This window comes from Phoenix dactylifera, chromosome 14 (assembly GCF_051530095.1).
Source record: "Phoenix dactylifera cultivar Ajwa chromosome 14, Ajwa_hap1_PhDact_Kaust_v1.1, whole genome shotgun sequence".
In the NCBI taxonomy this organism is placed as follows: Eukaryota; Viridiplantae; Streptophyta; class Magnoliopsida; order Arecales; family Arecaceae; genus Phoenix; species Phoenix dactylifera.
The window spans coordinates 15,519,394-15,580,341 of NC_143203.1; the positions used below are offsets into that span (position 1 = coordinate 15,519,394).

Below are 60,948 nucleotides of genomic sequence, written 5' to 3' on the forward strand. Positions count from 1 at the left end.
GACCTTGGCTCCTTAGCAAGGGCTATGGCGCCATTGTTATCGCAGTAGAGTGTTATGGCATCTGATGTCATCACATCCAGCTCTGCAATGAATTTCTTGAACCAGAAGCCTTCCTTAGCAGCTTCAGAGGCGGCGATGTATTCGGCTTCCATAGTCGAATCAGCAATGATCGGTTATTTAGAACTCTTCCAATTCACCGTACCACCATTGCACAAGAACACGTATCCAGATGTTGACTTCCTGTCATCGACATTAGTCATGAAGTCTGAATCTGTGTACCCTTCTACCTTTAACTCTGATGATCCTCCAAAAACCAAGAATAAATCTTTAGTTCTTCTCAAGTACTTAAAAATATTCTTCACAGCTGTCCAGTGTTCTTCACCTGGATTCGACTGATATCTGCTTGTGACACTCACAGCAAGAGCTATATCAGGTCGTGTACATAGCATGGCATACATGAGGCTTCCTATTGCCGATGCATAAGGAATCTTGCTCATGCGTTGAATCTCCTCAGGTGTGTTGGGGCACATCTTCTTGGAGAGATGAATTCCATGCCTTAGGGGTAAGAGATCCCTCTTGGAGTTTTCCATGCTGAACCTCTTCAGCACCTCCTCTATGTACATTTTCTGTGACAGGCCAAGCATCCTTTTAGATCTATCTCTATAGACCTTTATTCCCAAGATATAGGATGCTTCCCCAAGGTCTTTCATGGAGAATTCTTTTGACAACCAGACCTTGACCGAGGTTAGCATGGGAATATCATTCCCAATCAGGAGAATGTCATCTACGTACAGTACGAGAAAAGCGACAGCACTCCCACTAACCTTTTTATAAACACATGGTTCCTCCTCGTTTTTGATGAAATCAAACGTTTTGATTGTATCATCGAAACGAGTGTTCCAACTCCGAGAGGCTTGCTTTAGTCCATAGATGGACCTTTGCAGCTTGCAGACCTTGTGATCTCTATCACTGGAAGTGAAACCCAAAGGCTGTTCCATATAGATATCTTCATCAAGATATCCATTCAGGAAAGCAGTTTTCACATCCATCTGCCAGATTTCATAATCATGAAATGCTGCAATGGCAAGCAATGTTCGGATGGATTTTAGCATGGCTACAGGTGAAAAGGTCTCCTGATAGTCAATGCCTTCGCGCTGACTATACCCTTTCGCCACAAGCCTTGCCTTATAGGTCTCTACCTCTCCATCCGAACCTATCTTCCTTTTGTAGATCCATTTGCATCCAATAGGTACAATACCTTCTGGTGGATCTACTAAGGTCCAGACTTGGTTGGAATGCATGGAGTCTATCTCTGACTTCATAGGTTCCAGCCATTTCTCGGAATCGATATCAGATATCGCCTCGTTGTAGGTTTTGGGATCCTGTATGTGATCCCTATCTCCCACTAGGAACATTTCCTCAGTATCCTCTTCAAGTATACCTAAGTATCTATCGGGAGGATGGGAGACCCTACTAGATCTACGAGGTGGTCGAGGGACATCGTGTACTGGCTCTGTATGAATGGGTTCTATAGGATCCATGACTCGTTGCTTTTCAGAGACTTTCTCTTCAAGCTCAATTTTCCTCCCACTGCCTCTATCAAGGATAAACTGATTTTCCAAGAAGATGGCATGACGGCTCACAAACACATTGTGATCCTCTGAGACGTAAAAATTGTATCCTAATGACTCTTTAGGATATCCTATAAAACGAGCACTTATGGTCCTAGCCTCTAACTTGTCCGCCTGTAGTCGCTTGGCGTGGGCCGGACATCCCCAAATCTTGAGATGACCCAGACTTGGTTTCTTACCATGCCATATCTCATACGGTGTGGTAGGAACGGATTTAGAGGGAACTCTATTCAATAAATAAATCGCTGTGAGTAAGGCATCTCCCCAAAGGAACATAGGTAAATCAGTGAAGCTCATCATGGACCTGACCATATCCAATAGGGTCCGATTTCTCCTCTCTGACACCCCGTTGAGTTGAGGTGTACCCGGAGGTGTCCATTGTGAGACTATGCCGTTTTCTTTGAGATAGTCCCGGAATTCCCCACTAAGGTATTCTCCTCCCCGATCTGATCGAAGAGCCTTAAGAGGTTTTTCAGTTTGTTTTTCTACTTCATTCTTGAACTCTTTGAACTTTTCAAAGGATTCAGACTTGTGTCTCATAAGATACACATACCCATACCGTGAATAATCATCGGTAAAGGTAATGAAGTAAGAATAACGTCCCCTGGCTAGCACATCGAATGGGCCACATACATCTGTATGTACTAGGGTAAGTATTTCAGTGGTCCTCTCCCCATGTCCTACAAAGGGTAGTCTAGCCATCTTTCCTTGAAGACAGGACTCGCAAACTGGATATGACTCGGAAGTCAATGAGCCTAAGAGCCCATCTTTATCCATTTTGTTCATTCTATCTTCTCCAATATGGCCAAGTCTGAGGTGCCACAAATATCTTTGGTTTATCTCATCTCTGGATCTTTTGGATCCTTTGGCACTCACATCTTGCTCGGTAACATTCACAGATACATCCATATGTAAATGGTAGAGACTGTCAATCATAAAACCACGTGCGACTATTTTATTTCTTAAATAAATAGAACAGCAGTCTTTGTCAAATGTAAAAACATGACCTTCCTGTGCTAGACATGAAACAGAAATCAAATTTCTGCTAGCAACAGGTACATAATAACAGTCTCTAAGTATTAAACTAAATCCAGACGGTAGTCGCAGATGGTAGGTGCCCACAGCCACAGCAGCAACTTTTGCCCCGTTGCCAACCCGAAGGGTTACCGTACCTTCCGCCAGCCTTCTACTTTCCTTTAGACCCTGCATGGTAGTGCACAAATGAGCACTAGAACCAGAATCTATAATCCAACTAGAAGTAGAAGAAACCGTTAGATTAGTTTCAATAATGAGCAAGTCTATACCTTCTGAAGGTGTGTCACCTTTCTTGTTCTTTAGGCTCTCGAGGTATGAAGGACAGTTTCTCTTCCAGTGGCCTTCGACATTGCAGTGGAAACATTTTCCTTTGTCGTTAGCCTTTTTCTTTTGAACTTCCTTCTTTGGCTTCTTGTCTTTCTTCTGCTTCTTTGCAGGCTTCTTTTTCTTCCAAGTAGACTTTCTCTTGGAACCAGAAGTCAACTCAGCAGCGAGGACATTGCCCCTTGAACCTTTCAAGGCTCCCTCAGCAGTTACCAACATGTTGATTAGTTCAGTCTTAGTGCATTCAATCTTATTCATGTGGTAGTTTACTATAAACTGACCAAATGAATCAGGAAGTGACTGTAGGATCAAATCCACTTGCAATTCCTTGTGCATGTCCATACCGAGCTTCTCAAGCTCCTCTAAGTCCTTGATCATGGTCAGACCGTGATCATGGACAGACTGCCCTTCGCGCATCTTCGCTTTGAAAAGCCTCTTGGACACTTCAAAACGAGCTGTGCGACTCTGCTCACCATACAACTCTTGTAGGTGTGCCAGTATGTCCCTAGCAGTCTTTATATTTTCATGCTGGCATTGGAGTTCATTAGACATAGATGCCATCATATAGCATTTTACTCTAATGTCATCGTCCAACCACTTTTTATGCATCTCACGCTGAACATCAGTGGGACGTGCTGGTAATGTGGGGATATCTGAATCGAGTATATAGCCTATCTTCTCACAGTTCAAAACTATTTTGAGATTTCTAAGCCAGTCCTTGTAATTGGTTCCGGTCAGTCGGTTGGTCTCAAGAATACGGGTCAAAGGGTTTGAAGCCGACATTGTATCTGCAGAGAGTAAAGATTCTAGTTAGACTCTTGTACTTGATCCTAATCTGTCCTAAGGTCTTTTTAGAACAAATATGACTCCCACTATTTTCTCGAATTCCTCACACTCCCCTGGTAGGAAAACGGAAATTCCACACGACTAGGGTTTCTAGTGGGTACTGCGGTCCCACCAATTCACATGCCACCTCACCTAACAGTTATTGGTGACACATAGATGGATGAGTGTACAACTCTTGTACAATGCTTCTCAAGCATGTTGCAGTGCAACTTGGTCTCTAAGCCATGAAGACCTCACCTAACAGTTATTGGTCCCATTTCTTAGTTAAGTCAGACCCACCGTATAACCGTAGGAATAAAGTCGTCATTGGGTCCTCACCTAACAGTTATTGGTGCCCAACCCCACCTTTACCCTACAACATCTCATGTCTATAGAGAGGTCCAGCCCCCCAATGCAACTTGACCACTGTATCCAGCCGAGACAAGTCAACATCAGAAAGGCCTTAGCAGCTCTACTACAGTGGAAGACCTATTGACTTAATATTGGTTAATCAGGTCTTAGTGTTTGCAACTTGAGCCTTTCATAAGAGGTAATCGAACAATTGGCCAGGTAAGCAGGTGGGAGGCTCCCCTTACTCAGAGAGTAAGGTCCTAATTAAGTAACCACCTTTCATGCTTTCCTAGACACCAATTAGATCAATTAATCTAATATGACTTGCTCATGTCGGTTCACTCTCGACTTGATTGAGAAGGTTTTAATTTAGGTCTCAATTGGGTTTGCTACATCACATGTAGACCTATCTACCCGACTCTCATTCACATCACATGCAAACGGCGCATTGCAGGCAGTTATAATCGCGGCAATAATTAAAGCTAAACTTTAACTAGGTGATGATCATGGATTCTAATTAGGTCGTATTACAAGCACATGCACATCAATCGATCAAGTGGTCTTCAACTCTTGAATTGGATCCAAGCTTCCTTGATTCGATCCTTGATCAACTCTTGATCCCATCGCCATCAACCACTTAGACCCCTGTTCATCTCATGCATCGTCTTCGACTTGATCGTTGATGTACATCACATCACAGAAATACAACCAGATGTAAAATAAAAATAAAAATAATTTACATCTCCTTTTAGGAGGCACGCAGGCCTCTCAAAACATCAAATAAGATGCATGCAAGCATCTAAAAAATTACATGACATCGCAGATCACATCGCAGGTCATTACATTTGATACCAAAAGGGGTTGAATCCTATGATCATCACCGTATGCTACAATTATAATTTTCAGATCTGAAACTTAACTGATTATATCATGACATAGGTTGCTGATCATGCTAATCATGATTCTAAACTTTGTAATCCCATTAACAATGCAATTAGAATCATCTTTTTATCACATAAAAATCAGCATGTAAAAATTCAGCACCCCTGAAAAAATCTGCATGCAGAATTTTTCAGCATGCATGATCAATCAATTTTCAGATCTAATAAGCCTTTAAATATTTAATTCTTACCTTAATCTACGAAGCCTAGGCTCTGATACCACTGTTGGGAACCCGCCCATGCCGCTGATATTTCAAAAATTTTTCAGATGGCAGCGGAATCGGCATGCACGAGTTCGACGTTCATCTCATGAACGTTGTTTCGAGACCTTTCGTAATTAGGTAAGAATTAAATCCTTTTAAAACTAATAGGAAGATCAAATCTTCACCTTGCGCGGGTAGATGATCACCGCGAATCTGAATTCGTGGTTTTAGGAAGAGGGTTCGCTTGAAGCCGTTCAAACGTCCGGCCTCTACGGGTATCCACACGAAGCAGAGGACCGATCAAAGCTTTCTCGTCTCCCCGGGGTGCTAGCTCCCTTGCAGAGACTTCCTTTGATGGCTGATCTCCTCTCTTTCTTTCAACTCTTGAAAGTGCTTGAGAGGAGGAAGAAGAAGAAGGGACTCAAGGAAGAAGAACACAGCTTCTGCAGCCTTCTTTCTTTTCCCTGCGTTGGAAGAAGGATTGGAGGAAGAGGATGACGCCAACGCTTGGACTTTGCTCTCCCTTTGCTTGCGGCTGAACCAAGAGAGGAGGGGGCTGGTGGCGGCAGCAAGAGGAGGAAGAGAGCTCTTTTTTTTAGGGCGCCGGCCTCATGCCTCCTTATAAAGCCATCTAGGGCTCCTACAATCTAGGAGCCCTAGACATATTGCCTAAGAGGGAAGGGGGGCGCCAGCCCTTCTCTTCATGCCGCACACAAGGAGAGGAGGAGGGGCGTGAACCCTCCTTCTTGTGATGCCCTAATCCTCTTCCAAAGAGGATTGGGTGCCTCTCTTATGGTTTAATCCCAATCCAATTAGGATTAGCCAAATTGGGTTCAATCTATGCTAGTCCTAATCCAATTAGGATTTGAATGAACCATGACTCAATTGAACTCTTCAATCCTAATCCAATTAGGAGTCATGTTGATTCATTAGATTAATAATTAATTTAGACTTAAGGAATCCTAATCTAATTAGGATGTATTTAATTTTAGTCCTAATCTAATTAGGACTCTATTTGAATCCGAAGTCCTAATCCTATTAGGATTTCTAGGAATCCTACTCCAAGTAGGAATCCAATTTTAATTCAAAACTCCTAATCTCATTAGGATTGAGGAATCCTATTCCAAGTAGGAATCCCAGTCCTAATCCAATTAGAACTCTAGGTATCCTACCCGAAGTAGGATTCTTGTTTCAAGTCCAATTAATTAATTCCCTTTGTTCTTCTTCAACTTCTTATCAATCAAATTGATTTCTTGTGATTCCTAATCACGATTTCAACCATCGGATCGGTCAATACTTCTAGTGTGTGTGATCCCATAGGTTCTATTCTGACTGGTAGTGAGATATATTGTGATCTCTATCACTATATCATTGAAAACTCCTTTCAATGGGTTGGAACGATTCCAACTCAACTCATTAGGGTTTATCGATCATCAAGATAATCCCTATGAGTCCCACCATCCACCAGTGACACCTAGCAGCATGTAGTGGCTACCCAGCAGAATGGAATGATGAACCTCTAGGTGCAGTTAGCATGTGATACAGTCCTACTATCGTGGATCCCTACAGGACGGAGGTCATGGACAACTCGTCAAACCCCATCGTCTGTCATATGTCAAGATTTATTCGACTCGAGTTCGATAGTGAAAAACTCTTTCTCCACTGTGCATACTGCCCCGGCCGAGGTCTTACGAACTCAGTCTTATAAATCACATAGGATCTCTCCTTATCTATCAAGGTCGATAGATTCCATATAGGTGCATACCCTTACTCCTACAGTGAACTTACTGCAGCCAATCTACACTGCATGGACCCATATGGCTAGAGACCATGTATGTGTGCAGTCAAACTACAATAACCTCACTGTGAGTAGCCGAAGCGCCGCAGGTCAAAGGACCAGTCACACTACTGCAACATCAAGCAAGTCACTGACGAGTGGATAGACATCCAAGTGACTTCTTGTATTGGTCACGCTCAGTACCCTTGTTCTCTAACAAGCACCTGCACTATCACTTCAGTGTCCCTACACTGTGGACTCAAGTCTCGTCCATCCAGAAGGAGAGTGATCTGTGCACTGATCGGATCGATCACCGTCCTCGTGATGATCCTTTGATCAGGAGCATTTAGAAATTAATCACCAATGATACATGGCTCAAATTCTCAACTCTTGAGAATATGTATCATCATCTTATTAATTTCTTGGACGATTCATAGACACATAAACAATATGAATGAAAAGATGCCTTTTATTTATTCAATAATAAATAGTCAAGTACAAAATTATGTCCCTAGAATCAACAATGTGTCAGCCAAATTGGCTTCTAGGGCATACATCTAACATCACGGCCGTGGATCTCGCTCGACCGCCGCGATTTTCGCGGCGGAGGACCGTTACGATGGGGGCGATAAAACCCCATCTATTCCTTCCCCTAGGGCCACCCCGAGCCTCTCCTCCTCCTCTTTCCTCTTTCCCTCCTCCTCTCCGACCGGTGTGCCTTCCCGACCGAGCGCCGCCCGGATCCCCCTCACGGCCATCCCCTGTTTCGAGATCTCCTTCCTCTTCGGAAAGCACCGCCGCCACCGCCGCTTGACCACCGGATCAAGCACCGGCGACCGAGATCTTCCTCCCACTACCTCTGCCACTGCCGGTAAGCCTCTTTTGGCCCTTTATTTCATAATTTTTCTTCTGTTTGGGCCCTAAACCGAAGTCATCCTTGGACCCTCCCTTCACGGCCGAGCCGCCGCAGCACCCTGCCGCCGGCCACGACCGCCCTACCGACAGCCGCGTCCCCCGCAAGCCGTCGGCCAGGCCACCGTCCGGCCGCCTAGGCCAGCCACCCTACTGCTCTCCTTCCTCCCTCGTTTTCCCATCTCCCCTGTCCATGGGGAGATCGGGAAGGAAGAAGGCCCATTGTGGGCCGTGAGCACTTTGATGGGCCGTTGGGCCCAGTCCACTGCAGGCCCAACTTGGGCTCAGTCCGCTGCAGGCCCAACTTGGGCCCAGTCCGATTGGGCCCAGTTGGGCAGTACCCTTGTGGGCCCAACTTGGGCCCAGTTCAGATCCGAGCCCGGAACCCGAACCCGAACCCGAAATCCGAACCCATTTGGCCAATAAATGAAATTTTGCAGTTAAGCCCTTCGCAGTATATTATTTCACAAAAGAGTCTTCTGTAATTTGTATTTGATCCCTGTAGAAAAGATTTATTATATAATGGTCCCCAACTATATTTGTTTAGTCCCTTTACTCAAGCTTTATTACGGAATGGTGCTATATAATTAAATATTGGTTCCTAAAATGAATGAACCAATTAGAAACCAACCTTGGGGGCCCTATTGGGCCGAGTTTATGCGGGCCCATTGGGCCGTGTCCGATATGGGCCCTATCGGGCCATGCCCATTATGGACCAACTCTGGGCCCTATTGGGCCATATACAATAGTATTATTATTTTTAGTTCTGCTTAGCTCTGAAATTAACAAAAAATTAATTAAATTTAAACAGGTAAATCTGATCTGCCTATCTGAAAGTAGGGATTAAGCGAGAAGAGGTAAGTAACTTAATACTTCAAGTGTAATTTCCAAATTATTTGATAAATAGATTAAATTTTGATGAATGTTTTGTATTCTGTAAAATGGGTCAGACATGTTAAATTTTATTTGAAAATTATGTTGTATGCTCTGAAATCCGTAAACTATGATTGGGAAATTTATGAAATCTGTCTTTATATATATGTATTCTCAGCATGGCTATGATCTGTTCTGTTCTGTTCTGGCCCCGCCAATGGGGATTATACGTTGGACCTATCGACTTGTAATCTGTGAGGAACCGGTTTCGACACCGCGCCACCGGTGATTAGAATAGTGGTTTCTGGACACCGTTTCCACCGGTGACTAACAATAGTAGTTTCTGGCACTCTGTGCAACCCATGCCACTGGATTACGTGGCCGTAGCCTATCATGTTGAGATTCTGGTATCTGAGTTTTTGGAAAAATGATAATAAGTTTTGAAAACAGTAAAACGATGTTATTTATGATTTATTCCAGTCATTATCCTGTGTTTTGATCTGATATGCTCTGACCCCACTTTGGGGTATTTTGTTGCTTACTGGGCTAGTGTAGCTCATAATTTTATTTTCTCTATTTTTCAGATCCAGAAGCTTGATCGCACGGGATTGTTAGATTTTTCGATGATTTTTCAGTTATTGGCATTTCAGTTAGATTAGTTTGGACTTTTGAATTATGTTGGCATATGTTATTTGAATTAGTTTGGACATTTGATTTTCACTTTGGAGTATTTTGAATTATGTTACCAAATGTTATTTTGGAACTCTATAAGACTGCTTTTGACCAACTTAAATAATTATGTCATCTTTAAATATGTGTGATTGCTTTGATATGATCTGCTGCCTTACACGCCTGTGCGGTCCGCCGTGTGGACGTGCAGTGTCTGCCGCGCCTCGGGCTCGGGGCGTGACAGATTTGGTGGTATCAGAGCTTAGGTTTCAGATTCATAGGGATTATGTTTGAAACAGTCATATTTGAGCCTAAGTTTTAAGATCCTTAGGATTCGTTGGAAAGTTGAGAGATGGGATAGTAACTAGACAAAGGGATAATGTTCATTTGTTTTGTTAACTATTTTGTATTATTCTGTTTGGATAAATTTTTAAAATTTATATATTTTCACTGAATTAGAATGCCGCCTCGCCGTGTCCGTAGCTTGAATCAGATGGTTGGGCCCTCTCGGGGAAGAGCCCCCACTAACCAAGCGGGCGAGGCATCACATAACTTAGGGCCCCAGGGTCAATCAACTCCAGAAGCTGCCGCCGGAAATCAAACTCGGATGCTCAAACTGATCGAGGAGGTCGTCGGGTTAGTATGCCAACAGAGGCAACAACCTCAACAACCAATCCAGCAGGATGTTGCTCCTCCTGAGCAAAGAAGAAGTATAGCAGAATTCAAGAGAATGGCACCTTCAGCTTTTAAAGGCACTACTAGTCCTCAAGAGGCCGAAACCTGGATAGATGAAATGGAGAAAGCTTTCAGGGCAATGGAGTGCACCGATGAAGAGAAGGTCAGATTTGCCACCTATATGCTTCAGGACCGAGCTCATCATTGGTGGATGTCTGTGGAGCGCACATTGGCACCCGAGCAGGAGGCACTTACCTGGCAAAGATTCCGCACAGCATTCTACTCCAAGTATTTTCCCTCCAGTCACCTGAGGGAGCTAGAGAGGGAATTTCTCAATCTGAATCAAGCAACTATGACTGTGGATGAGTATGAGGCAGAGTTTGACAGGCTATCTCGGTTTGCTCCCACCCTCGTCATGGATGCAGAGTCCCGGATGAGGAGATTTGAAGAAGGATTGAAGCTTCACTTACGTCGGAGTTTGGCCACAATACACTCGACGAACTATGATGATCTGGTAGACAGGGCTAAGAATCTGAAAATTATCTGGAAAGAAACATATGATGCGAAAGATAGGAAACAAAAGAAGAGAAGCAGAGATTATGATGCTCGCAGTGGACAGAATTCTAGCAAGACTGCAAAATCACATAACCAATCTTGGCAATCAGGGAAGCAAGGATCTTATGGAAAGACTATTCAGCAAGAGAAGCATAAGTGTGATGCATGTGGTGGTATGCATAAGACTGAACACTGTAGACGATTATCTGGTGCTTGTTTCAGATGCGGCCAGCATGGTCATAAGGTAGCTGAGTGTCCTCAACAGGACCTTCGATCAGTTCAGATGTCTCAAACTATAAGAAACCAGCAAGTGCAAGCTTCTCCTGTTCCGGCTCAGTCAGCTCAACCTTCTTCTCCTAAGCAACAGAAAGGGGGGAGACTGCGCACACAGGGTCGTATTTATGCACTAACTCAGCAGGATGCTCAGGCATCCAACACGGTGGTGTTAGGTACATTGCCAGTTGCTTCTGTTTATGCTCATACACTATTTGATTCTGGTGCTACGCATTCCTTTGTGTCATCTAGTGCAAAAACATGACCTGCCTTGTGTGCAATTAGAGTATGATCTGCATGTTAGCACTCCTGCCGGAAGTGGGATGATTGGTAATCAGGTCTACAAGACTTGTCCAATTCAGATAGTAGGTAGAGACTTGCCTGCTGACTTAATAGTTATAAATATGCATGATTTTGACATAATCCTCGGTATGGACTGGTTAGCATCACATTTTGCCACCATTAACTACCATAAAAAACGGGTAAACTTTCGGACCCAGGAGATACTGAATTCAGCTTTATGGGCAGTGGTGCATATACCTCCCCTCGAATTGTCTCAGCTATGCAAATTGAGCGACTACTTAGAAAGGGGAGTTTGGCATATATTGCCACAGTGGTTGACACTAGACTATCAGATCAAAGATTTGAAGATATTCCAGTAGTAAATGAATACCCCGATGTCTTTTCGGAAGACCTCCCTGGCTTGCCACCAGATAGAGAAATTGAATTTGCAATTGATTTGATTCCCAGTACCACACCAATCTCCAAGACCCCCTATAGAATGGCTCCAGCTGAAATGAAAGAATTAAAGGAGCAATTGGAGGATCTTCTTGATAAGGGTTTCATCAGACCTAGTGTCTCTCCTTGGGGAGCTCCAGTCTTATTTGTAAAGAAGAAGGATGGTAGCATAAGATTATGTATTGATTACCGAGAAATAAATAGGGTAACGGTAAAGAATAAGTATCCTCTACCAAGAATAGATGACTTGTTTGATCCGTTAAAGGGTGCTCAGGTATTTTCCAAAATTGATCTTCGTTCTGGGTACCATCAGTTAAAGATAAGAGCTGAAGATGTGCCAAAAACTGCTTTTCGTACTCGGTATGGGCACTATGAATTTTTGATCATGCCTTTTGGACTGACAAATGCCCCTGCAGCTTTTATGGATCTGATGAACAGGGTGTTTAGACCCTTTCTGGACAAATTTGTAGTGGTCTTTATTGATGACATCTTGATCTATTCTGGAAGTCAGGCCGAGCACGAGCAGCATTTGAGGTTAGTACTGGAAACCCTAAGGCAAGAGCAGTTGTATGGTAAGTTAAAGAAAAGTGAATTTTGGCTAGACAGTGTAATGTTCCTAGGGCATGTAATATCTAAAGAGGGTATCTATGTGGATCCAAAGAAGATCGAGGCAGTGGGCAGCTGGAGCAGGCCCAATAGTGTTACTGAGATTCGCAGTTTCTTGGGCCTAGCAGGATATTACAGACGATTTGTTGAGGGTTTTTCCTCTATTGCTGCACCTTTAACTCGACTAACTCGTAAAGAAGTTAAGTTCGAGTGGTCAGATAAATGTGAACAGAGCTTCCAGGAGCTTAAACAACGTTTGGTGTCAGCTCCCATCCTTACCCTTCCTTCTAGTGGTGAAGGTTATACAATCTACAGTGATGCCTCAAAGAAAGGATTGGGTTGTGTGCTGATGCAGAATGATAAGGTGATTGCCTATGCTTCCCGACAATTAAAGTCATATGAGGAGAACTACCCTATTCATGATCTTGAACTTGCTGCTGTTGTGTTTGCATTAAAAATTTGGAGACATTATTTATATGGTGAATCTTGTAAGGTGTACACTGATCACAAAAGTTTGAAATACTTTTTTACCCAGAAAGAACTAAACATGAGACAGAGAAGATGGTTAGAGTTACTGAAGGATTATGATTTGTCTATTCATTACCATCCGGAAAAAGCTAATGTGGTAGCAGATGTACTGAGCAGAAAATCCACTGGTAGTATTGCTGCCTTACTCACCTCTCAGAGGAAAATTTTGGAAGATCTAAGAAGAGCAGAAATCGAGGTATGTTGGCATGATCCTGATGCACTTTTGGCAAACCTACGTGTCCAACCTACCTTGATAGAGAGGATCAGGATTGCTCAAGCAGATGACCCTCAGTTGCAAAAGCTTAGAAGTGATATTGAATCAGGTTCTCAATCAGAATTCAGACTTCATGAGGATGGATCATTGAGATATAGGAACAGAATTTGTATTCCAAATAACTCTGATTTAAAGAATAAAATTATGAGGGAAGCTCATAATACTGGATATACAGTGCATCCTGGGGGTACTAAGATGTATAAGAATTTGAAAGGTACATTTTGGTGGAATAATACGAAGAGAGAAATTGCACAATTTGTGGCTCGGTGTTTGACATGTCAGCAAGTTAAAGCAGAGCATCAAAGATCGGCAGGGTTGTTGCAGCCCTTACCACTTCCTGAATGGAAGTGGGAACACATCACTATGGACTTCGTCTCCGGGTTGCCTCGCACTCCTAAAGGTTATGATGCTATATGGGTGATTGTGGACAGATTGACAATGTCGGCACACTTTTTGGCATTCAAAGTAGGAATGACCTTGGAAAAGTTTGCAGAGCTCTACATTGAACAAATAGTGAGGTTGCATGGAGTACCCATATCCGTTGTTTCCGATAGGGACTCGCGGTTTGTATCTCACTTTTGGGGTAGTTTGCATAAAGCCTTGGGGACCACTCTGAGCTGCAGCACAGCTTTCCACCCTCAGACTGATGGCCAATTAGAAAGAACCATTCAGACCTTGGAAGATATGCTAAGAGCTTGTGTAATGGATATGAAAGGTTCTTGGGACCGTCACTTGCCTTTGGTTGAGTTTGCATATAATAACAGTTACCAGGCAAGTATTCAAATGGCACCTTATGAGGCTCTATATGGAAGAAAGTGTAGATCACCTATTTGTTGGGATGATGTTGGTGAAAGAAAAATTATGGGCCCCGAGATTGTGCAACAAACAGTAGAGAAGATCCAGCTGATCAGGGAACGCCTCCGGATAGCTCAGAGCAGACAGAAAAGTTATGCAGATAATAGAAGAAGGGAATTGGAATTTCAGGTCGGAGATCATGTGTTTCTGAAAGTGTCTCCTACTAAAGGGGTGATGTGATTTGGAATATGCGGAAAACTCAGTCCACGCTCTGTGGGCCCCTTTGAGATTCTGGAAAGAGTAGGAGCTGTGGCATACAAATTGGCACTTCCACCTTCACTGTCTGGAGTTCACAATGTTTTTCATGTTTCCATGCTAAGAAAGTATATTCCAGATATGAGCCATGTGGTAGAAGTGGCTCCCTTGCAGCTTAGAGAAGATTTGACATATCCCGAGCAGCCTGTACGTGTGGTTGATAGAAAAGAGCAAGTGTTGAGGAGGCGCACGATTCTTTATGTTAAGATTCAGTGGAGCAATCACTCAGAACGTGAGGCTACGTGGGAGCTGGAGGACGAGATGAAGAAAAAATATCCGGATCTTTTTGCAAGCTAAGGTATATTAAATTTCGAGGACGAAATTTTTTTTTAGGGGGGGAGAATGTGAGACACGAGGCAGAAGTCGGCAGCCCTCACCGACTTCAGCCCCGATTCAATTAGGGAAGGAGCCAGAACAGAGGATCGCGATGGCGATCCTCTCCGGCTCCTCCGGGGGGGGCAAACGGGGCAAGGGCGCCGCGGGAATCCCGCGACACCCCTTCCAGTCCATCCGCGGCCGATTCACGGCCGTGGATCTCGCTCGACCGCCGCGATTTTCGCGGCGGAGGACTGTTACGATGGGGCGATAAAACCCCATCTATTCCTTCCCCTAGGGCCACCCCGAGCCTCTCCTCCTCCTCTTTCCTCCTTCCCTCCTCCTCTCCGACCGGTGTGCCTTCCCGACCGAGCGCCGCCCGGATCCCCCTCGCGGCCATCCCCTGTTTCGAGATCTCCTTCCTCTTCGGAAAGCACCGCCGCCACCGCCGCTTGACCACCGGATCGAGCACCGGCGACCGAGATCTTCCTCCCACTGCCTCTGCCACTGCCGGTAAGCCTCTTTTGGCCCTTTATTTCATAATTTTTCTTCTGTTTGGGCCCTAAACCGAAGCCATCCTTGGACTCTCCCTTCATGGCCGAGCCGCCGCAGCACCCTGCCGCCGGCCACGACCGCCCTACCGACAGCCGCGTCCCCCGCAAGCCGTCGGCCGGGCCACCGTCCGGCCACCTAGGCCAGCCACCCTGCTGCTCTCCTTCCTCCCTCGTTTTCCCATCTCCCCTGTCCATGGGGAGATCGGGAAGGAAGAAGGCCCATTGTGGGCCGTGAGCACTTTGATGGGCCGTTGGGCCCAGTCCACTGCAGGCCCAACTTGGGCTCAGTCCGCTGCAGGCCCAACTTGGGCCCAGTCCAGTTGGGGCCCAGTTGGGCAGTACCCTTGTGGGCCCAACTTGGGCCCAGTTCAGATCCGAGCCCGGAACCCGAACCCCCATCCCTAGAGGAGCCGTATGAGGCGGAAGCTCCACGTACGAAACCCGAACCCAGGCCAATAAATGAAATTTTGCAGTTAAGCCCTTCGCAGTATATTATTTCACAAAAGAGTCTTCTGTAATTTGTATTTGATCCCTGTAGAAAAGATTTATTATATAATGGTCCCCAACTATATTTGTTTAGTCCCTTTACTCAAGCTTTATTACGAAATGGTACTATATAATTAAATATTGGTTCCTAAAATGAATGAACCAATTAGAAACCAACCTTGGGGGCCCTATTGGGCCGAGTTTATGCGGGCCCATTGGGCCGTGTCCGATATGGGCCCTATCGGGCCATGCCCATTATGGACCAACTCTGGGCCCTATTGGGCCATGTACAATAGTATTATTATTTTTAGTTCTGCTTAGCTCTGAAATTAACAAAAAATTAATTAAATTTAAACTGGTGAATCTGATCTGCCTATCTGAAAGTAGGAATTAAGCGAGAAGAGGTAAGTAACTTAATACTTCGAGTGTAATTTTCAAATTATTTGATAAATAGATTAAATTTTGATGAATGTTTTGTATTCTGTAAAATGGGTCAGGCATGTTAAATTTTATTTGAAAATTATGTTGTATGCTCTGAAATCCGTAAACTATGATTGGGAAATTTATGAAATCTGTCTTTATATATATGTATTCTCAGCATGGCTATGATCTGTTCTGTTCTGTTCTGGCCCCGCCAATGGGGATTATACGTTGGACCTATCGACTTGTAATCTGTGAGGAACTGGTTTCGACACCGCGCCACCGGTGATTAGAATAGTGGTTTCTGGACACCGTTTCCACCGGTGACTAACAATAGTAGTTTCTGGCACTCTGTGCAACCAATGCCACTGGATTACGTGGCCGTAGCCTATCATGTTGAGATTCTGGTATCTGAGTTTTTGGAAAAATGATAATAAGTTTTGAAAACAGTAAAACGATGTTATTTATGATTTATTCCAGTCATTATCCTGTGTTTTGATCTGATATGCTCTGACCCCACTTTGGGGTAATTTGTTGCTTACTGGGCTAGTGTAGCTCATTATTTTATTTTCTCTGTTTTTCAGATCCAGAAGCTTGATCGCACGGGATTGGGGAGTGCGTTAGACTTTCCGATGATTTTTCAGTTATTGGCATTTCAGTTAGATTAGTTTGGACATTTGAATTATGTTGGCATATGTTATTTGAATTAGTTTGGACATTTGATTTTCACTTTGGAGTATTTTGAATTATGTTACTAAATATTATTTTGGAACTCTATAAGACTGCTTTTGACCAACTTAAATAATTATGTCATCTTTAAATATGTGTGATTGCTTTGATATGATCTGCTGCCTTACACGCCTGTGCGGTCCGCCGTGTGGGCGTGCGGCGTCTGCCGCGCCTCGGGCACGGGGCGTGACAAAACCCTCTTGAATGGAGTATAGTCTGAAGACTTTTCTAAACATCATACGGGAATCGAGTTTTATGGAAACATCAAGCTTTATAGGCTTTTTCAGATAAGAAATTTCATTGGATTCAAGGTATCTTGTGCCATGAATTCCATTGTCAAGCTCACTCTCATTGTCTAGGCTTTTGTTTTCACAACTGTCATCCGACACTGGCTCCTTACTCTCAATCCCATCATCTCGATGCATATCCTTTTCTTATTAAGCTTGGAACGTTCAAACCAACTCCTCAACTATTCCTCAACCATATTTTTATCACTATCCTTTGGAATATTCATAATTAAATTTCTTTAGATTGCTAAGGACAACAAAGCTATCAATCTCACTATCCATGCTATGTCATTGCCACTTGCCTCCTCCCCATCACTAGTTCAAATCTTGGATTTGTCATGTTTGTTTGTATTGAAAAATAATTATTTAATATATATTCTATAGATTATATCTGCGGCAAGAGAGTATATCATTTTATATAGCAGATAAAAATCTGCATTTGAATTAAAAGAAGGAAAGCTATCAATAATACGAATATGTTTGGCGTTACAATGTAGAAAAGTTGGCCTATTAGCTCAGCTGGTTAGAGCGTCGTGCTAATAACGCGAAGGTCGCAGGTTCGAGACCTGCATGGGCCAATTTTCTACTTATTTTTATTTTTTCCACTTAATAAAAGGACTTTCCCTTAGCTTGTTTTATTTTTAAAAAAAAAAATTTCCTTAGCTTGTTTTATTATTAATATATTTTATTTTTCCCACTTAATTAAAGAACTTTTCCATAGCTTCTTTTATTATTATTTTTTAACTTTGCTGGATTCCCTGTTTTGTGTTTACTGTTTGCAGACGACACTAATCCTTTTTTTAAATTTTCCACTTAATAAAAGGACTTTTCTTGAGCTTGTTTTACTATTATTTTTTTAACTTTGCATGGATTCTCTGGTTTCGTGTTTACAGTTTGCGGAAGACACTCATCCTTGCTAAAGCTAAAGAGATTATATTTGCAATCTTAAATACATCCTATATTCTTTTGGAATTTTGAATGGATCTATAGGGGTGGCATCTTAATTATTGTATGTCTGTTCTAGTTTATATGGTAGCAAATCTTGGGTCTCATTTCTCTGCTGTTTTAATGGGAAGCTGGTGTCATTTCCTACGACTTATTTGTGCCGTTTTCATTTATCAAATAAATTTCAATCTTTCTCATCTTCTTCATGGGTATACTAATAAATGGACATTTTTTATCTTGTTTCTACTGTTCTTTAACTTTGTTGGACTCTTTTGGTTTATGTTTACAGTTTGCAGAAGACACTGTCATCTCTAGGATTTTGAATGGATCTCTAGGGGTACTGCTCTAGTTTATTTAAGCTATGATCCCAGGCTTGCAAAGCGAGCTTGTACTGCATCAATTTATTCAGTGAAGCGTCCTAGGAGCTAAAGCCCCAAGCTTAATTTAGAAATGAGCACAATTTTTCTTTTAAGTCTGAAACACATATAAAAGTTACCACGTCTTCCAAGCTCTAGTATAATGAGCAAATGCAACGCTCACAAAAAGATGATCTTATAATTTATTACCTCTAAAGTCATTGTATAGTACTTTTTGTTCTACTCAACTGAACAGAGAAAATGAAAGATAACTAGGAAAACAAAGAAGAGGATAAAAAGAAAGGTGTAACAAAGCTGTTTTCTCCTCCTCAACCTTTCCAGAATCCTTTAAATCTGTATTTAGTTTGCCCCGACGATACAGGGCAAGAGAGGGAGCCACAAAATCTAAAATTACTACAAACGACGCGTTTGATTCGTGGAAAGAGGAGAAAGAAAAGTATGGTTAATAAAAAAAAGGGGAATATGTCATGTTTGGTTGGAGTTTTCAGAAATAAGAGAGGGAAAAATAGCTTTCATATGAAAATAAAAATTTCATATTTCATGAAAACAAAAATCCATATGGGACGTGAGAAACCCAATTTTCCGTAGTCCAATTCTCAACTACCAGAAATTGGGATAAATTTGTTTTCCAAAAGTGCCTTTAAACATTTAGATAGAATGAGGTAAGAATTTTTCCTTCATTAAAAGTTTAACGGATATTCTACATAGCATTTTTTTAGAAAAGTAGATGCTCAACCAAATATAAACCACTATACAATATGCCACTTTTTTATGGTTAATCAAACAAGCAAAACACATTTTTCTAGGCATCAGATATTCAGGCATCAACTTTCTAGAAAAATTATTATAGCGAGAAAAAATTCTTTTGGCAAATCAAATGAGTCCAAAGTTGTTGCAGCCAGTTTCTTTTGGATTATGGGACAACCACAAAACCTTAGAGTGGGTAACAAGAATCATCATATACTAAGTGCTGATAATAGAATGAGGCGGTTGATTTCCATGGTTAAAGATGATAACAGCTGAATTTTTAGTAATAGCGAAAAACGATGCCATCAGACAAAGTCCAAGCATGTTCTATAAATCTCAGTGATGTGGCAGCAAATGGATTTTATATGGTTGAAAAAAACAGATGTATCAGTAAGAAGATTGCAATGAAATTGTTTCTTCATATGAATTTGGAAAATGTTGATATGGATCTCATAGTAGAATTATTTTTCAGACTTACCCAAGTGTTACTAAAAGTAACCATAGCGGTAATAAAATAGTGAAATTGAGGATGGTAACAAGGTACAAATTAGAGTTATTGCTAATGCTAAGTTAGATGCTGTATTTTCTACAAAAATGTTATAATTGATGTCTTGCATAGTGGTATGTATGAAATAAGAAAGATATATGTTATTCTGCCGGGTAGTATAGTGTTGATTAGTATGAAGTAAGGCTGCAAATGGGCTGAGTTGACCACGAACTCATCCACTTAGGCTTGATCCGGACCCAATTTAAGGACCGTAAGGCCGGATAGGGTTCCAAATTTGGATCTATTCCACAATTCAGGTCATATCTAGGTTTATTGACTTCTGACTCGACCCGAACTGACCCGATCTGAACTGACCCAATCCGATTGTTATCTGGGTCTAATTTAAATCTTTTGATTTATTACCCAACCCGACCCGACTTGACCTGATTGTTTCTATTTAATGCATTTCCTTGTATTTAGATTTTTGCCGATATGCTATAATATATTTGTGGTGCTCCCCAGATTAGGCTTATGAAGCTAATGTTTTTCCAGCATAGAGAATTTGACCCAACTCGGTCCTAGTTTTCGAGATTGAAGTCCTCAGCGTGCAGTAACTGTATAAATTTGAGAAGCCCGTGGAAGCACTAAGTTTCTCAGTAGTCTGCAACAAATATGATGCCATAATGGCTTTATGGATCAGTATACTATCTTAGCAAACTATTGAAGAGAATGATGCATTTGGTGATGCTGTGGGACTAATCTATAAACTGGTTTATTTCATCTTAAGGGATTTGTCATTAGATGAATTTATTGCTTTCATGATCTCATAGGGTGGTAGGCTTATTTAATCATTTCCAAACAAAAGTGATGATGCTACTATGCCTCTTTACTTTATGGTTCTCTACCAAGGTTCGCTGTACCGGTCGGTACCGAGCGTACCGTACCCGTACCGATGGGTACCGGTATCGGTACACCAATGTCGGTACGGTCGGTACCGAACGTACGGTACCGTACCGACACTCGGTACGCCTATACTAGTGCGGCACCGGTACGGGGTTCGGTACCGGTACGGCGAACCTTGTTCTCTACTGATAACCTTCTTCTGCATGGAGATGGATTTGGAAGCCATTGTTACTCGATAGTAGAAAATATGCTGTAGTCACCATAAGCAATTTAAAATTGGTACATAGGTATTCTGTAAAATCTAGTAGTAGCAATTTGGAAATTTGTTTCTTAACACTTAAATTAACTCGCTTGGCCATATGGTCCTCACACGTAGGTGCAGCTCCAAAGAAAACTAATTCCCCATTTTTCCACTTAGGATGACCTAAATTCCAGTTCAGGCGGATAGATCTAAACTCGATCTGGACCTAAATTTTTCAGATTAAGACCGGACCATGTATAAACCCAACCTGAATAACCCATTGGATCAAATAATTTAGCCATAAATCCAACTCGATCAGATCTTCTATTGAGTTGAATCTAGAACTAACATTAAAACCTGAACAAGAAACCGAATCGGATCGAAATCACTCATGCCCTGTAAAGTTGACAAATTATCATAGGCAACCCCGGACCTTTTCCTCTCATAGCCATGCTTTATGCATGCCCACCCACAAACTTAGTAGGTCCAATGTGCAAACATTGGCTCATCCTTGTCATCCAGCCAAATCAAGTTGGGTGGGCCAGGGGATATTAGGGATCAATAGGTGTCATCATGACGGGGGTTACAACAGCCTAATGAGCTATAGGTAACTCACGCTTGAATTGATTTTACAACTGTACAAGAGCCCAGTCTTGAAACTAAAGCTTGCAACATTTCAGCAAATATAGATGGCATTGCAAGATATGTCCTCTTATAACAATTTTTTCACCATCATAAATAGACCACATTTATTGCACCCTCGAGCACTTGATGTCTATTTGGCTATTGTTTTCATTGTGATTTCAACTCCGCTACTCTCTGCTCTGTACTCTTGAGGGCTTCTCCATATATGCTTATTAACTGAAAGAAAACAGAATTAAGAGCATTAGCACTCACAAACTACTAGGTGAATGGGAAAGAAAAGGGACTGTAACCTTCAGCTCCATTAGTAAAAATAATAGCCTGAGTTATAGCCAATGGCCTAATATTGCTACAATTCGGGAGCAAGTCCCAACTCGAAAAACCTATAATTATGTATTTAAGCAAAACTCATCTACTGATTATATTGTGACAGAAGCCCAGTAGAAAATCTAGGATATAAGACTCCTGAAGAACTGGTGAATAACAACTGAAGATTAAAACTCATGCAGTGCCAAGGAGAAGTATGGTAAATGATATACATCAGGAGCTAATAAAGGCAGCATCATCTTACTTCATCAACTTCGCTTGGGGAGATTATAAAGGGTGGCGACATCATTATATTATCCCCAGCAACTCGGACCAGCATTCCGCGCTTCTCACACTCCGATCCAAATATTGCACCTACCCCTGAAATAGTCATGGGATGCCATTATGAGTTACAGTCACGCATGTATGCTAGAAGTTCTCTGTATCTAAATGGATGTCACCATCAGAGCTACTGAAAGCTGTATAATTATATTTCACTCATCTACTGCAGTGAGAATGGTATAATCAGGAAGCACAAAAATGGAAACTTACCCCACCCAGGAGGGAATAGAGCGTCAGGAGACTTGTCGGTAAACTCAGTTCCAAGTATCAACCCAGTTCCACGTATCTGCATGTAAATGGCTGGTTCTCGTCAGATATGTACATAATGTTGTCTATACGCAAGAAGAATAGGTTACAAGACAATGTGAGATTAATGCACTAAGAATACCTCGCCAATGATGGGACTTTCTGAGAAGCTTTTAATGCCCTCCTGAAACCTCGGAGATATAGCCTGGACCTGCTCCACAATATTTCTCTCCCTGGTAACCGTTATTTAACATGGTCAGGATTTTGAAATCTTAAAAGATGCTCAGCGTGAAATAATCATGTGTACTTGCCCTTCTTGAAGCACAAAACTATTATGTTACTATTTATAGTTTAAAATGAGGAATCTGTGTAGAGTAATGATATTTACTTGTAAATCTTAATTGCTTCCAATGCAACAGCACAAGACACAGGATGTCCAGAATATGTAAATCCATGAGCAAATGACCCTGAAAGATAGGAAGTTTAAAGTGGTGATAATTTGTACACATCCTTCAAAGAGAGAGAAATAAAAGTCTCTAATGACAGAATAGTGTAAGCTTACCAAGTTTGTTGCTTTGAGAATGTATAACTTCTGAAATTTCTGGGCTAACAAGAATCGCACCAATGGGCATGTATGCCGATGACAGGGCCTAGAAAATCAGTAAATATGAAATCATTATCTATGTTGAATATGTTAAAAGACAATGCTTAAACAACTCACCTTTGCCATGGAGACAAGATCAGGCTGAATATTGTATTTGTCACATCCAAACATTGTCCCTAACCTTCCAAAGGCAGTGATGACCTAAAAACATGGAAAAAGTAGTACCTTAAACCAAGCAAGAAGCTAAAATAATATATTTTCTTTTCTTTTTCTTGGTAAACATGAAAACATTTTGTGTATTAGTACCTCATCTGCGATGAAGAGAATATCATATTTTTTTACAACAGCTTGAATCTGCAGAAAAAAATAGAACAATGAAATGACCAAAGCCAAATAATGGAAGTCCAAATACTGCATTGATACATGGCTTTCAAATAAACAAGTGAAAAACTACAAATAGAAGATTAGAACAGTCAAAGAAGAACTTGCCAGATTTTTTTAGTTGTATCACCAAGTGAATTAGGCAGCAAAATCACAAATTACAGTGGATCTTTCGATGACAAATAAGGGGAAAAAATCAAAATTAATGTATAATTAGCAGAGAAGTCCATACATGCTTGCAACCTGAGTGTGGTCTATTTGTCTAGAAAGTATTTGATAATCCTGGTCAGCATTAAAATACTTTACACTTTCAGAGTTGTGCAGTATAAAATTAGCCTCACTTGATCACAAAAATAGAATTTTCCCACGTTTATGAAACATTTTACCTTCTGAAAGGATAGAAAATATCTTCAGACAATAGATAACGTACTATCATTCAAAACGCAGACACGATGGGTAATTGTAGACCTGTGCAAACTAGGCTCGGCCCAACCCGGCGTTTGCTGGACTCGGGCTGGGGTTTTTGCCCTCTAGGGTTGGCCCGAGCCTCAATTTTTCAGGGACAAAATTCCAGCTGGGCTCGGGCTTGGTGTGTTACAACCCAGCCTAGCCCGGCCAAGCAGAAATTGTATACATATATACATATATGCACGCATGCATGCATAATACATATATACATACATGTATACATACATACATACATATATAATTAGTCATTTTTTTGAATTATATCATTTATCTTATATTATATATTATATATCATATATATTATATATTATATTCTTATATTTTTATTTTAAAATTTCAAAAAAAAAAACATAAAGGGTTGGGTTGGGCTGGATGGGCTGTTGAGGCCGCACGGTCTAGTCGACTTAGGCCCGCTTGACCTGACTTGTTTGGGTCGGGCAGGTCGAGCCCAGGCTTGCAAAAACTGTGTCGGGCTAAGCTTGTGCCTAGCAAAATTCTGTTGATATGGGACCCAAGACCGAACATGACCCAGGCCGACATATGCTCAAGTCTAGATATGTGCAGAAAATGTCTGACATTAATGTCAGAAATTGGTGATGCAAGAATTACTATAGTGAATATGAATGTTGAATCTACAGAGTAAAAACAAAATTGAGCCAAAAGAGAGCATGTGGATTCTTATCTTGATGGGCACACACAGACACGAACTTGCCTAACTCGGTGGCCAAAATGCATCTTGATCGCAATCTCATCCTATCTATTTGGAGAAAAAAAAACAGGGAGATATGTGGCATGATGCATGATACTGGAATTTTCTGCAATCACCACCTGGAAGTGAAACTAAAAGAGAAATTGGTGAAGCAATAAGAAGGCATGAGTTCAGTAATTACATATAGTATATTAGAGTTGTATGACATGAACATTGGGCTATCAGGAGGATGTGGTTGCAATGACCCGGGTGTGGTAGAGATAAGAATGCTAGTAAGTAATCACAGCAAAATTAGGAAAGGAAAAGTAATAAAGAGGATTTATTATAGAATATTTAAGTGTTCCAATGATAGAGGATAAAGTGGTGGGAAACCATTAAGATGCTTTACTGCAACAAGACCATTGACATGAAATGTGTCTGAAAGGATCTGAATTAGAAGGAGAAGACCTAAAAACAAAATAGATAGATGACCCACTATGAAACAAATTGTCAGAAAACAGATGACTTCCAAGTATTCTCATCACGTATGAGAAGTGTCATTATGATGCTTCAATCAAGCATTGAGTTTTTATGATTTGGTTGACAATAGATGCATGTTTCACATTAAGCACTTGAGTTGAAAAATGTAAGGAAGAAAAGAAGGGTGAACATATCAATGTATTTATATAACCAACCCATTGCATGTGATTGTTACATGTAAGAGTCAGCATTTTGTGGTGTCTGTAACTCATTTGCCAAATTTGGTGGTAACATTTTGCGGACGCCCAGCATCTTAAATATGAAAGCTAAAGCAACAAAAAAAATAAAAAAAATCATTTCCTTGTGACTCAGAATGTCCAGATATGTGCAAGCATCATTCATATGTCAAAGTAGCCTCTGTATCAGAGTATAGCACCATGATATTGTTAGTGACTGTTTGAGTTTTTTTTTCCCCCCGACTCTGTTGGAAAACACCCACTCTAGCTTCTATCTTTCCTGTAAATGCATCAGTAGATATAAGAAAACCATAGTATACGGAGGAGTAGTTAGATGAAATGAAATAGCTTATATAGATTAAATTTTCAATCCGCACAACTAATGAATGATATAGATTTGAATGGGGGCACTTAAATGAAAAATAATGATGTTTTATAGGACAGTGACCATGATAGCAGAATGTTTTGTATGATGTAAGTAGTGTTTGTTTGATCTTAGCCAAATTATGGTGTTTAGAAGACTCTTGAGAGTAACTCTCTAATTTTAAATCATCAGGAAGCTTAAGAAGGTTGCTCACGGCTAATCTTAGGCCAACTATGGGGGTTATGAGACTTCTAGCGGTAACTCTATCACATCCACAAAGTGGAAATAGTGAACCATCCACAAAGTGGAAATAGTGAACCATCCACAAAGTGAAACACAAATATATGAAATTCATTCATCAAGGCAGATGTCCCATTTCTGTTTTCAAAGGATTCACAAGCTAATAACTCGCTATAAAACCCCTCACAATATTTTTAGGTTGCAAAGAAACAATATATTGTGCAAGAAATTTTCTAGAAAAGCATTAAGTATAAACAAATAGAAATCTAACTTTAATAGGGGCCTATATTATGAAGGTTTGATGGTTTTAAATTATTATGATTAATTTATTATGTTGGTAGCAAGGAATGTGGAATCCCAAACTACCTGGTTTGGGCCATACTGAACCGTGTTGGTGGCGGATTGGCACGGTTCCGACATTCAAAATGAGAAATTAGCGAAGGAGGGGGAGAGAGAGAAGGAAAGAGAGAAAAAGAGAGAGAGAGGGGGGGGGGATGGGGAGAGAGCGAGAGGGAGGAAGAGAGATGGAGGCTATCGAAGGGCCACGGAGCGCTGGGGAGTGTCATGAAGGAGCAGAAGGGGGATTCTGCTCTCCGGACCCCTGTTTTGTTCGAAACAAGGATTCGTCGGGGCCCTTTTTTTATTTTGCATATTTTAAGTGAAGTTGGTAACCCTTTTTAAGTTGCAAAAAAACGATATATTGTGTAAGAGATTTTTTAGAAGAGCATTAAGTATAAACAAATAGGAATCCAACTTTAACAAGGACCTATATTATGAAGGTTTGGTGGTTTTAAATCATTATGATTAATTTATAATGTTGGTAGCAAGGAACGCAACACCATCCCGAACTTTTAAATTCTGGGCATACCGAACCATCTCGGTGATGGACCGAGGCAGTTCTGGCATTCAAAATGAGAAACTGGCGAAGAAGGAGGAGAGGGACAAGGAAAGAGAGAAAAAGAGAGATGGGCAGGGAGGGAGTGAGTGAGAGGGAGGAAGAGAGATGGAGGCAACTAGAGGGCTTTGGAGCACTGGGGAGTGGCATGGAGGGTAGAGGGAGGGGGGTTTCCGTCCTCCGAACCCCTGTTTTGTTCAAAACAGAGGCCCGTCATGGTCGCTTTTTAATTTTGCATATTTTAAGTCAAGTCGATAAGAGAGTTGCCAACTTCAGTTAAAATATGCAAAATAAAAAAGGGCTCCGACAGACCTGTGTTTCAAATGAAATATGAACTTTCATTTGATTTCTTTTATATGGAAATTACCATCTCATATAACTCATTCAGGTATTGTTCCAGCCTTGCTAAGCTAATTCAAAACACATGCTCTTTTTCACAAAATAATGAACTATCAGTGTAGTGAAGCCAATAGAGAGTATGATGCATTAGACTCTTCTGCCTCTTTTTTTGTTAAAAGAAAAATGAATCTTATTTCTATTTTTGTTTCAAAATTTAGTAAACAAGGCTTCTTTATTTTTTATACTCCAATAATCCAATGTCTAACAAAAAAGGCTTACAAAGACTAAGGGAATGTGATTCTTCTGTGGTAAAAATATTGAAAACCTCAAGAATTTTTTTCCTCAACAACCATAACCACAATCTCAAATCAAATGGTACTTTGATCGAGAAAGTGAGGTGTCACTGAATCATGTAAGCTTTAAAAGCTCCATTAGAAAGCCACAACCTCCTCTGTGTGGAGAATTCGATGAAACTAAATTCGATAGCTAGCCTCAAGAAAACATGAAAGCTTGAGAACATGATAGTGACATAAGAAACCATCCTGAGCATACTATGCTTGCCTTTTATAGCTGACATTCATGTGTACACTGCAATAGTTATGTTAAAGACAGACAAGCAAATGGTATCTTTAAAATGACATAGGCAGTTGGGAGCAGTCAATTAGGTAAGAATAAAATATTGGGTAGCAATTAGTTGCATGTTTATAAGATGCTGATGAATTCTCTTACCAGATTTCGCAGACCATAAAATCATGTTTACATTAAAATACATCATTTTAAGTAGCCCATTTATACACTCAAGTATTTCTCCAACATTATTCTTTCACTCAGTCTCAGTAAATAAAGGAAAAGGTAATGTTTCTACAATTATGATGAACTTTCTACTATCATAATTTAGAGAAACAAAATATATCTGAGATCAATATCATGTACTAAGTGAAGTTCTAGTAATACTTTACCACATAATTCTTGAAGAAGACTTGAGTTTTTCTATATTAATTGCATAAAAAAAATAATTCAACGATGTAAAAAGTTAGAAATTAAGAAGGTACAGAACTATTGCATTTTCATTATCCCACCCAAACTTGAAGCTCATATACTCAAATATTCATACAATAATATTCTTTAACTTAACCTTAGCTTGTCAATAAACAAAATAAAATAGAAGTTGCCGACAATTGTGTAAAGTGAGGGTAGAAAGTAAAGACTTCAGATTCCTACCTTGTCAAAATAGGTCTTTGGAGGAGGGATAACACCTCCAGCACCCATAACAGGTTCAGCAATAAATGCGGCAATCTGAAATCCATACCAAATCAAATACTAATTACCCTCTACTTGTACTAACGAATCCACAATAAAGTGAGAAAAGAGAAGCATTTACTGTATCAGGTCCTTCTTTAAGAATAAGATTCTCCAAGTTATTAGCCAGTCTGGTCGAGAATTCTTCCTCGGTCTCACCTGGTATTCCAGCACAATTAATCATCAGAATATTAAAAGTTAACCAACCTTAAAAAATTAATTAAATGAGTACCAGGAAGATGGAAGCGCCAGTAATGAGGACAATCTGTGTGCCGTACAAATGGTGCTGGTAGATCAAACTTTTGGTGCAGAGCTGGAAGACTGTCGGTGCAGCAAATTGTTAATGAAATAGATGATTTAATTGGAGAAAGAAAAGCCAATGGAGATAAACAAAAGGAAACTGAATCAGAAACAAGCCATTGCACACTATAATTATACATTTTTGATTGTGACAAACCATAAAATCAAGACAACTTGTTTTTTGTAAGCATAAATGCACTTCATAATCTAACTTAAAAGAAAATAAACTTTTCCTACTTACCCAGAAAGACTAGCTGCTATTAGTGTTGATCCATGATATCTGCCAAAAAATGCAAATGTTGCAAAAGATTATTTGCAAAAGATTCGACTAATATATGCAATAAAAGAGCATTGCATTCTAACACCTTGGTGTTAGTTTATGAAGATATCCCATTAAATACCAAATAAATGATGTGAGTAATTAAATTGATGACATACGATTTTGCTCGCGCTATGAATTTCTTCTTATTTGGCCTTCCTAATGCATTGTTATAATACCACACAAGCTTCACCTGATAGAAAGTAACTCCCAGTTAAAGAATTAAAAAAAAAATACAATGTTTAATAAAATTAATCTTCATTTAGCAATAATTTTTAGGTAGTCTAGATAAAGATTAGTTACATTAGAAATGTAAAACTACCAAAGAGGATGGAAAACCAACTTTTCATGTGTGCAGAAACATAACTATTAATGGACCACATTAGAAGGTAAAGGCTTACATTTGAAAAAAAGAAAGAAAAAAACAAAATGGAATGACATAATTTTGGAGAAATTTTACTATGAAAACGAAAGTTCTTTCGGTCCTAAACTCAGTGTCAGTGGCAAACATCCATTGCAAAAAAGTGACCAATCTAATAATGAAGGTTTTAATATACTTATTTATTTTCTACCTGATTACATTCTGAAAAACTTACTTCAACCAGTCCATGTACCTTTCATCACACTGTCCTCTCAGTAAGACTACTAATTACCATTTTATTAACTTATTTCTAGTAAAGGCTCTCATGTTTTCCAGACAATCTATTCATCATAATTTCAAAGAACCGTTCAATTTTTTGCCTTCATTTTCTGACCAAAAATCTCATCTGTATAACCTCATATTTATGGCTAGTTCATCCACTATCCCTATTTTCTAACCAAGAATTCTTGGTCGACCTATCCAAACTAAATTTATTTAAAAAAATTACAGTTTGTGAAAAGAACTCATTCATGTGTTTGATTGTGGCAATAGATGATGGAACACATTAATGGCCCAAACCTACTCCTCTGGATATTACATCTATTAAGCAGTGCAACTGAGAAAAAATCCATGAAAACCACCAGGTTTTAACTTTAATGTTTTGGGCTGCCAAAACTTTAAAAGCTTTGAGAACGGTCAAAGTCACCATTTGAAGAAGTTTTGCTGCAGGTTCTTGACGCTGTGAATGCTAAGATTCCTTTGGAACGCTGAAAATTTATTTCTCTTGGTCCTCCAAAGCATTGTTAACACAAGCAAATGCATCTCATGTCTAAGATTCAAAACTATGATAATCATAAAATCAAGAATATTTAAACAAAATAAGTGGCTTTATAGATGGCTTGTCACCATTCTGTCATCAAGCAGGGAGTCTGATTTCAATCAGATTCTTTCCTTTTAATTTGTACATCAGAGCAAAGTTATTAAACATTCAAGGCACAAAAGAGGCACCAAGGTTTCTTGTAGCCTAGGTGCAAGGCTCAAAGCTAGATATGCACCTTACCAAAGTAGAAATAAACTGCTGACAATGACAGTTCATCTTCAGCTTGATCTGAGCATTCTAAGACACAATAACTATCCCAAGTATCAAATTGTGACATCCATCAAAACCTTAATAACAGTTCCATATTAGATTAAACAATAAAGTTTCATATTGTGATATACTTTAATCGTTGAAAAAAATTGTAATACAAGAAAGCCTATTTTACTATCTTTGCTATTTTAATATGTCCAGCATCACTATCCATCTGGTTGCAGAAACAACAAGATTTAGACAATTGCCAAAGCATCATGAAAACTATATTGCTTCATAGCCCCACAAGCCATCCTTATCATAACTAGGTGTACATCCACTGCAAGATCTATAACTAAGAATATAATCTGATAGAGTACGGAAAATTTTAGCATGATTGGGCTAGTTGACATCAGCATAAACAACCGAAGAGTCTTGATAAAGCATGCCAAAGCAACAAATCACAATGAGAGCAAGAAACAGGTGTAAAATAAAGATGACAATGAGAATATCCAGGTTTGTCAAGACAGCATCAAGTCTGCAGAAACAAATAAAATATTAGTCACTAAAAAAAAATCATGCACCATGTCAATATTTATTCCCTGCCCATCACCACGATATATGTGGAAACAAGCGTTTAAAATTTTAAATGTTCTCCAGTATTACATTTGAGTGGTGGCCTCTCCAATTCCCACACTCCTTGTGTACTACCATAACTACTCAATCTTCACCACTAAAACTAAAGATGCAGAAACTAGCTCTTAACTACAATGAAAAACAAAAAGGTATCTGGATTGCTTCTGGCATATCTGCAGACAGCCAAATTTGTTCTCTTACCATGAAGTAGGGAGTCTGACAGCATCCAAGTAAACTAAAATATTAAATATTAGGGAGAAAACGTCATAAGGAATCCTTGGTGATTTTCACTAGCTATACAAGGAAAACCAACAGACCTGGGAATCATTAGCTTCTGAACCACTGTTGGTGAAGAAGACCTTTCCCATTTTCCTTGCTGTGAAAGTCTCAAGAAGTTCCTTTGCAAGATCCTGCAAGAACAGTAGTAACAATTTTCATGGATAAACATTAAAGAGTACCTTCAGAAGACTAATCAATGATCCAATATGAAGAAAATAAAACAGCAGCTAATGCATAAATGATACTTAGAATTAATTGGAACCAACAACGATAAGATGATTCTAGGAGAGTAGGATGAAGCCCTCATATAATTAAAACAGAAATCAATTCATAGTTGAGACAAATTCAAGTCATAGAGGTGCAGCATTTGTGGTTCAATTTTTTAGTTGCAAGTTATTGTTAATAATGCAAAGTGGTGTATAATAGAATTGAATTATACAAATACTATGGTAGCATCAAATTATTTTTGAACAAATGAAAGAAGTTAGAAGTATATAAGAAGTTGTACGCACCAATGAAGGCTTTGTGGTACGATTCCAAAAGGAATGATAAAATGGCAGTTTTTTTAATTGTGCAGTTGCAGCTTCAACAAGTCGAGGCTCACTTCCACCTGAAAGATATTGAAATGGCAAGTTCATGAAAGAATAAATTAAATTCAATTAATAGTCTAGTGGTAGTGGTGCATAGATTGATGTGTAGAAAAGATTGCAGTTCTCAAAACTTTTACTTCCAAATAACAGTCTCAGAAAAGCTTTACCCAGTTTGAGGCTTAATACCAGCAAGAATCATAACTTCATTAAATAGAAAAGAAAATATTTTCTCCTATATACCAAGAATATGAAATTTACATCAGACTATTGATTAAGTGTTGGCAGTTAAGTATTGCAATATCTGAACAGAGATTAAGATTTTGCCATACCAGACGTACCATACCGTACCAGTACATTGTACCATACCATACTAGCACTCGGTATGCTAAGCTGTACCATACCGAACCGCATACTGAAACTCTAATAGAATAATACTAGTATAGGGTCCGATACTGAGACGGCGAACCTTGGATTACTAATCTTCTATTTCACAAGAAAAAAAATGGACAAATGAGACCTATATGTCACAATAGACCATCCAAGTTTAGAGACCATTCAAATGACACCAAATCTACCATGATGAAAAATGAAGATAGGATGTTAGACACAAAAAACCTAACTATAAAGAATGAAACTCAAGACTTCAACTATTATATTTCAATTGTTAACTGGTTAGAGCTTTAGTTAGCACTCCTCTCTGAGAACAACTTAGATTCCCATCAACATGCATATATAATATTATGTGTCAGTAACGCAGTGCAGATATGCCAGAATGCATGTCATATCCTGAGCATTCTCTTGCACACACCACCCAAGCCAAACCTAGAACCTTTGGTTGCTAAGAAGAGGGGAGTGACCACTAGGGCAAAACCCAATTGGCTAAAAAACTAATCATTTAGATATACAAATTGACCAACATATTTATTCAAATAAGATCGCCGTATGGAAACTTGTAAGCAACTAATAATTCAACCAAGAATTTACATTATGGAAAATCATCAGGTGCTTAGTCAAAATATTAGCTCTTCTACCTGAAAACTAGCTATAAGCAATTTAAAACTTTCAGATACTTCACTCACTGCAAGTCCATGCAGAATTGGCATCCATGACAAACAGGGAAACTATATGTTGCTTGTGTGCGTTCTCTAGTCCTTCCCTTCCCATTCAACCGTACGATTCTCTGTCCTAAATTTTCATGCTTGTTTGACTAGTAATCAATAAACACCAAATTTTACTATGACATAATGACAGTGATCCTTGCGCATTATGATCCACTATTCAGAGGTCTTGCTAACATCATCATTTCCAATATTTCCTAAACAATTTGCACCAAGAGCCAGCTTGACAGCAATAATCATACTGGCCATCATTTGACACAATGCTGGATAGAAGATTCAGAAGAAGGGAGACATAAGTTGAAGTTTCCATGGATAAGAAGAACAGAAGTCCAGAACCTTTTCTTAAAATGATGCATAGTGGCTTTTGGCAGATAATACTAACTTTCTTCAAATGCCTATTTGTGAAGACCTTTTCAAACTAAATGTTGCCACACTTATTTGTTAAGATGACAATAAGGCAATATAAAGATTAGTAAAGGGTGTTTATATCAATACTACGTACCATGTATATCAGTGACAACAAGTACTGGTGCTTAGAAGAAAGTAATCCTGAAAATGACGTTTAATAATTAGCAGATTTTGGGTACCTAAAGCTGTGCACCATAATCCAGCAAGGGTATCAAGATATTTCTTCCCATTGTTGTCATAAACATAAGAACCCTGCAGCATTTACCAACAGCTTTCAGTTAAATGTAAAATGACATTTTTCACCAATGTAATATTAGAAGCAATGTTGTTTCTAAAACCACTTCGACATTGTATTACACCAAATAATTGCAAATAGTTCCATGACTTGTTATTTTTTCATCTTTCCTGGCTTGAACTTTTAGAGCTACGATTTTGTAAACCTGAAGTTAAATTGTTGGGACAAGTATTGATGGTTAATGTCATAATCTATGTTATCCACATCTTTTAGAAGCTTGCAAGGTAAGTATGATTATCAGTGAAAACCAAAACAAAAAGACCAACATAACTCTCTGAGGTAATTACCTCTGATTTCTCAATGACTAGGGGGTGCAAGTCAGTGCTTTGCCATCCAGCAGTAAATGGTGCTAACATATCATGCCCCTTAAATCTGACAAATTCAAAATATGACACCAGAAAACACATTTAGTAGATGCACAACATGCATGTCTTGTTCACAAATGTGGGAAGTTGAATACAAGTAACTAAAAAAAAGAGGCCACAAGGCATGAAACGGTGATAGCATATTCAACGCTAAAACTAGAAATTAGTTTATTTAATCGATCATAACATTGATACCCTTTTTCATCTGTTGGATCAGTCAGAAGAGATGCCTGTGAACACATCAGCCTTGCAAATGAAGCAATGTATGGAGGTCCATGACTCTGAAACCTTTCAGCAGTTGCAACATGCCTAATGAGCATGCCAACCTATGAAGGATAAAACAGGGTATTAATATGACAAGGTAAGCAAATGACATGAAAAAAAAAAGTAGCAAGAAGAAATCATACAGGCATCTGGAAAAACTCATCAAGATCAGATCTAGAACTAGTTACAACAAGGCAACTTTATCAAACGGTCATCAGAAGCATCAGTATATGGTTCATATAAGAAAGAGTTACATGACCTCGAAACACAAATCCATTGACAACTACTAATGATGACTAAAATCTAAAAAAAGGATGCCAACCAAAAAGATGAACACCCAAATCACGTATAGCAACAAGTGCTATATGATTAAGTATGTAGTTGCGTGTACAAATTAAATGCATTGGGCATTACTCATATATAACGGATTTTAAAAAGTCAGAATAAAAAAGGAATTATGATATATACATCAGTCACCAATTCACATAAACAAGAATTTAAAATTGTTTAAACTAGAATGTGTGGCCAAAAGCATCAATAATTAACTCACATAAACAACAACAATACAAGTTCGATATAATTGCTATTGAAATTGAGTCTAAACTTGTTCAAAAAAAAAACTCAGAACAAAAAAAATCAAAAAATAAAAAAATCTGCAGTGAAAGCATCTAGACCCGTTCACAAAAAAAAAAAAAAGCTTTACATACAGAACACGAAGTGTTCATGAGAATAGTTTAACACCCATTTAAAACCACTCATCTAGATCAGACCCAAAATAAGAACCAATTAGAAAAACCCAAAAGCAGTGGAAAAAAGAATCAGAGGAATTCCATGGAATCACTTTTGTTGAGAACCATTCCAAACGGCTAATCATCCAGCCAGTTGGAACCACTCATCGAGATTGCACGCATTCATTTACAAAAAAAAAAAAAAAACTTTTTTTTGAGAAGCACACCAAATCAAAACTACGACTTTCATCCAGGAACCACATCCATCCAATCCATAAAGCAAGAATGACACAATTATCGGCCAAATCAAATAAAAAATTCACCACAAATACAGCTTGTTGATCGGGAAAAAGATCACAAAGCAAGCGAGTAAGCGACTTGAATACCTTGGAGGAGGCCTTGGATCGAAGGAGACTACTGGCTATCATCTCTGCCGAGCCTCGGAGTCCTCCAAAGATCTCTCTATCTCAGTCAGAGAGATCAAGAGGGCGAAGAAGTGGAAGTGGAAGAGAAGAAGAGAAAGAAACGGAGAGACAAATGGGGAGTAGAAGAGACAGATGCAGACGTTAGAACTCCTCTGCCATGTATGTAGAATGAGACGAGAAGTTGTCAGGATAAATCCTAAAACTGTTCTGGTTTCTATCTTCGGGATGGGGCCCACCAACCTCCCCACGGGCCCGGTTTTATTGGAAAGAGGCAAATACGGAGGAAAAAAAACAAGAAAAGCCAACGTCATGAATCTTTGAGTGGAGAAATTATTTGAGGATGATTTCATCTTGGAACCACTGTAGATTTGATCCATAAAATAATTCCTCCTTTAAATGAGTTGTAGTCAACTCCCAAAATATGACTGTGAGATCAAATACAATTTGTGCTGCACTTCTCATGCAGATCAAAAACAAGTTGGACTTTTCATGTTGCAATTTGATATTGTAGTCCAAAAAGAAAAATCTCATCTGATTTTATTTCACAACAAAAGGGGTCCTCGTGTTATATTGATAAATTAGTTCCTAATAAAGCACTTATTGGTAACTGCCGTGAGACTTTATTTTTTTTAATATTTTCAAGTTAGATCTTGTATATATATATATCTTTCATTGTAGATAGAAATATAGAAATGTAAAGGTTTTAAGCATACGGACAATCTAGCTAGCTTGCTTCGCTCAAACTAAGCTAAAGCTCTTCTGGTTATATTCCTCTATTTGGAGAAAGTGCTAGATTCAAATTTAATAAGGAATATTTTTCTATTTTATTTAGTTATTGAGAAAGTGAAAGGAAATAAACTATGGTAGGCAATAATCTTTTTTCCATTATTTGGAAGTAAAAAGTAAGAAGAGAACAAAAAAATATAATGGAGAAATAATTTTCTTTAACAAATACATAAATTTTCTTCCATCTCCTAGCTACTTTCTTAAAATTTTTTTCTTTGAACCAAACATAAGAAAATTTTTTAATTTTTCTTTTTTTTAATGTGCTGATTTATTTTTCTTCTTTTAAATTTTTTGACTCGGGCGTTCCCCTAATCATTTATTAAAATTATTGTTGGTACCCCAACCATTAAAAAAATATATATAATAAACTGACATTCAATCTATCTAATGCCCTAATAACTCCTTCTTAGAGATCTCTATGAGTGTTTTTATTTTTTTCAATTTTATTATTCACTTGAGTTTGCACTTTCAATCTATCTAATGCCCCGAGGAATTACTCAATTTAAGTATATATTTTTTTTGTGTGTGTTGCCACCAAAATCCGATCTAATAATTTGGAGACGTGAATGATGCTGATTAATCTGATGTAGTAGAAGATAAAGAACTAATTTGTACATTAAAAGAAGGGTACAAGAGATCACTGATGCTGATCAACATGGGGAACCTTTGATGCAAATTAGATCCAGAAATAAGAAAAATAAAAAAAGATAAAGAATAAGAGAGAGTAAAAAGGTTGTGTCTTATTTTTATATTTGGAGTTTTTTTTTTACCGAGGTTGGACTCTTCGAAGTTCTAAATCAAAAAAAATATATATTTTTTAATTTTTTATCTGAATCCAATGAATCTCGTTAAAATAAATTTTCTACTATATTATGTTATATATATATATATATATATATATATATATATATATAGAAAAGATCTAGAGGATCGGATTTTTTGTTTTTTTTTTGGGTACAAAGCGGATCGGACTAGAACTTGACTCAAATAACAGGGAATCTCATCCAAATGGGGGATTTTGTTTTTCCTGTTTTTTCCCAGGCAACATGACACTAAAACAGAAGAAAAATGAAAAAAAAACAAAACCTAATAGCTTGTCATCTCTCTGGACAAGTGGACATGATAGATTGGACCGTAGTGCACTTATGTTCACTGAATGGTGACCAGATACCTATTATTAATGAAATCCACGTCAGATGCCCGTGGATCCCAATCCAGATATCCAGCTGGGCCCAACTAAACGGGCCCACATGATTACTTTTGTATCCAATACTTAAGAGGATGTTAATTTCTTATGGCCTTATCTCTATCTCTATTAAAACATTCATAATTGTTAAATATATAGTGGGGTAAAATGGTGAAGTTTTTGTCTGTTATTACATCTTTCTTTTTATATGATGGAAACACTTGGGATTTCCCCTCCACCGCAAGATTCTGACACCAATTTTTGATTTCTTATTTTTTTAAAAAAAATCGAAGCGAGTCTTGATGGTGTGTGAATATTTCTCAAATTTCCAATGCATCCAGTTTTGTCCTGCCAATAGCTTAAAATCGCATTGCACAAACATAATGCTAGTAATTATATCTATAAGTGGAGTTCATCTGGGCCGGACTTCGGGCTTAAGCTCTATTTGGATTCCGAGTAGAGTTTATATAAAATTTAATATTTTTTGAGCTCAAACTCGGCTCAGCTTTACCTATAAGCCAATAAATCCAAAAAAAAAAAAAAACTAGTTTGCCATTAAGTCGGATGACATATCCGGACGTCACAATGAAGCTAGTCCATCGAACTTACCTACCACTACGGGCTCATTGGATAATCAGAAAGAGGAGAGAGAAATATATGATCAATAAAAAAAAATATTTTATATTTCGTTGAATTTTTTTTAAAAAAATAAAAAATAGCTTTTTATAGAAAAAAGATTTTTATAAAGCTTAAACCAAATTGTAAAAGGTTAAAACTAATCAATAGGGGCATATTCCCAACTTAATCTTCAAAGCATACGATTTAAGCGAAAGAGAGTTAGATCTATGTACACATGAAAATCAAAATTCTAACTAGACTTATCACCCTAAACTTGCATCCATGAAAATGGGTACAAACACAGTCGAGAAATTTATATCTGAAACCCAAAGGTGAAAAGATTCAAATTTAAAATCTAAGATTGTATGCGCTTGATTAAGCATGGGTTAGACCTAAAAGAGGGTCAAATCCCAAGATTGGCCAAATCCAATTGGGGTCCCAAAAAGATCAATGAAATTTTAAGTAAACCTCGATTAGATCAAATCAAGTCCAGTCCATATTAAATTTGGATCATTTAAAGTATCAAATCGTAGTCTGCTAAATTTATACTTTGAAACTAAGATATGGTTGGTTACTGGTCCCGCGGCCCCAATTAGTAACTCTTTTTTTGATGCATCTATAGTTAGTCCTCTGACTCTAGTTGAATCAATTTCATGCTAGGGTTAGTCCTTTGGCATTTGATAAGATCCAAACTAGAGTTAGACATTTATACTTAATAAAAATTAGAGTTAGTCCTCTAACCCTCCTTAAGTTATTCCTTTGACTCTGGTTAAGCCATGTAACATTTAGTGACTTATGAAATTCATATTTATATTTAATTATGTTCATCTTCTTTCAGCACTTGTGAATAAGGTCTTATAGTCAGAGGTGCTCCGATATTTGAAGGTAATTAATGGTGTATTCTTGGGTTCATCAGAAGCTATCGAACAAGATATCCTCTCCTGTTGGGTGAATTTGATAGGGTCATAATGAAATATCTCATTTGTGTATCCTATGTCTCTCCAAAATAGCACTCCTCTCAAGGAGCAAATCTCATAGTAATCAGCTATCTTATTTTGAAGAAAGAGTTTGATAGGAACAATCCAGGCAATCAATATTTGTTTCTATAGCAAGTCTTCAAAAATTGCTAACAAGATTATAAGAAGTGTTGTCAGAAATAAAGAGAAATGTCATCTGAGCAGGTCATGTTAGGATAAGCTTGTAGCTTTCCCTAGTCCAATTTTAGGGCTATTATTGGGTGAAATTTGGTGACTAACTGGGTGGAAGAATAGATAGAAATAATTGTTATTTGTGTCTAAAGCAAGAGACTTATCAGTTATCATGGTGCAAGAGGGGCAAGTATAGAATTATTAGATAATGAGTGGCTTTGTTCAGTAAGGATTTATAGTAGCATTAGGGAACCTCCATAGCTTATTAAGGAGAACAGGAAAAGTAGAAAATAAAAAAATAGTATTTATTAGAAAAATTTTAGGAAAATAAGCATTTTATAAAATTTTAGAAAATACGTTATAGAGTGTAGGTGCTTGCACTATATTCAGACCAATTGTAATCTAAAGACCGACATAGCAAGAGAGGTGCAGACCGAAATACCAAGAGTGCAGGCCAAATGATTATAGTACAGAGTTAAGAGGAGTAAGGGTTATCAGCCTATGACGAGGTTCTACAAGAGCAAAATCTAAAGAGGGTAGTTACACCACTTTTCACTATTCATAATATGAGAGAAGTGGGATAGTTATACCTATCTTCTTATTGCACATGATGTGAGAGGAGGGGTAGCACTAGTTATCATATACAATAGTAATAGGCTATTTAGCAAATAATAGCAAGGATAAGTGTCTAAAAGGAGTTATAGTATCTATCTTACCCCGTTATGAGGAGCCACTTATAAATATCAGAAATGTTGAGAAAGAAACTCTTGGATACATCAATAATCCAATTTATCTTTAATTTCTTTTACTTTATCTTGCTCTTAGATTATCAACAGGATTCTACTTTAGAAGTAGCAGCAACAACAGATTTCTTCAGCTATAACTCTGGCTACACCCTATCCGACCTATCCATCTTCTTTCACAATAAGTGGTGTCGCGGTAACAAAAATTCTTGAAGGCTAGACCCATGCTACTCTCATTTTCTTCCCGTGATTAATCTATTTCTGGCTAATCAAATGCTGGTGGCACACTCGTGCATCTACCTAGCATAGCCATTGGGCTCGTTTATTTTTTGCTTGTTAGCAAGCTTTTCTGGCACACTCCTCTCTCTATAGACAATCGAAGTGAGAGTTAACGTATATGGGTGGTGGGCAAAAGAGCTCCTAGCCACTTAATTAAAGGACAAAGTTATTCCTTAAAATTGTTGGGAAATGTTCACAATTTGGGATGTTGATTAATATTTTAATTTGTTCAACTAGATAGATAGATGCATTTACTTGGGTGAGTTAATTTTTCCAAAGGCACTGGGGTATTTCTTTCAATAGTTTCATCCACATATTTAATAATAATATTTTATCTGAAAATAAATTATATTTTCATCATCCACATGATATTCCCATAAGAAAATTATGTCAGTCTCGTTAAATGCACAATAATTTCAAAAGTACTTGTCCCGGGCCTTGTCATGCTTAACTATTGTAATAGGTCGTATCTTTGCCTCATTCATTTTATATTCATTTTATAGCCTTATGTTTTTCCTCTTTTTTTTTTTTGTGGCTGGGGGGGTGGCCTTGTTTTCTAATAGTCATAATATCATTGTCTCCCCAATCAAACACAAAAGCCCAAGAGAGTTAAGGAGAAGAGAAAAACAAAAGCATACAATGAGTGCCCACGAATAGATACCAAGCACAAGTTCTTGAACTTTATACTTTAGATAAGGGATGGTTAGAATCCTAGCGTATTGGCCAATAGAGAGATTTGGAAATTTGTAATCTAGCTCACTCCTTTGTTGGGGCCATGCCTACCCAAAAAGCAGCAAAGAAGCGAGCATTGTGAAAACTACCGCAAAGCAGATGATTTCTTCTCCCAAAAGACTCATGCATTATGTTCTTGCTAAATAGCCAAAGCCATTGCAGCCAACCCTGTCTTGAAAGCATGCTTGAAGGAGATGGTAACTGGCACTAATTTTTGAGCAAAAGCCTCCATGGTTGGCTCTCATAAGCAATCGGATTTTATGCATGTATGCTTTCCAATTTCTGGATTTTTGGAATGATTAGTAACAAAAATATCTTGATCTCGGAATTAATTCTCCTTTTCAAATTTAACTAAACTTAAAGAAAGACAAAACATATGTTCAAAGAATGATAGGATGAGTCTTTTAAATAAGTGAAACACATGTAATACATTTGTAAACAATATCGTAATTGCGATTACACACATGGAAGCAAAGATAATTAATGTGTATCGATGACACATGTTATTCAAAAGTTCCAAGAAGTAGTATCTCCTTGTTGATTATTTCGAATGAAGGCAAAATGATAGCTAGAATGACATTTCAATTTGATGTAAGATAGGCTTCACATGGTCATCTCCTCATTACATATGCCCATCTTTCGGCACAAGTCAGAGGGCTTCGTCTTCTCAAGTTTAGATAGAACTCGAGGGGCATATTTATAAACTGTTTCCTTGCACTGCAAACAAATTAATAAGATTTTCATAATAATATTACTCAATATGTTATGCTATTCTAAATAATTTGCAGAAGATCTAATCTTCAGTTAATAAATTATTTGGTGTCTAGAGAGAGCTTGCACTTACTAATTGCTCATTTTCCTCTACTTCTTCACAATACTCGATAAGAACCTCCTCCATCCTCGTCTGAAAAATAATTTTCTAGATAAGATGAAACAAGAAGAATAATTGGAATAATACAAATATATATCTGATCAGCCAACTTATGAGTTACCCTTGCTTTAGGCTGTTTTAACTTTGTCATTAGCTCCTTGACAAACCTACGGCATGCAACACATCCTTTCTCTTCAAGCATCTAATAACAAATAAAAAGGCAAGTATAGTGAGCATCAAATAAAATGTGATTCTATTGTATTTGCTCCTTTCTAGATATATAGTATATGAGTAATTTATAAACATTCTAACATTTTTACCCAACAATTATTTTTACAAAAATACATTTGCAAACTAGATATATCAATGCAAGAAGTATAATAGAGAACATAATGAAAAAAAGGTACATCTTACAATGTATAATAAGAGAATCTTATTAATCTATTCTATTCGGATTTATTTTGTGTAGATATAGTTGTGACTTTATATACATATGATCCACCCTGACACTTTATCAGTATATCGGTTTAGGCATGTTGGTATTTAAGGTAATCGAAAGTCATACCACCCATGTTCTTTATATATACTTCTTTAGAAAAGATTAAAGTGAGAAGGCAGATTCTTCACAATGTCAAATTAAGAGTTTTAATTAGAAGATATTAGTAAAACTTGGTATTAACTATCACACAAAATATAGCAATCGAGTTTGCATCATGCATTTAACAAAAAATAAAATAGAAATATAAAAATTAAAATAAAAGCAAATTTAAAATAAAAAATAAAACTATTTAAGCCAAAAGATTATATTAAATTAATTTTTACGAGAGTGATTTAAAAGAAACTATGACCTATGGTAATGGAAAATTCTAAACTAATTAACCTAACAGTTAAAAATTTAATATCTTAAATGTTAAATGATCTTTCATATTTTAATTGATTTCTGGTAAGATAAATGAATGGATCAAGTGATCGATAAATAAAAGAAACATAGAGGTAATATGCTATCCTAGAAATTAAACTGGACATTTATTTGTAGTAGTTGGATTTCCAACATTGTAAAAATTTAATTGGAGAGAGACTGGTAATTTTGGAAAAAAGAAAAATTCTAATGGCATTTTGAGGACAAAAGTTGATACAGAATCTTTCAGAGAAAACTTAAAATTTTCAATTCTCCTTAATTTTTTAATATAATATAGATTTAGATGCATATCAACATTATACTTTTTATACAAATAATAAAACATTACATTATCTATATACAGAACTGAACAAAATTTTGATATTATTGATTGTAAAGTTTGTAAGCCCATAAATGAGTATTTATTTTTTTATATAGTAGGTAGATAAGAAATGAAAATTTTATTTTAATATTTTATTTGATTTAACTTTTCACTTATTTCAGTCTTTTCATAAGTCACCCATTAACTATTAACAATTTCTTTGTATTGTACCAAAAAAAAACAATATTCTTTGCAACTAAGGTATAAAAAGTAGCTTACCTAAATTAAGACAAAGGCAATATATATCTTTAAAATAGCAATGGTGGACACAAGACAACCTACTAGTTGAACTCAACAACCCCCCCCCCCGGTTCTAATATTCATTTACCTCTTCTAATTTAAGCATACTCTCACAACCTTCTATGTGAAAGCATAAACATAATGTTCTTTTGTCAAATTAATTTTCCCTAGCTAATAGAAAAAGCATAAAATTATGTTCATGACATCAAACATCATGGATAAAATTGCCCAATGAACTTGTCTAAGTTGGTTGGCACTCCTCTCCGTAATTATTGTGTCAGGAAGCTAGAGATCTCAAGTTTGACACCCCCCCCCCTCCGGGTCTAATATTCATTTACCTCTTCTAATTTAAGCATACTCTCACAACCTTCTATGTGAAAGCATAAACATAATGTTCTTTTGTCAAATTAATTTTCCCTAGCTAATAGAAAAAGCATAAAATTATGTTCATGACATCAAACATCATGGATAAAATTGCCCAATGAACTTGTCTAAGTTGGTTGGCACTCCTCTCCGTAATTATTGTGTCAGGAAGCTAGAGATCTCAAGTTTGACTTGAGATGGTGGCACTCACACCATTATTCTTAAAAAAAATAAAAGAAAAGCCAGGAATGAGATTTTTAGCAACAAGAAAACTTAAGATCATATAATAATGCATGATGGGTTATGTAGAAATTTGGCTTTTTAATTTAAATTTTACCTTCATAAGGATCTTTTCCTCCGTAAAAATATCAATTCCAATTAGAGACCTGTCTTCGTCGATGCACAACTCTGAGTTGTTGCAGTGGCTTTCTTCATGGAATGGTCCTTGGAACATCAAATTAGTTTGATGAAGAAAAGTCCTTGATGTCTCTAGACACTTCAAAGATACAAGCATAAAGGTTTATAGAATAAGAAACCACATTGGAAAGGTCCTTGCAAGCATATCAAGCATATGAGCAGGCTGTTGTACCTTAGCTTCTAAATCATCAGGCAGAATGTGACATACTTCACTTGAAAGTATGCCAATTTCTTCAAACAATTTCATGGTGCTTGAGATTTTCGCAGCTTTTCCTAAAGTTTCTAAGCATGATACACAATTAACAGTGTTAGCCATCATCATCAGCCAACAGTGCATTCACATATATAAGCAGTGTAGCATTGTGACTTGTCAAGACAAAAGATTAGCATTCATAGATGATTATGTAATTTTCTTCCAACAAAAATTGATGGGAAGTATTATTGTTCATTTTATGCTAATGTGCTCTTCAAAGATATTGTACTTAGAAATCCTCAATATCAAATTAACTAGGGTTAATTAGGTTTCCACTAAAGATTTTGGTAAGTTACTTTGCTTTAGAATGCAGGAAGTACTAGATTGTATAGCTACACAATTCACATTCGTTTGTCAGAGTTTGAACCGAGACTCCTGGATATAAGGTGACATGGGGAAGAGAACTAGATTTAACCTTACTCACCTTCATTCACTGTCATGGACTCAACCTTATGCCTTGCATCGACATCTGTCAATGAAATGAATAGGATCATAAAGCACCATGTCATTCTTGTATCCATCCTTGCCTGCCAGGAAATAGTAGACCATAATAAATTTACATACTTCACATTCAATTCTCAAATTTAAATTTACATACTTCTCATGCCTAATCTCAAATTTCACAAGTTCGTCTTTGTGTTTAATCCTGAGCTAACTGTGATGATGATGACAAAGCCTGATCGCAATTATTTGAGATCGGCTTAAATACTGAATTTTACCATTTTTAGGACTTGTTGGCATCTAAATTTTTAGATCCTGAGCACTTTTTTCATTGTATATTTATTTCAACTAATTGTTTGATGACTTCAAATTATTGAAATCGAACAAGATCAAACCATGCATCAGAGGTTGTGACTTTTAGATCTGGTTTTGCGCCGGATCTTAAAAAAGATCAATCATGTTGCAACCTTGTTAAAACATCCAAGACAACACCAGCACTCAAATATTTTATGAAGAAGATTTTCATGAACTAAGGACAAATTATGCTGCTTTCAAGGCTTGACTCTTGACAGATAACAAAGAAAAACTAAACTTACCATGATGATGACCTCTTTTGAAGTCTCACAGTGAAGCACTTGGTTGGGAAAAGAGCTCCAAAATGTTTTCTCCCTAGAGAAAGCCTCAATATCACAACCCTTATCCATTAAACAAAATTCATATTTCATAGACCATGAAAAAAAAAATATTTTAGACTTAATTTTTCCTACACATCAAAAGTAAAAAAACCAGAAAGAGAAGGAATAAAGCTTCAAATCAAACTTCACCATGGAAATGGAACCAAGAAATAATCTTCAGCAGTAAACTACATAACAAAGAACTAATAATACCATATTTATCATACCAAAGCTCTAAGTTATGACTGTGGAGAAGGAACAGACTGAATTCTAATGATATGGAAAGAATGTGTTAGGGAAAGCTAGCTATTAATAGACACAATCCACATCGTGATTCCCGTCTCAATTATGTTTCTGTTTCTCTTACTCTGACCTCATTCTTTTCATGTGAAGAGTTTCCAAGGATGCAGATATTCAATTATTTCATTCAGGAGATGGCTAATGTACAGGGTTGAGCTTAGTTTCGACCCGGACCGCACCCGTTTAAACCTGACAGTAACATAACTGGACCCGGTTCATAATCCGGGTTTTGCATGGGTCCGCACCAGGTTTAATATTCAACAGTGCAATCTATTCTAACTGCAATTTAGATTTAGTTCGAGCAAAGCCCAAATTTGGAAATTGCATGGATTCATTTGATCTAAAAATCTAGATCTCGGTAACTGTGGATTGGCTAGATCCAATAATTTTGAATAAACAATCATGTGGGTTTCACACAAATTAAAGCTAGACATGTATATATGCCAAATTAATCCAGCTTTATTAGTACTAGCAAAGTGTGATAGAAATAATGCCTTCTTTTCAGCTTGGGAGCTCACATGGTTCAATCTTCCTTCGAAAGGGTACATGTACTGCCCATACCAACTCTACAGAGCATGTACATGGGGTAGATCTAGATGCAATCCATTTCAAAACAGGCTTTTTTTCACTCTACTTAGATCGATCTATCTTAATGATATAAAATTAGTAGAATATGGTACATGCAATACATTTGTCGGTTCATGGGAAAGAGGTATAAGGGGCTGTGATCTCCTATTGGAGCAAATACACACTTCCAGTTTAACAGGTGTATTTCTATTTCTTTTCTTTAAGGAAAAGGGATGTTTAGATATATTTATAATCATGTATCATATCAAAAATATATTAATGAACATGTAGAACTGTGGTCAATCATATTGCTATGGTCAATGCTTGCGGAAGTTGAAAAAGAAACATACTAAGGAATAGCTGATGCAATTTACTCTTTTTCATCATCATGATATAGAACTTTCAAGCTTAATTGATGTCATTTTAGCCAAATATTTTATTTTTCTTGTGGTGGAAATGTTAGTGAAATAGCTAATGATATATCAACTGCCCTTTGAATTTGTCCCATATTTGAATTCATCAAGCATTTTCCTATCTCTACTAAAACCTCCAGAGCATATGTAAATCTTGATTTTTTAATGAAAACACGAAGTTATAGTTTTGTTCCAACATTAACCTGTGTACATCAAAAACCAGTTTATATGCTTTCTAAGGAGACACTTGGAAAGCAACTCGCAAGAAGCTAAAAGATTTATGAAAAAAAAAATCATATTGCTTGCCATGACCTTGTCCATTTACAAAGGCCTTTATGATTGTACAAGTTGATAGACATAGAAAAATAATTTGAAGCATCTTTTTACGATGCTTGCACTGCCAACCTTTCAAAGGCTTGATGTTATATATACTGAAAATAATTGTACCTCTCACTATGTATCATTTAGAGGGTAAGTTTTGGCGCAACAGTAGCTCCATTTTAATGTGGTAAAGTAGCTCCATTTTAATGTGGGTATCATAAGTTTGAAATATGGAAACAGTCGTTCTGTTCGTGAGGTTAAGATTGCGTACATTCGACCCTTTGCAAACTTTGAAGTAGCAGGAGCCACTGGGATGCCCTTTTTTTTTTTTTTCAAAAAAATGTATCATTCAGCAAGCACATTTGAGAGCCTCAGTGGAGGCAAGCAGATGCACTAGAAGCAGCACCATATTATCCACCTAGTTCTTACTACATGACGTTTGAGAACTTCAATTTGAGCAAGAAATGAATAGGATGGATGTGAGACTTTTCAACCCCGCCAGAACTGCACCTCTGGCATCTTTCTTACACTACTACATTTAGAGAACCTCATTCTTCCATCATATAAATTGAAAGAGAGAGAGAGAGAGAGAGAGAATTTAAAATGATGAGTAATTTGAGCATTGAAATTACTAGAAAGAGCAGAAAGTGCAAATTGCATATAGAAGTTAGAAGACACTTGAAAACAAGATAAAAGACAGGCTAAGAACACCTATTTTCTGAATCAAAGATCACCAAAATTTGTGAGTTCTCAAGATTTTCAAAGATATAAATACAGTACATCCACACATAGAAAAATGCTGTGTAACGTAAAATATTCATGCATGTACCACCTCGAACAGAAGCTAAATAGACGGATGCTGAACTAACAATATATCATTACAAGACTGAAGAATATTTCCAAGATGCTACCAACAGGGTCAACATCTGTCCTCAATATAACTACTGAAAGATTGCAAATTAACATCAAATGACAATATTTTAGGAAACATACATAAAATGTTTTATTTTATACATAGATGGATATAAAATTCTGTGAACAGCATTTTCAGGTATTAGGTTTCGGAGCACTGGGGTTGAGATGTTTTGTCTAGTAAAAAGCATAATTTTGAGGCCTTTGTCATATCGTAATGGTGGATCTTGGCCTACTCTACCATGGCGGATATCCTTTGTTTCATAGTAGTATTTTCTTCTACTTTTTATCTTCTCCAAACATGCTATGCTAACTGCTCTCATGCTTGATATTCAGTTGACATTATATTGCATCAAAATGGGCAGGACTGAAATGACCTGAAAGGCTGTTGCAGTTGCTGAGAAGAGGCTCTTTGATGACAATGGCCAGAATTTTTCTATGAATACGTGAACTGGAAGGATTATCAGGAAGCAAGCAAGGCTTCATCAGACATGGACACCCTCTGGATACCATCCTGATATGCGAGGAAGAGCTTGAGCTTCTTGAGGGCTCTGCCTGCAGTCTAAACAAGTCCCTGTATAACCATGCCAGAGGCCTCTAGATCCTTTGTTTTTCTGATGTATTTACACTGTATAGAGAAGAAAAAATAAGCACAAAGTGATCAATTTGTATTCAAAAAATGGAACTCATTGTAATATAGGCGAAAGCACAGACTTATTTGTCCATCTTGATCCCACAGTACTTGCTCATCATTTGGTTCATCTAGCATTGTTGGAGATCAATAGTCATGGCTGGAGGGTACCTGGTATTTGATATTTGAGAGGATGGGACTATAGGGTTCAAAATCTACAACAGGAAAATTGTGTACATTTCCACAACAGTTACTGATTCATGCCCCATGTAATTTATTGTATTGGATTACAGTTCTGTATGAAAATAGACATATATTGGCTGTTGTTTTTAAACTTCAAGTCAGTAGTGTGCACGAGCTGTGTGACAAATGTAGTTCTTGAAGCATTCATTTTTCCAGTGGGAGTTGCTTCATAATTACTTACATAAAATACATAATGTAAATTAGTTGGTAGCTAATAAGGATGGAAAATTAAATTTGTATCTTTATGCAAAACTTGCAATCAGCCTTGTAGCTCCTCATGATGTGTTGAGCTGAGCATGGTAGTACTTAGTTGATTTCTTCATCAGCCGTATGGTTCTATGTAATTCTAACATAGATTGCAAACTTTTTATGGATTTTTCTCTTTCAAAACAAGTAACTAATTGTCACGCCCCGAACCCAGCACCCGGGTCCGGTACGCGACCGGCCGCATGAGCCCTAGAGCAGTGCCCTAAAGATCATGCAAGGCCTATGATTAACAAAAATTCCAATAAATCCACAACTAATTTAATAATTCAAATAGACAAATCCAACATGTCCAAATAAACAAATTGGTTCAATTACAAAGTCTTCAAATGTTCATCGACATCAAAGAAGGATAAACAAACTAACTAACTAATAACTCTGGTACTCGCACTCTGCGCCCATCCCATCCAAATCTATGCATCCTGCAACTCTGGTAAAGAAAAAGAAGAAGAGAGGGGTGAGCTTTACAGCCCTGTAAGAATCCCTACACATCCATACCAACACAATAATAATATGAATTTGAAAGCCACGATAAATCGATGCACATTTCATGAAATCATAAACTGACTATCAAAAGGCTCAAATAATCAATATAAGTATGCACGTCAAATATCAATGAAAGTCCAACCACGCAAGAATGATATAGCATACGACAGCTCATTAATCTTCATTAATATTTTCAAAGCTTTTTCTTTCCATTCTATATTAACTTGATCCGGATCAATTATCTTTCCGACTTTGGGCCAAATCCCGGTCACGTTTCCAGCCCGTGACAGGGCAAACCAATAGTGTCACACTTAGAGCCTGTGACGGGCAAACCAACATTGTCACACTTAGAGCCTGTGACGGGCAAACCAACATTGTCACACTTAGAGCCTGTGACGGGCAACCAATAGTGTCACACTTAGAGCCTGTGACGGGCAAACCAACATTGTCACACTTAGAGCCTGTGACGGGCAAACCAATAGTGTCACACTTAGAGCCTGTGACGGGCAAACTCATAATAACGAGACGGCCCAAAGTCAATGTTCATTTAATCAATTTCACATCCACACATCAGTCCCTTTTATTTACTTTATTTCCGGCCTAGACTAACCATGATCACGTTTCCGGCCCGTGACAGGGCAATCACTATAACATGGTTAGTCAATACCACCACATCCATAAATTCAATTATGCAGGTATAAGTTATACACATACAAGCATCCATCACACTACCAACCACAAGCCAACACGATCAAAATATAATTAAATATAAAACTATTTTGCTTTGTCTGGATCATAGCATATCAAACATATATAGTGCAAAAATATGTATATCATGTAGGATTGGCGTACAAGGATTCTTACCGAAATTGTAGACTGACTCAAACACGGTCCGAATCACAACCTACGCGCTGGGGTGCTGAGTCCCCTGATCGAAACCTCCTGGCTCCGCCGACTCTTCCTCTACAACATCAATTACAAATCACAAACTAAATCATTTAATATTTAAATATTCTAAACCATAATTCATATCTACTATGAGGTCCATCACCAGGTCCCCAAACATCTCAATCCCTCCAAATCTAGGGCAGTCGGGGTGGCCCGACTCCCACCCTTGTACCACCGGCCTATGTCGTCGCCGGCCGTGGCCGCTGCCACGCCGGCGATGATGGCCGGTCCCGATGAAGAAACCAAAAGAAAGGGATGATCCCTCTCTTTTCATGGTTGGGAATACATCTCCCTTCCTCAAATCTTTTTGATTCAAGGGCAACAATGGCCACCTGCCCAACCCTCAGCCACCACTGGTCGGACCGTCGCCGGCCGCTACTGTTACTGTCACCGGCGATGGTGGCCGACCAAGAGAGGAAGAGAAGAAAAGTTCTTCTCCTTCTTCTTCTTCTTCCCCCAAAACCGACACTGTCCCCTCCCCCTTCCTCCATTTCTTCCACGGAAAGGCCACCGTGATGGTGGCTCGGCTTCCCCCCCCCACCCGACGGCAGCCACGGTGGCCCACGCCGCCGCCGCCGTCGTCACCGGTGGCCAACCGACGGGGGAAAGAGGAGGAGAGGACGGGATCACGAGGAAGGCCTCGGATCCGCCATCTCCCATCTCCAACCAAAGCCCTAGAGCCCTACTCCAAATCTCCCATATCCCGACCACCCCACCGTCATGGACCTCGGCCAATCCCGGCGACCGGCGGCCGGCGGCAAGATCCGAAAAGAGAAGCCGAAACAGGGTACCCCTGTTTCGGATCCTTCTCCGACGATCTCACCGGCCAAATCCCCATCAACACCGCCCGAAAAGCTAGCAAATGAAACGCAAGGGAAGGATTCACGCTTACCTCGGTCCGATGGGGGTGCTCCGGCGGCCTTTCCGGCGATAAAATCGGAGAGGAAGACCTTCGGATCCCCAAGCTTCTTCGCCCGATTTGTGAGGAGTCTTCACGAAGGGAAGAGGTCGCTTTGCGGCCGGCCGGATCTCCTCTCCGGTGCTTGTCTCCTCCGGCGATCGACCTCACGCCGGACGCCGCCGCCTCCCCCCCTTTTTTTTTTTGGTTTCTTCTCCCACGATCGTGCCCTAGGCACGATCGTATATGGTGGATGGGCCCGGTCTTTTCGGGCCGGCCCGTCCACCCCTCTCTCTCTCTTTTTTTTTTTTTTTTTTTTAGGGGTATTACATACTCTCCCCCTTAAAAAAATTTCGTCCTCGAAATTAACTTACTTGAAGCCTCAAATTTTTAAAAAAATTGCATCCATTATATCATCCCTGAGATTTCAAATAGTCTCCCTCTCGGAGTACCTACCCATAAGGTTTTGACATACAAAAATTACATCATCTCAAAACTTGATCCTTTCTATTTACCACACATAGTAAGTTCTTTTGATCTCCTTCAAAAGAATTCTAAACTCCCAACCTTGGATTAAAATGCCATAATTATATCCCAAAGAAATTAATTTCTCTTAATTCTACCCAGAGATCATAATTGGCTTGATAGAAATAGGAAAAATCTTTAGTATCAAATGCTCTTAATATTCTATAATCATTTTTCTTTTCTTAACTTTGCCTGTGATTGAATGATCAACCTTTATCCTAGAATTCCAGGCCCAAGCTTAATCACAGAGCTATCAATCCGTTAACGCTAAATTTGAGATGCCCCAAAATTCTTCTTAGAATTATCAAAAATAGGAGAGCCCACAACTACTTCCAGTAGGCAAAGAATCAACGACATTCCCCTCTACTAGAAAACTAACTCAAGTCTTCCATAATAATACCTTTCAGATCAAGGTATTATTATTAAATATTTTTCTTTTTCTAATCGATTTCAAAATAACTCAAACCACTACACTTCCGCTGCGCACTCTGATCTAACTCATCAAATTCTCTAAAGTCACAAAATGATTTCTGTCCAAAGTATCACTTTGCATCGAGACTAAGAAAATCCAAATTTTAAATTTTCAAGTAGAACTAGAGCAAAACATCTAGATCTTTTTGTTCTCGATTTATATAGAGTATACTTACCATAACTAACCCCCAATCCTTTAGTCAAGTTTAAGGTCACTACGTGATCTCCACAACCTTTTTAGAATCCAAAAATATCTAGGTTTAATTTAAAGGGGTAATTCTTGTATTCCCTTAGCAATTTAATCAGAAAATCTACATTGATTTTCCTTCCAACAGAATTTACTTCAAATTCAATGGGTTAGAACTGTTGAGCCAATATCACTATGAGTAGGAATTAACACTATCAACCTCCAAATTCTTTTTCACCAAAATTCTTAATGTCTATGATCAATGCTACACATAATAACTCACATAAGCATCTCAAAATCGAAATTTCTACTCAATTTTGTATTTTACAATGACAAAGATTTCAAGTTAACACACCCAATAATCTCCAACAATTATAAGAAAAATTCAGTAGCCCAATCCAAATATGAGAATTCAAATAATTAGAATTCCTCCATCAATATGCATACTCTATGGCCTCAAAATAATCAAATACATCAATAGGAAATAGACCTATTTGCAATATCCAACATGCCAATATCAGATATAATCCACATGCATTTTCAACTTCGAAGAACGTTCCTTTCAATATTATGAAATCTTTTTAGCTCACTCCAATACTATGGAAGATCTACGTACAAATCTCACTCTAATAATTAGTAGCAAAATCAAAAGTATAATCATATCAAAACCCATATCAAGTTTGAATTTTCAGGTCATTTAAATAATATCTAAACATCGTATAACCGATATGCCATTGTTAACCTTCCTACACTTATCTTAGGTCTAACCTCTCTTATCATGATCACAGACAATTTATACTTTCCTTCTACACTCATCGAAAACCAAATCCGATGTATACATTTTATCACAATTCCCAGTGATCTTACACCTTAAGCACTGAATTTAATTGTCATATCCCAAGTGATCATAACCTGAAGCTATGATATATTTCTGTCACGATCCCTAGTGATCTTAAACATATACTCAGATTCCAATTTGTCACAAGTCCCAATGATCTTAAACCTCAAACTCTAATGCCACTAAGGCCACAGTCCCTAGTGGTCTTAAACCTTAGATTATAATATCATTCTTGTTACAATCTCAAGTGATTATAAACCAAATCTCTGATAGTTTTTCTATCATAATTCTCCACTGATACTCACCTGAACATAAACCCTAGGATACCTTAACCTTAAGCTCTGATACCACTCTGTCACGCCCCGAACCCAGCACCCGGGTCCGGTACGCGACCGGCCGCATGAGCCCTAGAGCAGTGCCCTAAAGATCATGCAAGGCCTATGATTAACAAAAATTTCAATAAATCCACAACTAATTTAATAATTCAAATAGACAAATCCAACATGTCCAAATAAACAAATTGGTTCAATTACAAAGTCTTCAAATGTTCATCGACATCAAAGAAGGATAAACAAACTAACTAACTAATAACTCTGGTACTCGCACTCTGCGCCCATCCCATCCAAATCTATGCATCCTGCAACTCTGGTAAAGAAAAAGAAGAAGAGGGGGGTGAGCTTTACAGCCCTGTAAGAATCCCTACACATCCATACCAACACAATAATAATATGAATTTGAAAGCCACGATAAATCGATGCACATTTCATGAAATCATAAACCGACTATCAAAAGGCTCAAATAATCAATATAAGTATGCACGTCAAATATCAATGAAAGTCCAACCACGCAAGAATGATATAGCATACGACAGCTCATTAATCTTCATTAATATTTTCAAAGCTTTTTCTTTCCATTCTATATTAACTTGATCCGGATCAATTATCTTTCCGACTTTGGGCCAAATCCCGGTCACGTTTCCAGCCCGTGACAGGGCAAACCAATAGTGTCACACTTAGAGCCTGTGACGGGCAAACCAACATTGTCACACTTAGAGCCTGTGACGGGCAAACCAACATTGTCACACTTAGAGCCTGTGACGGGCAACCAATAGTGTCACACTTAGAGCCTGTGACGGGCAAACCAACATTGTCACACTTAGAGCCTGTGACGGGCAAACCAATAGTGTCACACTTAGAGCCTGTGACGGGCAAACTCATAATAACGAGACGGCCCAAAGTCAATGTTCATTTAATCAATTTCACATCCACACATCAATCCCTTTTATTTACTTTATTTCCGGCCTAGACTAACCATGATCACGTTTCCGGCCCGTGACAGGGCAATCACTATAACATGGTTAGTCCATACCACCACATCCATAAATTCAATTATGCAGGTATAAGTTATACACATACAAGCATCCATCACACTACCAACCACAAGCCAACACGATCAAAATATAATTAAATATAAAACTATTTTGCTTTGTCTGGATCATAGCATATCAAACATATATAGTGCAAAAATATGTATATCATGTAGGATTGGCGTACAAGGATTCTTACCGAAATTGTAGACTGACTCAAACACGGTCCGAATCACAACCTACGCGCTGGGGTGCTGAGTCCCCTGATCGAAACCTCCTGGCTCCGCCGACTCTTCCTCTACAACATCAATTACAAATCACAAACTAAATCATTTAATATTTAAATATTCTAAACCATAATTCATATCTACTATGAGGTCCATCACCAGGTCCCCAAACATCTCAATCCCTCCAAATCTAGGGCAGTCGGGGTGGCCCGACTCCCACCCTTGTACCACCGGCCTATGTCGTCGCCGGCCGTGGCCGCTGCCACGCCGGCGATGATGGCCGGTCCCGATGAAGAAACCAAAAGAAAGGGATGATCCCTCTCTTTTCATGGTTGGGAATACATCTCCCTTCCTCAAATCTTTTTGATTCAAGGGCAACAATCGCCACCTGCCCAACCCTCAGCCACCACTGGTCGGACCGTCGCCGGCCGCTACTGTTACTGTCACCGGCGATGGTGGCCGACCAAGAGAGGAAGAGAAGAAAAGTTCTTCTCCTTCTTCTTCTTCTTCCCCCAAAACCGACACTGTCCCCTCCCCCTTCCTCCATTTCTTCCACGGAAAGGCCACCGTGATGGTGGCTCGGCTTCCCCCCCCACCCGACGGCAGCCACGGTGGCCCACGCCGCCGCCGCCGTCGTCACCGGTGGCCAACCGACGGGGGAAAGAGGAGGAGAGGACGGGATCACGAGGAAGGCCTCGGATCCGCCATCTCCCATCTCCAACCAAAGCCCTAGAGCCCTACTCCAAATCTCCCATATCCCGACCACCCCACCGTCATGGACCTCGGCCAATCCCGGCGACCGGCGGCCGGCGGCAAGATCCGAAAAGAGAAGCCGAAACAGGGTACCCCTGTTTCGGATCCTTCTCCGACGATCTCACCGGCCAAATCCCCATCAACACCGCCCGAAAAGCTAGCAAATGAAACGCAAGGGAAGGATTCACGCTTACCTCGGTCCGATGGGGGTGCTCCGGCGGCCTTTCCGGCGACAAAATCGGAGAGGAAGACCTTCGGATCCCCAAGCTTCTTCGCCCGATTTGTGAGGAGTCTTCACGAAGGGAAGAGGTCGCTTTGCAGCCGGCCGGATCTCCTCTCCGGTGCTTGTCTCCTCCGGCGATCGACCTCACGCCGGACGCCGCCGCCTCCCCCCCTTTTTTTTTTTTGGTTTCTTCTCCCACGATCGTGCCCTAGGCACGATCGTATATGGTGGATGGGCCCGGTCTTTTCGGGCCGGCCCGTCCACCCCTCTCTCTCTCTCTCTCTTTTTTTTTTTTTTTTTAGGGGTATTACACTAATGCAATTGAAAATAATTGAAACATGCTCAATGGCCTAGAGCTTTAGGTCACTATATGAAATTAAAATTGCATTTTCAAACAAATATTCAATTATTATCTTTCATGATCATAATGCTTCTTAAAGGGAGATGCATTCGAGTGGAATGCGTCGGCATATATTTTTATTATAGTCATAATGTATGGTAGTAGTAAAAATATACAAAATGTATTGATTTTAGATAATGCCATATTCTGGATGGGATTGTAGAAATCTAACTGTCCATTTCCTCTTGTGCAAACCACTGTTGGCCTCTGAGAAAAAGAGTTATCATCTGGGCTCAGTTATAAATCACCAGTCTCAACTACATTACATAACCTAATGTAGGGTCACAAATACCTGCATAAAGTTGTAATCTTTCATGCATTCTGCACAACTAGAACAAACAAAAGACAATGACACAAGAATATTAGAGATGGAATGCTCTTACTTGATTGTGCTGCAGCATTGCTGAAGGTCAGATTCCTTTGCTCATCTTGATCAAATGCTTTCTTATTATATTTTGTTGAGCTAACATTGACAGCAGACTGTTTGTGGGTGGATGCACCTTGCATTTAGCATTAAGAGGATAGAGCTATTGACATTGACAACATGTGGGTGGATGGAATGGTGTTTATCATCAAGTGGACGAAGAGGTCAAATGTTCAATAGAAAGAAACTTATGTTTTGACAGTAATTACTAATTCAAGCTGCTGATAAAAGTAGTACAAGAGTACAATTTCATATGACTGATGATGCAAATAAATTATTGGTCGTTTGAAAGTTTGCTTTAGCGACATAAATGAGCTGTTTGAAGCTATGTAGATCAATGAAGCTAATTGCCTATAAATAGGCTACACTCTGAAAGTTTGTAGATCGATCTTTGAATCAGCACATGCGAGCCAATTGGCATTGCCTATAAATAGGCTGCACTCTAAAGAAATCAAGAATGGAGATTAGGCTGACCCATAGATCAATAGATGTTTACCACCTGTTCCTGTATTGGACTAGCCAACCGTTCTTTATATTATATTCAAATTACGTATGGTTTGCCTTTGGCTTTTCAATTTTGTCACCAAAAACTAAATACATAGGTAATACATTTCCAAATCCTCCCATTCCAATGAAAATTAAAAAGGTAATCCCACAAACAGATCCTCATTCCGATGAAAATTTAAAAGGTATTCCCACAAACACATATTAAAGTATTCTTGAAATGTTGTCAACCAAAGGACATGGGTAATAGCGATTTAATATCATTGCTTGAAGATTTCTTTTTTCTTTTTTTGAGATGTTCGCTTCAAGATTTCCATTCATAAGAAATGTGTTTTGGCATCATGCAAGTTTTTCTTCACAAAAAACTTGCAATATGATCTGAATTTTATTTAACAATGGGAACACCACTAATTAAAATTATGAATCAAATACCTGAAATTTCTCCCATATACAGAAGTGTGCATGTAATAACCTGGATTTTTTTTGGGCTCATGGGTTGGTCTGAAGTGGCCAGGCCTAGATCGATAACGCCCAACCTTGTTCCGTGGGCTCGAGGGCCGGCCCGGAGTGGCCAGGCATAGCCCGACCCATGACCAGCTCAGCTATGGGCTTGTGGACCGGATCAAATAGGCCAGGCCCAAGGCCCCTGTGCATTGTGGCACGATGTAGACAGAGAAGAAGACTCTGATGGGAATCTTCTTCCTCCCCCAATCCTAGAGGAGTCCGAGACTTCTCGAGAGCAATCCGAGTTCGACTCGAACTCTAGGATCTCAACTATTTAATTTTTCTCCTTAGATTTACTTCAACGAAATTGCCAAAGATCGCCACTGATTCCAAACCCTCTTTTCGGGCTTTCTTCCTCAATTCGTTGCCAGAAAGGATTGCCGGAGTGCCTCGCCAGACCGAGGTAAGGCTCCTTCTTCTCCTTCTCTTTCTTCTCTATTGTTTACGGCCTCGTTCGCCATGAATGGAGCCATCGAATCGTCGAAAATTTGTTGAAACAAAGGTGCCCTATTTCAGCCTTCATCTTCCTTATTTCTCCATTGTCGGCAACTGATTTGGCCGAGGTTGTGGCCGCCATCGAGTGGGGGCGGGCCACCATAACCGCCACCCACCTTGGACCTATGAGGGAGAAGGGAGAAGGAGACAACCGATCGTAAAGAGAGGAGAGAGAGAGAGCTTCTCTCTCTTCTTCCCTCTTCTCTCATTCTCTCTCCTCTCTCTATTTTCTCTCCCTAGTTTTTCTTTCTTTCTTCTCTCTTTTTTTCTCTCTCTTAAAGTCCCTCTCTCTAGTTTACCCCGCTAGATGGTAACAGGGTCTCAGGGGGACCTGATGGTAACCTCTGGTGGATGCTGGTAGGTGGTCTAGGTTACTAGTCCACTATTTAACTTTCTTTTAATAATCGAGTTTGACTCTGTAGAGGGAGAGTCATATATGCATAAAGGTTCCAATTGGGATAATCTGCACCCTAGCTCGTAGACTATGAAGTGGGTTTGTGATCATTATTTTTAGTCAGTATTTAGTATAGGTAAGAATCCCTATACTCGGTTACTATATTTTTAGTCAGTATTTATTGGTTTGTACTATTAGATTTGCATCGTAAAATTTACATCGATAAATTTGGTTTGACAAAGTGTCTAGTTCAACACCTTCTTACCTAGACGGTTGTTCCCCTACAAGACTAGGTTTAATTATAAGAGTGACCACAACAACCACGATCAATGGTATGAAATTACGGGAGAGACAATAGTTATTTTTACATTGTCTGCCCAGAACCCCCTTAGGGCCGCCTAATGTCGACTCGGAAGAAAGATTGATGAAGAGAGAAAAAAAGAGAAGATTTTCTCTTCTCAAAGAAAGGAAGGGAGAGACTCTTGGGCCGGCCACCCTTGACGACAGCAGCTCTGGCCCTAGGCACGCAAACATGACCATGTCCGACAATGGTGGCTAGCTCGGCACCATCCCACAGCTATTGTGGTCGGCTAGATGGGAGGAAAAAGAAAGAGAAAAAAAATAGGAGAGAGGGATTCAGAATGGGGAACAACTTTGTTCAACGAATTCGGCGACCGGCCGACTTGACTGAGGCCATTGATGGTGGCTTTGTAACTAGGAGAAGGCCATGGAGAGGAAGGGAGATTGATTACACAACAAAATTGACGGTGCCTCACCATACTCGCCCTGTACACATCTCGAGATAAGATATGTTGGACAGAGTTAGATAGGATGGGTTGGACAGATCAAGTCGGATAAAAGTACATAAATTATTATTTTTTTGCATACAAATCAAACAAATAAAAAAATAAAAGTAAACCTTGTTCGCATAATATTAAATAAAATAAGTCTAAAGCATAAAACATAACAAACCAAATTTTTAATATTAATAGAAATACAATAAACAAAAATATTATTTTTAGAAACTCAAAAATCAATAAAAGGATAAATTAAAGTGGCTCAGATTTGTAGGAATTGAAGCAACACTCCATAATCATATTAACAAGTTCCATGGAAACTGAAGCAAAAATATGTGATCGTAATCTAGAAAGTATAACAAATTAAAACAAAAAATAGAGCATGAAATTAATATTGAGTTGGTGGATAGGGAGTGGTAGATTAGCTAGCATCTGATTGGCTTAGTTGTGGCACTACATCTAGAATTTGGTTGAAAAAAGAGGGGATGATCGGACGATGGGAGGCATAGGACAAGCAAGTGGAGCGACTAGGCAAAGGGTGGGAAGCAGATTGGTGGAGTTATATACATTCGAGACTGGTTTTACCATTATCCGTACTTGTTTTGGATCCATTTTTGCTTTCTCCAGTGTTGACCCCCTAATGGATTTTGATGAATACAAAACACTAGAGTATAATTGCATTTATCTTAATAATTTATTTGAAAATTTCAGGTGATTAATTAACAATATTGTTAAGAAATGTCTATGCAAGTTTCCATAATTTTTAAGGATTTATTGAAGAATTTTTGAGTTGAAGAAAATAGATCAGGGACAGCCGAGACGTTTCTGGGTTGTCTCAGAGACGTCTCTGGCACAAACAGGAAGAACTGGCACGTCTGGAGATGTCCCCGGCACCTGGCGAGGCGTCTCGCAGGGTCGGAGTCGACTCTCTCAGAGGCGGAGTCGACTCTCTCAGAGGCGGCAGAAAGGCCGATTTCAAGGGATGCGTGCGAGTCGTCTCCACAGGACGCGAAGTCGTCCCCGCAAGTAAAAAGCAGACTTCTGGAGTCGTCCCCGAGGTAGCAGAGTCGACTCTCTCAGGGTATTCCAGAGGATGTCTTTTTCGATGATAAAACAGCGGAGACGTCCCCTGAAAAAGCGGAGTCGACTCTCTCAGAGAATTCCAGAGGACTTGTTTTTCGAAGATAAAACAGCGGAGTCGTCCCCGAGGCAGCGGAGTCGTCCCCATGCAAAAAGTGCAAACATCCTGAGACGTCCCCGTAAAGTGCCGAGGCGACCCTCTCAGAAAAACAGAAAAACAAGCATTCAAACGGTTCATCATCAGAGTCGTCCCCGTAAAGCGCCGAGT

General features: G+C 38.8%; 2 protein-coding genes and 1 non-coding gene across 3 annotated transcripts; 1 reads left to right on the plus strand and 2 right to left on the minus strand.

Moving 5' to 3' along the window:
- The first annotated feature begins 17,595 nt into the window (after positions 1 to 17,595).
- Positions 17,596 to 17,669, plus strand: TRNAI-AAU (transfer RNA isoleucine (anticodon AAU)). Its single transcript has one exon. It is a non-coding gene; the product is annotated as a tRNA-Ile (tRNA).
- A 3,796-nt stretch (positions 17,670 to 21,465) lies between these two features.
- Positions 21,466 to 35,781, minus strand: POP2 (Pyridoxal phosphate (PLP)-dependent transferases superfamily protein). Its single transcript, XM_008800019.4, has 19 exons — positions 35,440 to 35,781; positions 34,257 to 34,387; positions 33,984 to 34,068; positions 33,581 to 33,653; positions 31,798 to 31,895; positions 31,324 to 31,416; positions 29,060 to 29,133; positions 28,863 to 28,901; positions 28,554 to 28,642; positions 28,404 to 28,480; positions 28,244 to 28,318; positions 23,238 to 23,285; positions 23,049 to 23,132; positions 22,890 to 22,977; positions 22,716 to 22,794; positions 22,470 to 22,560; positions 22,292 to 22,367; positions 22,005 to 22,120; positions 21,466 to 21,652 (listed from the first exon to the last, which is right to left on the minus strand). Exons 1-19 carry the CDS (start codon positions 35,479 to 35,481, stop codon positions 21,584 to 21,586), a joined length of 1,527 nt encoding a protein of 508 aa, XP_008798241.4. The 5' UTR covers positions 35,482 to 35,781; the 3' UTR covers positions 21,466 to 21,583.
- Positions 35,782 to 41,347: 5,566 nt separating this feature from the next.
- Positions 41,348 to 45,786, minus strand: LOC120106800 (uncharacterized). Its single transcript, XM_039119847.3, has 8 exons — positions 45,737 to 45,786; positions 45,432 to 45,504; positions 44,819 to 44,921; positions 44,314 to 44,423; positions 44,062 to 44,220; positions 41,963 to 42,043; positions 41,815 to 41,874; positions 41,348 to 41,687 (listed from the first exon to the last, which is right to left on the minus strand). Exons 2-8 carry the CDS (start codon positions 45,432 to 45,434, stop codon positions 41,574 to 41,576), a joined length of 630 nt encoding a protein of 209 aa, XP_038975775.3. The 5' UTR covers positions 45,435 to 45,504; positions 45,737 to 45,786; the 3' UTR covers positions 41,348 to 41,573.
- Positions 45,787 to 60,948: the final 15,162 nt, after the last annotated feature.

Bases quoted from the DNA above. Each gene is read 5' to 3' on its own strand.
- POP2 (XM_008800019.4), bottom strand. From the start codon at position 35,481: ATGATAGCCAGTAGTCTCCTTCGATCCAAGGCCTCCTCCAAG. The intron at 29,134-31,323 runs GTCTGTTGGTTT...ACTTTCTATCAG, and splicing joins CAGAAGCTAATGATTCCCAG to GTGAAGCTTGTGTGGTATTA. The intron at 22,121-22,291 runs GTAAGTTTCCAT...TGACTATTTCAG, and splicing joins TCTATTCCCTCCTGGGTGGG to GGGTAGGTGCAATATTTGGA.
- LOC120106800 (XM_039119847.3), bottom strand. The intron at 44,221-44,313 runs GTACAACAGCCT...GTATCTTTGAAG, and splicing joins CTGATGATTTAGAAGCTAAG to TGTCTAGAGACATCAAGGAC. The intron at 42,044-44,061 runs GTAAAATTTAAA...ATTTGTTATTAG, and splicing joins AGGAAAAGATCCTTATGAAG to ATGCTTGAAGAGAAAGGATG.